The sequence below is a fragment of the Amphiprion ocellaris genome, chromosome 24 (genome assembly GCF_022539595.1).
Source record: "Amphiprion ocellaris isolate individual 3 ecotype Okinawa chromosome 24, ASM2253959v1, whole genome shotgun sequence".
NCBI lineage: Eukaryota > Metazoa > Chordata > Actinopteri > Pomacentridae > Amphiprion > Amphiprion ocellaris.
In genome coordinates this window covers 16,144,112-16,215,382 of record NC_072789.1, presented here as the reverse complement: position 1 = coordinate 16,215,382, position 71,271 = coordinate 16,144,112, and the positions used below count along the sequence as shown (strand labels likewise).

General features: G+C 40.2%; 4 protein-coding genes, 1 long non-coding RNA gene and 1 other non-coding gene across 6 annotated transcripts; 5 read left to right on the top strand and 1 right to left on the bottom strand.

Moving 5' to 3' along the window:
- Positions 1-7,643: 7,643 nt before the first annotated feature.
- On the top strand, positions 7,644-15,081 carry LOC129348298 (uncharacterized). The gene is made up of 3 exons (XR_008600812.1): positions 7,644-10,185; positions 10,592-10,726; positions 14,680-15,081. It is a non-coding gene; the product is annotated as an uncharacterized LOC129348298 (long non-coding RNA).
- Positions 15,082-17,255: 2,174 nt separating this feature from the next.
- Positions 17,256-22,348, top strand: LOC129348279 (NLR family CARD domain-containing protein 3-like). Its single transcript, XM_055008367.1, has 5 exons — positions 17,256-20,049; positions 20,127-20,300; positions 20,598-20,771; positions 21,480-21,526; positions 21,677-22,348. The coding sequence occupies exons 1-5, from the start codon at positions 18,191-18,193 to the stop codon at positions 22,207-22,209; spliced, it is 2,787 nt and encodes a 928-aa protein (XP_054864342.1). The 5' UTR covers positions 17,256-18,190; the 3' UTR covers positions 22,210-22,348.
- A 127-nt stretch (positions 22,349-22,475) lies between these two features.
- Positions 22,476-25,991, top strand: LOC129348259 (NLR family CARD domain-containing protein 3-like). The gene has a single exon (XM_055008305.1). The coding sequence runs from the start codon at positions 22,821-22,823 to the stop codon at positions 24,681-24,683; it is 1,863 nt and encodes a 620-aa protein (XP_054864280.1). The 5' UTR covers positions 22,476-22,820; the 3' UTR covers positions 24,684-25,991.
- Positions 25,129-27,078, top strand: LOC129348224 (neoverrucotoxin subunit alpha-like). The gene is made up of 4 exons (XM_055008085.1): positions 25,129-25,142; positions 25,228-25,401; positions 25,965-26,050; positions 26,201-27,078. Exons 1-4 carry the CDS (start codon positions 25,129-25,131, stop codon positions 26,731-26,733), a joined length of 807 nt encoding a protein of 268 aa, XP_054864060.1. The 3' UTR covers positions 26,734-27,078.
- An 11,964-nt stretch (positions 27,079-39,042) lies between these two features.
- Positions 39,043-51,228, top strand: LOC111569958 (NACHT, LRR and PYD domains-containing protein 12-like). Its single transcript, XM_035948856.2, has 7 exons — positions 39,043-40,910; positions 40,988-41,161; positions 43,824-43,997; positions 48,971-49,144; positions 49,444-49,617; positions 50,009-50,055; positions 50,206-51,228. Exons 1-7 carry the CDS (start codon positions 39,043-39,045, stop codon positions 50,733-50,735), a joined length of 3,141 nt encoding a protein of 1,046 aa, XP_035804749.2. The 3' UTR covers positions 50,736-51,228.
- Positions 51,229-70,963: 19,735 nt separating this feature from the next.
- Positions 70,964-71,148, bottom strand: LOC111570121 (U2 spliceosomal RNA). Its single transcript, XR_002746257.2, has one exon. It is a non-coding gene; the product is annotated as a U2 spliceosomal RNA (small nuclear RNA).
- Between the last annotated feature and the right edge of the window lie 123 nt (positions 71,149-71,271).

Here is a 71,271-nt window from a genome sequence, read left to right as displayed (position 1 = left end):
AGGTCATCATCAAAGGTTTAATACTGATCACATGATCCATCAATAACTGCAGCTGTGTTGTGTTTGTTCTCTCCATCAGATTCTTGTCAACTCACAGTCGACACAAACACAGTAAACAGAAAACTCAAACTGTCTGACAACAACAGGAAGGTGACACTTGTGGAGGAGGGTCAGTCGTATCCTGATCATCCAGACAGGTTTGACTGGTATCAGCTGCTGTGTGAAACTGGTCTGACTGGTCGCTGTTACTGGGAGGTCGAATGGAGAGGAGTGGTTCATATAACAGTGAGTTACAGAGGAATCAGAAGGAAAGGAGTCAGTGTTGAGTGTGTGTTTGGATGTAATGATCAGTCCTGGAGCCTGTGGTGCTCTGATGATGGTTACTCTGTCAGACACAATAAGAGTCAAACATCCATCTGGTCCTCCTCAGTCTCTCACAGAGTTTCAGTTTATGTGGACGTTCCTGCTGGAACTCTGTCCTTCTACAGAGTCTCCTCTGACTCTCTGATCCACCTCCACACCTTCAACACCACATTCACTCAACCTCTTTATCCTGGATTCGGGTTCTGGTATCCTGATTCCTCAGTGTTTCTGTGCTGAGTTGAGTCTCCAGAGTCTCCTCCTGGTAGAGAAACAGTGTTGAACAGATAGTTGAGTCTCTCCATGACTCTGTCCCTCAGAAACATGTTTTCACATTCATGGATTAAATGTGTTTCTTTGTGAAATCCTTCTAAATGGTTCCTTGTAAACTTGTTCCTCTTCAAAGATGGAAGTTGTGATTATTCCAGGAGCCAAATGTGGTGTTTGCGTCTTTTTCCAGTCAAATGTTGAGAGTGAAAATCAGGATGTGGTGTTTCCTCTGATGCTCACTTGAACTAAAAGCATTTGAGCTGCACAAAGTGTGAAATGAGAGAGGAAGCAGTGAATCTACAAACTGCTGACAGACTTTCACACATTATTGTCCAGTGAAAATCAGGTTTTTGTGCAGCCAGACTTGATCCTGATTTGAGTGTTTAAGTTCTTAATGTTAGTATTAATACTGTTTACACTGTTTATTCCACTATTTATCCCTTCCTGTAAATTTAGATGAAATATCTTATTAGTTTATCCACAGCTATGTTTTTATATGCTTATTGTGTTCGTTGCATTCTGTCCATGCTGTTTATTCTGTATATAATGCACTTTACTGCTGCTTTTGCTCTTCTGATTTCATGCTACACTACAATTCAGTGTTTCACCACTTGTACTCTGTGCAATGAGAACAAAGTTGAATCTGGTCCATTGTAGTTTGTTGTTTAGTTCAGGCTGAATCTGGTCTTTGTTTTCATGTTAGTTCAATAACAGACACTCAGCTGAATAATGTTTCAGGACCGTGTGGCTACAACAGCTCTCTTCTGATTGGACGATCACACTGAACGCTGACTCTGACCAATCAGGGAGCAGCCTTGTTGCTATATAAAGCTGCAGTTTGCTCAGCAGAAGCCACATCAGTAAGAAGCTTTCACACTCAAACATGTCTGGATGTGGAAAAGGTATCAGCAGTGGTAAAGTCAGAGCGAAGGCCAAGACTCGCTCCTGTTAGGATTTTTATCTCACAAAGGCTCTACTAACTGAACACTGAAATTGATATTACATATGCGTGTTATAATATTGATAATAAAACCATTTAATGTGCAATGAATCCATGAGTTGTGCTTGACCTTTAAAAGGGAAGAGATGGAGCTAAGCACCAACTCCAAGCTCTGATGGACACAGACAGGCCAGGCTGGAAAGTTACAGCCATTTACAAAAAAATGTCTCTTCTTCTGCACATGCATACACACTAACAAAGATAGAGTTTTGGCTTTGATACACAGCACATTTCTATTTCCTTATAATGTAACAAGTAATTGCTCTGAAACTGCTAACTCAAGGTTGTCTGAGGGAGAAAATCATAATAATCCTGCCTGAGGGACACCTGCATCCTCCCTATGAAATACCACTAATGACTGCATCACATCTCAGCTAACAAAGGAATAAATCTAGCTGGTCGAGAGCAGGAAGAAGTTTGCAGGAGGGTTCTTTTTACAGGGTGCAGCTCCTGGGGATTGGATGGATCGTGTGCCAAGAGATATGGACATATCTGTGCACCAACTAATGGGAGAGCTAAGTCTAAACCATGGTTTATCCTCACCATTGGCCAATCACATTTCAATATTTGAATTATATGTTTGTGTTCTACCACCAATCACATTTCACCATACTGTATAAAGTGTCCTGTTCATATCAAACTTTATCCCTTTCTGGGAGGCTGTTCCAAACAGAAAAGGTCCTTGTACAGTGAACCCTCGCTATAACGCGGTTCACCTTTCACGGCTTCACTGTTTCACGGATTTTTTTAATGCAGTTTTTTTTATGCTTTTTTTAAACAGTGTATCGTGTTCTGCATCCTGATTGGCTAAGGGACTGACCAACGTGAACAGTCTCCGCACCTCGTCTCTGTACAGCTTGCCAAATTTACGTTTGCAAATTTTCTCCATGACAAACCCCACAATATCAACAAAACGTTCTGCACCGGCAAAGGCACCTGAGGACGCGCCCAAAAGGAAGAGAAAGATGCTAAATATCGCAGAAAAAGTTAAACTTCTGGGCACCAAGCGAGGATGAGGGACAAGGGGAAGAAGAGGGGACACGTGTTGATAAAGATGAGGAGGATGGACTAACACTTGGTCGCTTGGCAACCATGGTAAAAATGGCCTCGGAACTTCAGCGTGCGGCGCAAGAATGGGACCCTTTGATGTGTCGTTCATTACAGTTCTCAAATATAATCGAAGGTGGCATGTCTGTTTATAAAAATCTTCTTGTCCAGAAGAAAAAAGAGTGCCAACAATTACCCATAACTATGTTCTTCTCTCGGAAAAAGACACCTGCACCACAGCCTTCAGCAGAAAAAGACGTTGCAGCGGAGCGGAGTGACGCAGCGGCAAAGTTAGAGGAACGGTGAAATACGCGAGTCACAATGTGTCCAACCTCGTACTGACTATTAAAAATATTATTTCACAGTATTTCCAAAAACTATCATAGTTATTTGTTGAAAACGTTTATGCTTTTATTTTTTTTAAATGCTTGGGCCTGAAAACAGGTTTTGGTCGTTGGTTTCATTGTATACGTGGTTCAGTATTGTATAATAACTGTAAAAAATAAAGCTGACTACTTCACGGATTTCGCCTATCACGGGTTCTTTTTGGAACGTAACCCCCGCGATAAATGAGGGTTCACTGTATAAGATTCCTTTGAGACACTGATATTAGAAAATAAACAGCTTAACTGGAGAGAAGTGGTTTGTCTTCTGTCTCAAAAAACGAACATGCTCAACATCTGCTGAACTGCATTTCCCACAATGGAAACACGGACAGAATTTAGCACTCACGTATCCATGGCAACGCTGAAGTTTCACAACAGCAGTAAAGATTTTGAATGTAAAACTTGAGTCATGACTCCTGACCAGAACCTCAGTGAATCCAGTGAGCTTCTCTAGTTAGGATCAATAGAAATTACTACTGTTCCATTAGACTGCAGTTCTTCACAGAGACATTCAAACATCACATTCCTCATCAAAACCACATGAAAACATGATTTTTATGGAGCTTTGCTCAGTAAACAGCCCCATTAAATGAGGGGAATGTGAGACTTCTACAGCATGGATCACCATGACCTGGATCTGCTGTGTTGATTCATAGCTGGATGTCAGAATGAACTGACATAAAAAAAAAGCTGCTTTGAGCTGCAACATTACGGTCTGACAATCCAACACCATCACTTTTTTCATCTGCTGGTTCTGCTCCAACATGCTGTGAAGTTCAGTTTGACCTCAATCAGTCCAGAGATTCTATTTCCAACCAACATCGTTAGTAAGCTAGCTAGCTAAGTTAGCTGCTGTACACCTGTGTTAATTAGCCCGCTAGTATGGAAGCAAATGAGATTCATCAGATTCTGAATTTTATAAGCTTCAAACTTTGAATTTTGTTGCATCAAAATTCTGTGTGAATTTTTTATGCCTGAATTTAGCTCATAAAAATTTGAAAAAACAGTTAAAAACTCAATGTCTTCAACATTCGGCATCAAAAAATTTGCAGTTCACATCCGGGGGACTTAGGCGTAAATAATCGATTCTTGCCAAAATGGAACCAACATCCAGCCAATGAACTGATGCTCCTCCGGTCATGTGATGCGGACAGTTGACCTCACAAGACCGGGGTAACCATGGCTACCAGCGGGATCAACGGCGCTTCGGTCAGTGTATTAATCCTTTATTTGTCCTCTATGTGGTTTGTTTTTGTGAGAGTCAGTAACCTGTAATGCATGACATGTTTCTAAAGAACAACATTTATGAAATCCACCAGGAGCTTTTAACCACATGCCGTCAGTTACAGCTTCGCTAGTGCGGCTAGCGCTAGCTGTGGACCGTTATATGTAGGAAAGTTGTTTATACTAATCGAGTATAGAGGCACTAAATACAAATTTATTTTAAGGTTTGACTGACCAAAAACAGTAATAAGGTCACGCTGACAACACGTTCAGCACCTGAGGAGATGAGTAACAAGTCGGTTTACTTTTGCCAAAACAACGTTTGTAGTCCAACTGTAACCAAACTTTTTACATTAGGCTCAATTAAGTTTAGTGCCCTTAAATCATTTAACAGTTTATTTTTGTGCCACTGTTTTTTTGTGCCACTGATACTTCAAGGTCAAGCCCCATGTTTACATATTGTTGGTATGCTGTCATTTTATAGGGGCTAAACGCCCCTGTTGCTTATAATAAGCCATGATAGACATCGTTTTTTGTTTTGTAAGGTCTACATATTGCCAGTATTATAGATATAAAAATCTGTGAATTGAAGAAAGTAAATCCTGAGATGAATCATTTGTTGATCGGTAACCACTCTGTAAAACCATTAAAAACCAATTTCACGTTACACTAATGTGGATTTTATTTAATAAAATGAAAACATTGTCAGTTGTGAATGCCAACTTTTTTGCCGATTGCATTTTATTGGAACCTGGTGAGAAAATGCAGGACAGGGCCAAGTTTTTCTGTGTTCATCTCTGTTAAGACAACTCTCAGATATACCGTCATACCATGTCATGTTTTAATACTGTTTTTTTTTTTTTTTGTTTCGGTCCTTTCCAGGTATTTTTACGAAGGACAGAGGAAAGAGGCACTTTCCTGCACCATTTCTAGTTGCAGCAAAAAGACCACAACTTGTTGAAGTCTCTTTCTATTTGATGCCAAAACATCCTGAAAAGTCTCCCAATGAGCAGGAAAAAATCGTCCACATGGAGGCTGGGTTGGTCTGTAGGACTGCTCACCTAGATGAGAGCACAACACATGAAGAGGAGATAGCATGCAGGACGCTAGCTGTTCAAAACAACAAGAAACCATAGATGATCAATTGCACTGTTATGAGATATTGTCAGATTCATGTGGGCCACACCACAAACAGCTTTGGTGTAGAACCAAAGATACAGTCGTGTTTTCTCAAGTAGACAGGATAAAACTGTGGATTATGGTTAATTAGGAATTAGATTTTATGCCATTTTGAGGACATCTCCATATCCAAAATAACTCACAGGAACATATATTCATCTCTATACCCTTAAATGCTGCTAACATTGTCTGCTAACACAGTACCACAATTTATGAACAGAATATTTTTAATTTGGTGTAGATTTTGATTCTGACATGTGGTTTAACCCAGCTGCCTTGTTTAAAAGTTGTAAGTTGAAATACATTAAAAAAAAACTAAATTCCAAGGATTTGCTGGTTTGTCATGCAATGATAAAAACTATTTCTGATCTGAATGATGTGTGTTCTCTTCGTGTTTACATTTGTATCCTTTGTGCTTCCAGTTATTTGATGCCCTCAAAGTTATGTTTCCTAAACTGGAACCAGTTACTGGTGGATGGCTGCTTTACCAGTCTTCAGGAAGGCCAACACCAGTTTGTGTGTTCGTGTCACTCATTCATTCAAAGTACATATGCAGCAGCAGTTTATTAGCTTTGACTTCACTTCTAGATACCATGAATAAAAGATAAAGTATGAAATATATGAAGTCTAAATGTTCTCTGCAGGTGGATGAGGCAGTGGAAAAGTCACTTGTTGCACCTGGTGGTTCTGGCTGCACAGGCAGGATTCTGAAGGCTGCAAGTCGTGGAGGTATAAATCTATTCATAGCCCCAATTCAAGAAGAACTCAGCACAGATCCACTACAACTAACAGATGAAGCATTCAGTAGCATTCAGTAGCATGCCAAAAGCCTCATGTCAGAATTGTGAAGTAGCAGTTCCTCTGCAGCTCAGGACAGAACACATCAAGTCTTGTTCTGTTGCTGATGGTGGCAGTGATGGGAACCTCGCTGCTGTGGCTAACAGTGAGCATGAAGAAAATAAATGTAAGTATTCTTCAAGTTTTTGTTGACATATCTCACAGTATTAAACAACAGAGCTCATTACAAAATATTTTGTTTGAAAATAACACTGCTTTTATCTTGTATCTTCAATTTCTCAACAGCAGCTATGCAGCAGTGTCCAGTCTGCACAGAATTGTTTCCTCCTGACTTTATTGAGGTTCATGCTTCATCATGTGGAGAAAGGCGTCTATTTAGTTTGAATTTTTGATGTTTTTTCTCTTGTCAACAATTGTCTTACACTTGTTAGCACAGAGCGTGGAAGTGTAACACACTAAAAACATTGTGTTGGTAGTGCAGGAAATGAGAGTCCTGTCAGTGAGGAAGACCAAGCAGCAACTCCTGGACCATCCAGACCTCATGCAGCACTGACTGATAGTAGCTACAGCTCAGGATTAGCAGTGCTGTGGGAAAGTTAAGGAAGGTAAACTGTTGAAACGTTCCAGTAAAAACTGGCATGTCACAAAGTCTGCTCTAGTCTTTTTGTAGTGGAACTCACTGAACGTACAATTAGAAGTATAAACCTGACATTTTTGCTGAACATTTCATGCATCTCTATCCTGTCCTTCTGCTGTCTTTGTGTTGTTGTTTTCAAAGTACCTTCACTACAGCAAACAAAAACAACTTCCAAGCAGCAACCTACACACTGAAAAATGCCATTTTTTTTCCTCATATTTGAAGCCCTTTCTTTCTGAGTGAATGACTAAACCCTGTTGGTGGTGCTGGTGTAGTATCTCATCTGATATGAGTTCTGATAGTTGTTGACCATAGAGTGAACTTTTAACTAACAGGTGGTAGTAAGTACTGAGGAATGTGTTTTCGGCTCCAGAAATCCTATGCTGTGTTGACCTTGGGGTCCACTGTTAACCTATAGCTGACCTTTGACCCTTAGGAATGTGCAGAGTAGGGGGTTTTTGTCTGAGGAGGTGTTGTTCTTGAGTAGGGGTTTGAACCAGATGTTGTAATTCTATCCTTTACCAGAGGGTATAAAATGACCACCAGCCCTTTGTTCAAGTGGGATTTTCATATTGGCTGGGAAACTCTCCACAGGCAGACCATGGTGCCTGTTCAGATGCTGTCCTTTTCAACTAATAAAATTATATTATAAAAGTAACAGTGTCAACGGACGTTTTCTTCAACATCTACACATCCTTGAGGTCTAAGAGAAACTACGACACTGGGAAACATCTTCCTTCCAGATGTTTCCTCCCAAACTTCCCCTGTCACTAATTTGCAGGCTGCAGTAAAATGGCATGCTAGGCTTAGATGATTATGCCAGTGTGTTTTCACCTATATCAGAAAGATAATGAGGTCCAGAGAGACTATTCTACCAGTAAAATGTTATTATTAATAATCACACATTTAGACTCAACACAGTCTTCATAGCTCATTGTTTAAAATCTTTTTTCTTGCTTGAAAGTGAAGCATATTAAACAACTTTGTTTTTATTTTGTGTAGCGGCCAGTAGGGGTCCCCACTCACTCAAGACGTAGGGTAGCATTACTTCCCCCTTGTTTCCGGAAGTGGCCTTTAAATAGCTCCCGCTGCCTTCAGTCAGTCTCCACTAGGGCTGGCGGGAGACAGGTAGGTGTTTTTAGCTCTCCCTCATTTTATGCTTTTTAAGTCTGGTTTTAAATGGCGTTTTAAGGGTTTCAGTGCAGAGATACTCCGGTGGCAGCTTTTATCCCCTGGATCTGTGGTTTTAATCTACACGGTGAGATGGAAGTTTTAATAGTTTTTTAGTACTATTTACAATCGGTTCTGTCTCTTTTAATCCACAGATTTTAGCCTGCTACTGTTTTAGAGTGCTTTAAAGTGTTTTAGGGTTTTAGAATTTCAGTTGGGTTTTGATTAATTCAACTCGATTACTTTAATTTGGTTTGTTCTAACCCTAATTTCTCTGCACCGTGTTTTATTTTATTGATGTCCCCGGGTGTTTAGTTTTTGGTTTAGTGAGTTTAGTTTCCCGCGGTGGCTTGGGAGGAAATTAGCCCGTATTTTTGTTTATTCACTTGGGGTCTTTGTTGTTTGGCGTGTGTGTGTTGATAGCACTTTCTGTTTTGTTTGCGGTGGGGCGATTCCTTCTCAACCATCCTTGTTGGTCTTTTGTTAATGTTAATATCCTTTTTTTTTAGGTTCTGTTTACGCCCAGGGTCTACAAGGTTTTAATTGTATTTTATTCTGTATTTGGCCATTTTGATAATTACCTGGAATAAATCGTATTTAGCTAATAAATTAATTTTAACATTACATTTTGTTTGCTGCTTCATTTTAATATTTTAAATAAATTTTATTACACATTTTAAGTCTGGTCTCTGCCTTGTTTTTACAATACTTACCTGTGTGTCTTATTTTAAGCTGGTGGTTCTTTTATGGGTTTTTAAAACACTTTTTACCAGTTTATTCTTAAGTACCTCGGGTCACATTTGCTTTTTACGGCTGGTTAATGATCAGTGACCCTACCAAGGCCATATCTCAGTGTGCTGATCACTTTCACCATATTCCTGAAATGGAGAGTCCCTTGCTTCTCAGCATGGACATCAGAAAAAGTCCTGCCCAGCAGGACATGGCACTGATGTCCTTTTACCAACGGCCTGATGTGGAATGGACACGACCCCTGAATTACAGACTTGAAGGTCGGTCCAGTTACAAGTTTTAATTGTCACAAAGGATTGAGAGCATTTTCTTCATGGTATAAACCTGACATTGTGTTGCAGGAGACGCTGCTATTGGAGAGGCTGTCATTGGCTTTTTTCTCTCTACATGCATGGAAAAGCTGCAGTCAGGGTTTGTGTCTTGTGTCTGTGGCATCCTCACAAATGTTGACTTTATTTTAGGTGACAGGAAAGATTTTTGAACACCATGTTTCTATGATGTGTTGATGCATCACTGTGCTAACAATGCAGTCTGACAACTATTCCCTCACATTCACACCTAGAGGCAGTGAAGACTCACTAATATTAACCTGCATGTTATTGTGTTGTGGGAGGAAGCCTGTTGTTTATTGTTTGTGTGTTTTTTATGTCTTCAGCAGCACACTCCAGCATTCCAAGGCTTTTTGAAGGAGATCCTGAGCATTTAGTGCCCTCAGCCTCTCACTTTGTTGTGGAAAGTGATGTGTTCCTCATGCAGGGAGAATGTTAGGCCACTCCTTTCTTCATGTGTCTTCAGGACTCAGCCCTGCTGTTGTTCATGTTCTGCTCACTGGAAGTCCTGAAACTGCAGCTGCTACACTGGAGGACTGTCCAGACCTGGACATCAGAGGAACAATCACACTCTATGATCATTTAAACAATAACCTGTTTCCTTCCATGTTCTATTTATTCCACAGTGGGGCACCTTTTTATCCTATATCCAGTGTCCTTGAGGGCTCATAGTGATGTTTATGACTAATCCAAGCCTGGGAGCTGATGAGAATTTTATGAATTACTTTTATGTTAAAAATGAAAATGTGGATTGTAGAGTGACTCAAATGCCAGTCATCTGTGAAGACAGTGGAGCTTATCTGGACCCACCATGTTCCAGCGTTTATTATTTAGTGTTCAGGTCTTTTACAGCTGCACATAGAATCTGGTATTTTCTTTCCTAATTTGCTCTCCTTTGTTTTGAAGCTTGAAGGGCATTCCAGACTCTCTGAAAAAGATAGAAAAAGTGCTGAGGACTTGGCCTCTGCCTGGAACCTCCCTCCTCTAACTGAGGACAACAGAAGACGGCTTTTTGAGAAGCTATTGATCCATGCTGTGAGTTAAAGTCTGGGAAATGTCGCTTTGCAAAAGTTAGAAGTGGTAAAACAGTATTGGTCCTAAAAGCACACTGCTAAGCATTTCAAATAGATGTATTTTGATATCATTTATTCCCAAGGGAAAGAAAACTTTCACTTCTAAAAATGTCATTTCTTCTCTGCCAAATTCTTTTGTGGAAAACATGAAAGATGGAGGGTTGGTTGCAGTACTACAGATGCAGGGAGTTTTTTCAGTGAGCAGATGTACAGAATCATTTTTACTTTAGTTACCAGTGGATAGAAACATTTTATCTGAAGAAAATACATTCCTCAAAATAGCACTTTTAAAAATATCTTCCTCTTTGAGTTTGCTTTAGGACAAAGAATGTGATGTTTTCCATTCTTTCTCTGATTACCATCACCAGTAATTGTCGTCACAAGACAAATGAAGCAGCTGCAGTGAGGCCTTAAAGAAACTCCAACATGGACAGAGCTGACTCAACCACCGACACAGTAGCCTTGATTTTTCCAAAAGAGGGAGCAGGAATATCAGCCCAGAGGTGAAAGTGAATTACTATGAGCTTGTATTTTTCTCAGTCTGCCTTTCTCCATCACTATTATATATTTGCTATATTCATTATGTGCCCTCACCTGCTTGGCATCTATTACTGAACATTTGCAATATTTTTCCTATGATTTCTGTCTTCTACAAAATATCACATAAACCAGAATCATCAGGTTTGAAATTCAATAAGACTGAAAAACTGATCGGCAATATAAGGATGCTATAAGTGGAAAAATGATTTGAGTTTTTTTTTTTTGTTTTTTTTTTTTAATCAAACCGGTACTTCTTCAGCACATTACATGATGATGATGATGACGTTCTATCTTGGGGAGTTGGTTGCTAACGGTAGCTTTACAGGGTGCACATCCTTATTTCATATTGTTTGGCTGTTAAACTGTGAAAGCGACTCAGCTGTTCTATAAATAACTTTTCTCCAGGGTTAAACTAGTCTTTATTTAGTGGACACTGGAAGTGCTGTAGGTGCTCATTTATTTGGGTGATTATTAAAGCTGGATTGTTTTGATCATTTCATTTGTTGTATCCATTTATTTGATCCATTTGAATCCACTCCATCTGAACTGACCAATGTGGTGAAACTCTGGACTGGATGGGAGATTGTACCAAGAACTCTCTGTAGAGGTAGTGAAGGGCAGATACCCCACAGCCTCCACCTGCTATGAGACCTTACACATCCCAGGACATTACAAGGACTAGCTGTCTTTTCACACTGACATCCTGGCCTCTATTTGCACTTCCCACACAGGATTTGTTAGATGTAGTTCTCTAGTTAGTTTTACTTGACTGACAAAACTAAGTGCACTGTTGGATTCCCTTCCCTTCCTGTTCTTCCAAGTCACCTGACAAGTTATCTGGCTCAAGTATGCGAGTTTCTGGCAGACATTTTATCTATCTATCTATCTATCTATCTATCTATCTATCTATCTATCTATCTATCTATCTATCTATCTATCTATCTATCTATCTATCTATCTATCTATCTATCTATCTATCTATCTATCTATCTATCTATCTATCTATCTATCTATCTATCTATCTATCTATCTATCTATCTATCTATCTATCTATCTATCTATCTATCTATCTATCTATCTAAGGACAATAATGAAGAATCTCTAATATTGAACAAGTAGATCAAATAATCTCAGATTATGGGTGAGTTGAAATATAAAAACATGAAGTGTTTGATGAAAAGTCCAACCTTTGAAAGCTGACATGTTGTTTAGTGTCATTTCTTTGTAAATTAGCTACATCCAGTCATTAGCATGACATTGCCATCATGGAACCATGACCACATATATGGGTCTGGAGATAGTGGCATTTTTCTAATGGCACATTTTCATGCTTTGACAGAAACAGTGGTGGAAAAAAGTTTTCAGACGCCCTGAAAATTTTACACTGTCTCAAATATTATCATTAAATATTTGTTGAAAAGTCTTTTTTATGTTTCTAAAGGTATGGCTGTATTAGACACAAATACAAATAATTTATTTTTTTTATTGTTTGCAAGAAAAACAAAGTTTTACCAAAATGATCCAATACTCAAAAGTTCTTATTTTTATGGAACCAATCAATTTGAAGTTTTTAATGTCTTTTTTTTTTTAAGGATGTGTTTAGTATTATAACTGTACTTAAATAAATTACACTTGAAGACCTCAGAGTGATTCTCAATGCAGTATTTCACTATGGGATGTCCAAAAACTTTTTTGCACCGCTGTATTTACCAGCAATCTGATCTGCTGATGTTAGCAAGACAAACAAGTGAAGATTTCAGGCTTTTATCTTGAATTGTTCTTGAGATATTGATATTCAAACAGCCTCAAATTTATACGTGAGAAAAAAAACTAGTGAAACTGAGTCTACAGTCCATTGAAAAAACTCTAAGAAAGTATCTGACATACTGAGCTAATATTTCACAGATACTATTATCTCTACATGGGGCAGACATATTAAGTTCCAGTAAGTTGTAAAGGTGTTCTGGGGATGTGAGCATTCTTTGTCTCCCAGCTGCTCCTGTCTCAAAGTGCACAGTTGCAATGTACTGATTCCTGTTTTCTTTTTCTGAGCTGATAAGATGGTGTAGCTGTGCATTTCAAATAGCTGGACAAACTTCTACTTGGTTGGATGAAGCCTTTAAAAACACAAGTTCTTGTGTGTGAGTGAACTCTAAGAAGTCCAGATCCAGAGGCAGGCGTCTGAATGAAGGAAGTGGTGTTGTCAGATCATGTAGAAATCTGTTTCCTGCTTCGTTGCCCTGACAACAGTGATGTCACGGCCCTACCTGTTCCTCAAATTAGTTCTGCTTTTACCGTCTTCATGTCGCAGCTTCTTTTCTCCGTCTGAATGTGAGTAAAACACTTTAAACTGTTTTTTATCTTTTATATATCTATAGAACATAAAACTGATTGAATCATTCATCGTATTTTAACTCAAAAACAATGTTGTTTTGGCACAATTAAAACATTAAATCGTTTTTTCCCCTAAAGCCAAATCTTCAGACATGTTGTTCCCAACCAGCAGCAGTTATCAAACTGATGCTGAAATCAATGTGTTTTATCAGTAAATATCATTTGTATTTGTCAGGCAGTTCTAAACATGAGTTGTTCTTATCAGCAGAACTTCAGTACAACAGTTGTAGGATGGAAATGCTTTGAACGTGATTTTTCAACAACACACGTAGAACTAGAACATTGTGTGGACCATATGTTTGTGGTAGAACAGAAGTGGAACAAGGATCTCCATTCACACTCATGACTTCCATCAGTGATCAAAGCCAGTGCAGCATAAAGACGACATGGATCTACAAGAGCTGAATACAGACACTAGCAGCTTTTAGGATTCATGCTCTTTATTTGGGACATTTCTGACATTTTTCACTCTAGAATTCCAATATCTGGATATTGTGAAGAATTAAGGGTCTACTTATGATCTTCAAATGAAAAGATGAACTCCATCAGATCATATTTAGTCCTAAAAGGTAATTATTCTTCCTCAGATATATAATAGTAAAGTAATATTCATCCCATGAGGAGCAGCTGGACCAGAGATAGTCCCTGATTTCCTTTCTCTGTCTGGGATCTGCATTTTGTGTCTTAATTTGTCTAAATTTTATAGTTTTTCTGTCTTGATTTCTCGCATTTTTGCCCCTTTGTGTCATAATTTATCTCATTTTTATCATTTTGTCTCTTAATTTGTCTAATTTTGTCATTTTGTGTCTTAATTTGTCTCATTGTTGTCATTTTGTGTCTTAATTTGTCTCATTTTAGTCATTTTGTGTCTTAATTTGTCTCATTGTCATTTTATGTTTTAATTTGTCTCATTTTTTTCATTTTGTGTCTTAATTTGTCTCATTTTTTTGTCTTTTTGTCACTCTATTTTTCTCATTTTTGTCATTTTGTCTCTTAATTTGTCTCATTGTTGTCATTTCATGTCTTAATTTATCATTTTTACCATTTTGTTTCTTAATTTGTCTCATTTTGTCATTTTGTGTCTTAATTTGTCTCATTTTTACCATTCTATCTCTCCTTTGTGTCATTTCATGTCCTAATTCTTTCAATTTCTGTAATTTTGAGTCCATTTTGTGTTGCCTTTGTCCCGTTCATGTTGTTTTGTGTCTGAATTTGTCTAAGTTTTGGAATTTTGTATCACAATTTGTCTCATTTTTCTTGTTTAGGGTCTGAGTTTGTGTCGTTTTTGAAATTTTTTTTTTTTTTACCATTTTTGTAGTTTTGAGTATCGTTTTTGTTATTTTGTGATGGATTTGGCCTTAATGATAAACCAAGAAGGCAGCCAAGTCAACTCCTTGTTTGTGAGGTCTTAACTTTTATTGTCTTGTTGGATTGACTGCAGTCCTGCTGCTACACAACAACCTCCACCACACCAACAACACAACTGTTCATTAACTGCTGATGTATTCTTTGACTTTATCAGGGAGCCACGATGACATCAGAGGACCTCAAAAACATCCTGGATGATCTGAGTGATGCTGAGCTGCGTACATTCCAGTGGCACCTGAAGCAGCCCAACAATGTTCAAGGCCTCCCAGCCATCACAAAGAGCCGACTACAGACACTAGACAGGTGTAAAACTGTGGATGTGATGGTGGAGACTTATGGACTTCAGAGAGCTGTGCAGGTGACCAGGGTGGTTTTAGAGAAGATCTCCAGGAATGATCTGCTGCAGAGGTTTCCTGCCAGCAGCTCAGGACCAGAAGGTCAGTCACAAGACAAGAACAACATGATATCATTACAGTCAGAAAGATGCATGATGGTGCTGCTACAGTTTGATAGAGTTCAGGTTCTGTCAGTTTTTCCTGAGTCCACATGTAAGGTCAGTTCCTCTGTAAAATCTACTGATCAACCTACTGACTGAATGCTTCCCCCTGCTGTTTAAACCTTGATAGAACACCAAAATTAGTTCTGTATGAGCTGACCTTCTGTGGAAGCAAAGCATGTCCCACCTGTCCTCACCAAATTATGAGCCGATCAGACAGTTTCTGAAGATTCTTCATTCATGCTGTTTAGCTGGGAGTGGTCCTGCAGTTTACAACCAGAGGGAAGCTGACCAATCAGCTCTCAGTAAGGGCAGAACAATGTTGTTGAAGCAGCTGCATTCCAAATCACAAACCTTTAAATCTGAATACATGCAACAGTTGACCTCACAAAGTATTCACTGTGTCCTGCAGTGTGCATCCAATTAGAACATAGTACTTCATAATATGGTGCCTTAAACTCTGACTATCCCAGTCTGTAGTAATGTGGTGTCATCTGACTGTGAGCTCTCAGCAGCTCAAACTTATTTCTATTTCCATGACACACTGTTAAGTGCTATGACTGTTCATAGAATGTGGGTCAGAACGGCCAGAAAAACATGTTAGTTTGCATTCTACAAAATCAGTTTGAATGTGGTCAGACATCTGGGTATTTCTGACATACTACATTTACATAATATGTACTGGGATGTACTACATCTTTTTCTGTGTGTACCATCTGGCATGTTAGTATGTAGTACTATGTAACATTACGTTCTACTTTTAAACCATCAACAACCTCCCAGTGACCTACCACACTGGAAATGTCAAGTCTTCAGAGGGTTTGGATGGAGCAATAAGGCAGCCATGTTGGCTGACTATTTTAAGGGGACACTGTTGCTGCATCCTGGGCTTAGCTCCACCCTGGATGACTGTGGCTGCTTTAAAAAGACAGCCCTTCTTCCCTCTATAGCAGAATAATAATGAGGTGAAGCCAGAACACTCTGTTCTTCAGAATGGTCTGGATATGCCAGACTAATGTCAGAGTAACATCAGGTTTTACTTTGAAGGAGCAGTTTGGTGTCAGAAAACCAGAGTTAATCAACACCATAAACTCATCAATAAATGTCAACATAAAGTCCCTTCTAAGTCTGTTGTAGCTGAAATAAATGAAAGCAGTGAGCAGTGGAGAATATAACATGTGATCTCTGTCTGTCTGTCAGTTCATGTCAGTGATGTTGGGGAGACTTCAGAGAAGAGAGAACCTTCCTCCTCTCAGACTCAGCCTCCTCTTCCTCAGACTGAAGGTAAAACTGATGGATTCTTTGGTCTGTAAAGAAAGATGGCAGCAGTTCCTCATGCCTGAAATGGAAGCTGAGTTTCAGCAGGTTGTTTTGTACAACACAGAACAGTGGTTGACTATGGAGTTGCATGAGGCAGCAGGTTGTAGTGTAGCTGTAGCATAATGGTCAGTTTTGTGTCTGGTGATCCTCAAATCTAATTTTCTAAACTGGTGTCTATTTTAAGCTGGTTTCTGAGAGCCTTTTGATGGTGAAGAAAACTGTACTCACTGACACCTTGAATGTCTTCAGTTTCTCTGGAGGTGTTACGGCTGTGGCCGTATTTTGTAATATTGTGTTGGTAGTTTGGATCTGTTTTGTTGTCTGGGAGTGGGTGTTCTGTCTCTGTGTGGATCTTTGTCTTGTCCTTGTTTTCTGTGAGTTGTCTGTTCGTCTTGTTAGGTTGTAGTGGGTGTTCTGTGTCTGTGTGTAGATCTTTGTGTGCAGGAGCTGTAATTGGTGGCCAGGCGGACCCAGTTGCTGATTGGCTGTTCCTCATTTTAAAATCTCAGTGGAGTGGAGCCTCTCTGACAGCAGCACCCTTATTTTTTCCCCAGACTCCAACCTATTGTGCTTGATACCTGTGTTTACTTGTCAGATTAAGATAGTGTGGTTTTTGTTTGTTAGACTTAGGTTTCATTTTGTAGTAGTTGTAGGTCTGTTGGATAGGTTTTTTTTGTTTGAGCGCTTGAATGTCTCTTTAGTTTGTATCCAGTTTTTGTTTATTGTTTGAATGACTAGCCCATATAGTGGCCTACTTTATTTGTAAATATTGTAAATAAACCTTTTGTATTTTTCTGAGAACCTGTTAATCATTGTTTTTGGGGACTAGGAAAATATTTAAAAAAAAAAAAAAAAATAAATAAATAAAAAAACATTATGCTACCCACCTTCCCCTTAGACGGGTGCGTAACAAGAGGAAAGACCTACATTTTAAGTGTAATGATGGTCTGTCTCTCTTCTATTGTTAATTACCTTTTCCTCTCCATTTTTATAGCAACACGCTATTTTCTGCAGTACAATACTGTTCATATAATGCTCTGGAGGGTTCCACAGTGTGTTCCAACACTACTTTATGCAGACAGAGGGGGTTGGAAGGAATCTAGAAAAGTTGGGACACCTGTAGGATTTGGTAACACCAACTTTCAAGGCTTGATCAACCTCCAATTGCTGCAGAACAGCTTTAAGTTGTTAAACCATTTCTGTTGCCTGAAAAAGGCCTTTTTGTATAATTCTGAAATGTACATTATTTTTCAGTTTTGGATAACCTTACCTTTTTTTTTTATCCTTTGGCAGTTCACCACTTGCCTTTGTACCATTTCAAGCTATTCATTGGACTTGAACTACTTGAATTTCAATGAAAAACTGGAAGAATTGGGACGTTCTAAAAGTTTTGACCAGTAGTGCATTTTGATAAGGGCCCTGGTGAGCCCAGAACAGAGCTGCTGGTCCAGCTCTCTGTTTTTAGGTTCTATTGACTAAAGGGTCTTCTCCAAATAGGAACTCTAAGAACACCTTAAATTTAACTTGAGGTAAACCACCTACCTTCTGACTGCCTCCATAGTTAACCATCTGGGTAGCCCTTTAGCTGAGTTGCCCTTTCAGTCAGTTTTTCAGTCACTTTCCTCCAAATGATCAGGGTAAGTTGCTGCATTATGTGAAGAGTTTAGAATGAAACCCCCAGAAATAAGTATAGGAAAATCTCACAAATGCAATAGCCCAACTTTATATTAGCATCAGATGTTATCGGTGGCTAACTAAAAGTCCAACCTCTTTGTAGTTGCTTAGTTGCTTGTGTTTTTCCAACAACAACAGAGGTTTCTGTAGACACACACCTCACACTGTTCCTTTCATGTTTGACACAGATGAGACTGTTCCGGTACCAGAACCACGTCCCATCAGATATTACCAACAGAAGCTTCAGTCAAACTTCCAGGACACATTTAAGGTTACAACAGAGGGGTGGGCAGCAGATGAGGAGCTTCTGGTTGATATCTACACAGAGGTGTACATCACAGCTGGCCGGGACGTGCACGTCAACACACAGCATGAGGTCCTACAGATTGACAAGGTGTGGAAGCCATCAGACACAGAGACACAGATCCAACCCAGAGACATTTTCAACCATCCTTCTGGAAAAGACATACCCATCAGAACAGTGCTGACCAATGGGATTGCAGGGATTGGAAAAACATTCCTTGTGCGTAAGTTTGTGTTGGACTGGGCCGAAGAAAGAACCAATCAAGACGTGCATCTTATTTTCCCGTTCACTTTCCGTGCCCTGAATTCACTGCAGGGACAAGAGTTTGGTTTGGCAGAGCTCATTCATGACTGTATCCCAGAAACTAAAGACGTCACAGTGGAGGCTCTGAATTACATCTTTACAGCTCTGCAGTCATCAGGAACCAGCAGCTACAAGAAGAGCAGATTCAAACTGCTGTTTGTGTTTGATGGACTGGACGAGAGTCGCCTTCATCTGGACTTTGATGTAAACAACATTCGCTCCGTGGACGTAACAAAGTCAACGAAAATAGAAGTCCTGCTGAGCGGACTTATCAGTGGAAGACTGTTGCGCTCAGCTCGCCTCTGGATAACCACACGACCTGCAGCAGCCAATCAGATCCCTCAGAACCTCGTCAACACTACAACAGAGGTCAGAGGGTTCACCGACCCACAGAAGGAGGAGTACTTCAGGAAGAGATTCAGAGACAAGAAGCAGGCCAGGAGCATCATCTCCCACATGAAGAAGTCACGAAGCCTCCACATCATGTGCCACATCCCAGTGTTCTGCTGGATCACTGCTACAGTTCTGGAGGAGCTGCTGGAAACCAGAGAGGGAGGAGATCTGCCCAGAACCCTGACTGAGATGTACGCAGAGTTTCTAAGATTTCAGATTGATCATACAAAAGAAAAGTACGGTCTAGAGAAGTGCATTCAGTACATTAAGTCATTAGCTAAACTGGCTTTTGAACAGCTGCAAAAGGGCAACCTGATCTTCTATGAGAAAGATCTGAGAGAAAGCAGCATCGATGTGAGTGAAGCCTCAGTGTACTCAGGAGTGTTCACAGAGATCTTCAAAGAAGAGCGAAGACGGAAACAGAAAGACAAGATGTTCAGCTTCGTCCATCTGAGTGTTCAGGAGTTTCTGGCTGCTCTTCATGTCCATCTGACCTTCATCAACTCTGGAATCAACCTGCTGGAAGAAGAACAACAAACAACATCCTGTTGGTCTGAAATGTTCCAAAGTTATTCAACAGGTTTCTACCAGACAGCTGTGGACGAGGCCCTACAGAGTCCAAACGGACACCTGGACTTGTTCCTGCGCTTCCTCCTGGGTCTGTCACTGCCGACCAATCAGAAAATCCTACGAGGCCTGCTGACACAGACAGGAAGTAGCTCACAGACCAATCAGAAAACAGTGGAGTACATCAAGGAGAAGATCAGTGAGAATGTGTCTGTAGAGAGAAGCATCAATCTGTTCCACTGTCTGAATGAACTGAACGATGTTTCTCTAGAGGATGAGATCCAACAGTCCCTGAGATCAGGACGTCTGTCCACAGATGAACTGTCTCCTGCTCAGTGGTCAGCTCTGGGTTTCATCTTAATGTCATCAGGAGAACATCTGGACGTGTTTGACCTGAAGAAATACTCTCCTTCAGAGGAGGTTCTTCTGAGGCTGCTGCCAGTGGTCAAAGTCTCCAAGAAAGTTGTGTAAGTAGTTGGAGACTGAAGATACTTTTTCATTTTGCTGCAGTTTCATCAGTATAATCTGCTTTTTGTCTCTTCAGACTTAATAACTGTAATCTGTCAGAGAGAAGCTGTGGAGCTCTGTCCTCAGTCCTCAGCTCCCAGTCCTCCAGTGTGACAGAGCTGGACCTGAGTAACAACAACCTGCAGGATTCAGGAGTGGAGAGTCTTTCTGCTGGACTGGAGAGTCCACACTGTAAAGTGGAAGCTCTCAGGTCAGGACTCACACTTTGAAACTGATGTGATTTCTATCAGTGGATAAACAGCTAACCTGAGTAGAATCATTTCTGCTGATGGGATTCATCAAATGAGCTTTTACTGAATTTATGCAGGACTTTGTCAGGGTTTATTTTTGACATGATTAAATCCCACTAATCATTGTTGAGATTGTTGATTTGCTTGAGACGCATGAAATGTGCAGCAAAATGTAGCTGAAAGACAAAGAAGAAAAGCGAGTGAGAAACATCCAGCCAAGTGTTGTCCGTCAGGTTTGTGTTGTTTTGTGTGTGCAGGCTGTCAGGCTGTCTGGTCACAGAGGAAGGCTGTGCTTCTCTGGCCTCAGCTCTGAGCTTCAAGACCTCAAATCTGAGAGAGCTGGACCTGAGCTACAACCATCCAGGAGACTCAGGAGAGAAGATGCTGAGAGCTAAAGTGGAGGATCCAGACTGTAGACTGGAAACTCTCAGGTACAGACAGACAGACACTCTCAGGTACAGACAGACAGACACTCTCAGGTACAGACAGACAGACACTCTCAGGTACAGACAGACAGACACTCTCAGGTACAGACAGACAGACACTCTCAGGTACAGACAGACAGACACTCTCAGGAAACAGCCTCGCTCACAACAAAGATTAAAAGCAGAAGAACACTGTTAGTTCAGCTATGCACCATGACTGAATGGAAGAGGAAGCTGTTAGCCTAGCTTAGCTGAAAGACAGGAAGCAGGGTAAATTGTTAGCCTAGCTTAGCTCAAAGACAGGAAGCAGGGTAAACTGTTAGCCTAGCTTAGCTCAAAGACAGGAAGCAGGGTAAACTGTTAGCCTAGCTTAGCTCAAAGACAGGAAGCAGGGTAAACTGTTAGCCTAGCTTAGCTCAAAGACAGGAAGCAGGGTAAACTGTTACCCTAGCTTAGCTCAAAGACAGGAAGCAGGGTAAACTGTTAGCCTAGCTCCATGAAAAGAGGAAGCATCAATGAGTAAAGCTGAATAATGAGTGTAAACTGAGCTGGAACGTGACGAGCACAGGACGGGACTTTAGAGATGCTGCATTCGGGTGTCTGTGTCTCCATGTTGGACTGGTCCTTTATCAGTGGAACAGTGTGAGAGCCATGTAACGTCCATGTGTGCTGCTGAAAGAGTCGCTGCTGCTCTGACCGTCCTCCTCCTTTCAGGGTGACGCCTGCTGGAGTCCGATGGTTGACACCAGGTCTGAGGAAGTGTAAGTGTGTTTTAATGGATTGATGGAAACAAAGCAGCACATTCAAGCATCTTCAAAGTGTCACATCTCTGAGGTCATCATCAAAGCTTTAATACTGATCACATGATCCATCAATAACTGCAGCTGTGTTGTGTTTGTTCTCTCCATCAGATTCCTGTCAACTCACAGTCGACACAAACACAGTAAACAGAAACCTCAAACTCTCTGACAACAACAGGAAGGTGACATATGTGGTGGAGGATCAGTCGTATCCTGATCATCCAGACAGGTTTGACCTCCCCTGGCATCAGCTGCTGTGTGGAACTGGTCTGACTGGTCGCTGTTACTGGGAGGTGGAGTGGAGAGGAGTGGTTCGTATATCAGTGAGTTCCAGAGGAATTGGAAGAAAAGGAGACAGAGATGACTGTGTGTTTGGATTTAATAATGTGTCCTGGAGTCTGTTCTGCTCTGATCATGGTGGTTACTATGTCTGGCACAACAACAGTCAAACATCCATCAGTTCCTCCTCAGTCTCTCACAGAGTTTCAGTTTATGTGGATGTTCCTGCTGGAACTCTGTCCTTCTACAGAGTCTCCTCTGACTCTCTGATCCACCTCCACACCTTCAACACCACATTCACTCAACCTCTCTATCCTGGATTTGGATTTGGTGTTAGGTTTCGTTCCTCAGTGTTTCTGTGCTGAGTTGAGTCTCCAGAGTCTCCTCCTGGTAGAGAAACAGTGTTGAACAGATTGTTGAGTCTCTCCATGACTCTGTCCCTCAGAAACATGTTTTCACATTCATGGATTAAATGTGTTTCTTTGTGAAATCCCTGTAAATGTTTCCTAGTGAAGTTTTGACCAGTAGTGCATATTGATAAGGGCCCTGGTGAGCCCAGAACAGGGCTGCTGGTCCAGCTCTCTGTTTTTAGGTTCTATTGACTAAAGGGTCTTCTCCAAATAGGAACTCAAAGAACACCTTAAATTGAACTTGAGGTAAACCACCTACCTTCTGACTGCCTCCACAGTTAACCATCTGGGTAGCCCTTTAGCTGAGTTGCCCTTTCAGTCAGGTTTTCAGTCACTTTCCTCCAAATGATCAGGGTAAGTTGCTGCATTATGTGAAGAGTTTAGAATAAAACCCCCAGAAATAAGTATAGGAAAATCTCACAAATGCTATAGCCCAACTTTATATTAGTGTCAGATGTTATCGGTGGCTAACTAAAAGTCCAACCTCTTTGTAGCTGCTCAGTTGCTTGTGTTTTTCCAACAACAACAGAGGTTTCTGTAGACACACACCTCACACTGTTCCCTTCATGTTTGACACAGATGAGACTGTTCCGGTACCAGAACCACGTCCCATCAGATATTACCAACAGAAGCTTCAGTCAAACTTCCAGGACACGTTTAAGGTTACAACAGAGGGGTGGGCAGTAGATGAGCAGCTTCTGGTTGATATCTACACAGAGCTGTACATCACAGCTGGCCGGGACGTGCACATCAACACACAGCATGAGGTCCTACAGATTGACAAGGTGTGGAAGCCATCAGACACAGAGACACAGATCCAACCCAGAGACATTTTCAACCATCCTTCTGGAAAAGACATACCCATCAGAACAGTGCTGACCAATGGGATTGCAGGGATTGGAAAAACATTCCTCGTGCGTAAGTTTGTGTTGGACTGGGCCGAAGAAAGAACCAATCAAGACGTGCATCTTATTTTCCCGTTCACTTTCCGTGCCCTGAATTCACTGCAGGGACAAGAGTTTGGTTTGGCAGAGCTCATTCATTTCTGTATCCCAGAAACTAAAGACGTCACAGTGGAGACTCTGAATTACATCTTTACAGCTCTGCAGTCATCAGGAACCAGCAGCTACAAGAAGAGCAGATTCAAACTGCTGTTTGTGTTTGATGGACTGGATGAGAGTCGCCTTCATCTGGACTTTGATGTCAACAACATTCGCTCCCTGGATGTAACAAAGTCAACGAAAATAGAAGTCCTGCTGAGCGGACTTATCAGTGGAAGACTGTTGCGCTCAGCTCGCCTCTGGATAACCACACGACCTGCAGCAGCCAATCAGATCCCTCAGAACCTCGTCAACACTACAACAGAGGTCAGAGGGTTCACCGACCCACAGAAGGAGCAGTACTTCAGGAAGAGATTCAGAGACAAGAAGGAGGCCAGGAGCATCATCTCCCACATGAAGACGTCACGAAGCCTCCACATCATGTGCCACATCCCAGTGTTCTGCTGGATCACTGCTACAGTTCTGGAGGAGCTGCTGGAAACCAGAGAGGGAGGAGATCTGCCCAGAACACTGACTGAGATGTACGCAGAGTTTCTAAGATTTCAGATTGATCATACAAAAGAAAAGTATGGTCTAGAGAAGTGCATTCAGTACATTAAGTCATTAGCTAAACTGGCTTTTGAACAGCTGCAAAAGGGCAACTTGATCTTCTATGAGAAAGATCTGAGAGAAAGCAGCATCGATGTGAGTGAAGCCTCAGTGTACTCAGGAGTGTTCACAGAGATCTTCAAAGAAGAGCGAAGACGGAAACAGAAAGACAAGATGTTCAGCTTCGTCCATCTGAGTGTTCAGGAGTTTCTGGCTGCTCTTCATGTCCATCTGACCTTCATCAACTCTGGAATCAACCTGCTGGAAGAAGAACAACAAACAACATCCTGTTGGTCTGAAATGTTCCAAAGTTATTCAACAGGTTTCTACCAGACAGCTGTGGACGAGGCCTTACAGAGTCCAAACGGACACCTGGACTTGTTCCTGCGCTTCCTCCTGGGTCTGTCACTGCCGACCAATCAGAATCTCCTACGAGGCCTGCTGACACAGACAGGAAGTAGCTCACAGACCAATCAGAAAACAGTGGAGTACATCAAGGAGAAGATCAATGAGAATGTGTCTGTAGAGAGAAGCATCAATCTGTTCCACTGTCTGAATGAACTGAACGATGTTTCTCTAGAGGAGGAGATCCAACAGTACCTGAGATCAGGACGTCTGTCCACAGATGAACTGTCTCCTGCTCAGTGGTCAGCTCTGGGCTTCATCTTACTGTCATCAGGAGAACATCTGGATGTGTTTGACCTGAAGAAATACTCTCCTTCAGAGGAGGTTCTTCTGAGGCTGCTGCCAGTGGTCAAAGCCTCCAAGAAAGTTGTGTAAGTAGTTGGAGACTGAAGATACTTTTTCATTTTGCTGCAGTTTCATCTGTATAATCTGCTTTTTGTCTCTTCAGACTTAATAACTGTAATCTGTCAGAGAGAAGCTGTGGAGCTCTGTCCTCAGTCCTCAGCTCCCAGTCCTCCAGTGTGACAGAGCTGGACCTGACTAACAACAACCTGCAGGATTCAGGAGTGGAGAGTCTTTCTGCTGGACTGGAGAGTCCACACTGTAAACTGGAAGCTCTCAGGTCAGGACTCACACTTTGAAACTGATGTGATTTCTATCACTGGATAAACATCTAACCTGAGTAGAATCATTTCTGCTGATGGGATTCATCAAATGAGCTTTTACTGAATTTGTGCAGGACTTTGTCAGGGTTTATTTTTGACATGATTAAATCCCACTAATCATTGTTGAGATTCTTGATTTGCTTGAGACGCATGAAATGTGCAGCAAAATGTAGTTGAAAGACAAAGAAGACAAGAAAGAGTGAGAAATATCCAGCCAAGTAGTGTCCGTCAGGTTTGTGTTGTTTTGTGTGCAGGCTGTCAGGCTGTCTGGTCACAGAAGAAGGCTGTGCTTCTCTGGCCTCAGCTCTGAGCTTCAAGCCCTCAAAATTGAGAGAGCTGGACCTGAGCTACAACCATCCAGGAGACTCAGGAGAGAAGATGCTGAGAGCTAAAGTGGAGGATCCAGACTGTAGACTGGAAACTCTCAGGTACAGACAGACAGACAGACACTCTCAGGTACAGACAGACAGACACTCTCAGGTACAGACAGACAGACACTCTCAGGAAACTATCAGCCTCGCTCACAACAAAGATTAAAAGCAGAAGAACACTGTTAGTTCAGCTATGCACCGTGACTGAATGGAAGAGGAAGCTGTTAGCTTAGCTTAGCTGAAAGACAGGAAGCAGGGTAAACTGTTAGCCTAGCTTAGCACAAGACAGGAAGCAGGGTAAACTGTTAGCCTAGCTTAGCTCAAAGACAGGAAGCAGGGTAAACTGTTAGCCTAGCTTAGCTCAAAGACAGGAAGCAGGGTAAACTGTTAGCCTAGCTTAGCTCAAAGACAGGAAGCAGGGTAAACTGTTAGCCTAGCTCCATGAAAAGAGGAAGCATAAATGAGTAAAGCTGAATAATGAGTGTAAACTGAGCTGGAACGTGACGAGCACAGGACAGGACTTTAGAGATGCTGCATTCAGGTGTCTGTGTCTCCATGTTGGACTGGTCCTTTATCAGTGGAACAGTGTGAGAGCCATGTAACGTCCATGTGTGCTGCTGAAAGAGTCGTTGCTGCTCTGACCGTCCTCCTCCTTTCAGGGTGACGCCTGCTGGAGTCCGATGGTTGACACCAGGTCTGAGGAAGTGTAAGTGTGTTTTAATGGATTGATGGAAACAAAGCAGCACATTCAAGCATCTTCAAAGTGTCACATCTCTGAGGTCATCATCAAAGGTTTAATACTGATCACATGATCCATCAATAACTGCAGCTGTGTTGTGTTTGTTCTCTCCATCAGATTCCTGTCAACTCACAGTCGACACAAACACAGTAAACACAAAACTCAAACTGTCTGACAACAACAGGAAGGTGACATATGTGGTGGAGGATCAGTCGTATCCTGATCATCCAGACAGGTTTGACCTCCCCTGGCATCAGCTGCTGTGTGGAACTGGTCTGACTGGTCGCTGTTACTGGGAGGTGGAGTGGAGAGGAGTGGTTCGTATATCAGTGAGTTCCAGAGGAATTGGAAGAAAAGGAGACAGAGATGACTGTGTGTTTGGATTTAATAATGTGTCCTGGAGTCTGTTCTGCTCTGATCATGGTGGTTACTATGTCTGGCACAACAACAGTCAAACATCCATCAGTTCCTCCTCAGTTTCTCACAGAGTTTCAGTTTATGTGGACGTTCCTGCTGGAACTCTGTCCTTCTACAGAGTCTCCTCTGACTCTCTGATCCACCTCCACACCTTCAACACCACATTCACTCAACCTCTCTATCCTGGATTTGGATTTGGTGTTAGGTTTCGTTCCTCAGTGTTTCTGTGCTGAGTTGAGTCTCCAGAGTCTCCTCCTGGTAGAGAAACAGTGTTGAACAGATAGTTGAGTCTCTCCATGACTCTGTCCCTCAGAAACATCTTTTCACATTCATGGATTAAATGTGTTTCTTTGTGAAATCCCTGTAAATGTTTCCTAGTGAAGCCCTGCGACAGACTGGCGACCTGTCTAGGGTGTCCCCTGCCTTCGCCCGAGTCAGCTGGGATAGGCTCCAGCACCCCCCGCGACCCTAGTGAGGAATAAGCGGTGTATAGATAATGGATGGATGGATGTTTCCTAGTGATGAAATGAGAACTTCCTTCATCTTGTGTGTGATGGAGAAGAATAAAGGACTGTGGCTAAAAATCCTGACTGAGTTCTTCATTACAAACATACATTATATCAGCTGTTTATTATTCATCTGCTTTATTCTACTCAACATGGAACAGGGTTCTTAAAAAGCATTATTATCTAATTATCTAAAATAAGGTAATTTAAAATAAATTAACTTCACAGGGGTTAATCAATATATAATATAGCATTGGATTTATGTCTGATTATGTTCATTTACATTTTCTTTATTTTGTTTATTATTTTGATGTTTATTTATTTGGTGTCTTGAATCTTCTTTCATAGATTATTTGAATTATTTGATTATTGGTTTGCGTTTCCTCTCTGCAATTCTCAGTGTCCCAGATATTAGTTCCGGTTTCATGTTGTTTCAGGTACAACCTTTTTAATCACGACACCGAGAGTGAGCGCGTGGGTTCAGGGTTGTTGTGCCAAGCTGAAATAAATGCCGACAGAAAAACTGTCCTGCCGTTGTGGTAATATACTAGCACAGAAGACAGCAAAATATAAGAACAGCCATCTATAAGAACATTACAAAACTGTAAGCCACCTGACCCACAGCCCTGAAGAGGTGAGCAACAACTTTTAAGGCTTACAATAACATGAGAATCTTAGACAGTCTTAAGGCACTTCTATTTTACAATTTTCTTAAGGAGTAAAAGAAAAGTTTCAAATCATTTCTTTAAGCAATAAAATTCAGAGAAACCTTTAAAAAATCTACATTTGTGTCTATAAAATTTACCAATTATCGATATATTCTTACACATAAATTCCAAATCTTAATAGAATTGTATTCAAAGACAGCTTTAACATTCTTTGTTAGCAACCATTCATGCATTCTGTCCCAAAACCTCCTCACAATAGTTCAGGTGGAGAAAAGATGTTCTGGAGTTTCAGTATCTTCTGGACTAAATGTGCATGTGTTATTATCCAGATTAAATCTCATTCTGAAACATTCTCTACATGAATAAACATCATAAATAGTTTAGAAATGAACTTCTTTCATTTTAGATAATAAAGGAAAAGACAAATATCTGGTTCTGACTTTGATAATGTCAGTCTTTGAAAATGTTGGAGATAAAACTTTTCTTTTAACGGGAAGAGGAAAACATTCTTCTGTTACTAATAATCTTAAAATGTTTTTCTTACATTTAATGTCTAAAGATGTCTGTCTGTCAATAAACAGTGCATTAGAATCAGGAGTTACAGATGAATACTGTAATATTCCTTTGATCAAATTTATCAAAGCCACTGGAACAGCTTTGATTACCAGAGAATGTTGTTTATACCAGCAATCTGAATTAAATTTAGTTTTAAAATCAATAGAACTTCAAATATTACCATCTTCATCCATTAAATGTGTTACAGCCCAAATTCCTTTCTCCATCCAATCCTTCAAAATAAAGATTTCCTCCTGTATAAAATACTCCTGTTATTCCATATTGTAGCTTTGTGTGGACTGAAGTTCTGCTTATAAAGCATTTTCCAATATAATAACAGCTGCATGTGGAAATCTGATCATTTAAAGGAGAATCTCAAGGGATCAAAATCACATCTTAACAGAAAATGAATTCCTCCAGCATTAGAAAAAGATGAGGCGGTAAAGTAAAGCACACATAATGTTCATGTTTTATAAAAGTCTGGAACCACCTTCATTTCATTGAACCATTCATTGTTTCTAAATCAATGACATTCAAACCTCCTCCTCTACTGATTTTACCACATCACCTTTTCTAATCAAGTGTTGCTGATTATTCCAAATAAAATCAGAGTGAATTTGGTTGATTTTCTTCATACATCTATCAGAAACAGCTAAAGAATCTGCTGGATAAATTCATCCTGTAATCCTTCCATTTTTGTTCACAATATTCTACCAAATATTCAAATATTCCTTTGTAACCAGCTATTCGGGGATTTTTGATTTTTTTCCAAACAATTTGAATGTTAGAAGTTTCTATGTTTATAATATTTTTAGTGATATTTACTTCCAAATATTTTAGCTCATTTTTGACTAGAATATTCTGAATTAAAGTTTGTGTTTTATCATGAATGGTCCAAGATCTCACATTTAGTTTAAATACAACCCTGAGGCTTCTGGAAAAATACACACAGCTTTTAAGGCATTGGATATTTGGTGAAAATTCTTTCAAAATAATGTTGTATCATCCGCTAATTGTGTAATTATTAAAGCATTGCCCATGACATTTAATGGTTTTATATTTTCATTAGTTTTAACCCTTGTGTCGTCCTGTGGGTCAAATTGACCCGTTTTAAAATTTGAAAATGTGGGGAAAAAAATATATTTTCATGGTGACATTTCTGATGGCCACATTTTCAACATTTTTGGGAAATTTTTGGTGGAAAAAAAGAAATGTTAAAAAAATGTTTCTTAAGAACATTCACAAAAAAATCAACCAAAATCCAGTGAAATTCGCTGGATTTTGGTTGATTTTTTTGTGAATGTTCTTAAAGAAAATATTAGAAGTTTTACTGATATATATGGAATCACGTTAGATATTTTTAGAAACGCTACTCTTACTCCGTTACACTGGGCTACACTTGACTCGTTCCTTTTTTATTTACCACATTTGATATGCTTTATTTTGCCAGAGAGACGCCCTCAGTGGATCTACCACATGACTGTGTTTCACCAATCAGACGAAACAACAATAATCATGTGACTCCATTTCACCAGACATGACCTCATCCGAACTGTGGAATAATAGCGGCACCAACTGTTCAGACAGAATGAAAAAAAACGGGGGCATTTTCGAGATGTTTGATCTTGCTTCAGTTGCCTTTAAACAAAGATTATAAAAATAAGAACCACATCCATCACCCTTCAGTGAGTTACTCTTTTGATTTAGTTACTTTTAAACAAAGATTATAAAAATAAGTATTGAAGTTAGTTTAATCACATTCATTGGGTTTTAGCATAACTTGGTTATAAATCTCAGGTTATCATATCACAGTGTGTTTCCTCATTTAGCTGTTATTCTGCCAGAGTCTCACCCTGATGGCTGATTCTGGGATCTCATATCTCCATGATGCTGAACACTGGAAACGTTGTTTATCCGTAATTCCACTAACTTGACTGAACGTTGGCTGCAGTTCCTGTTATTTAAACATCAATATGATGTATAAATGCAGATGGACTTCATATATTTCACTATGCAGACATTTTTATTCATGTCCAGTATATTTTATAGACACAAACATATTTGATAGAAATATTAGAAATGGATTTCTGTTTCCTCATAATAATTGAGTTGATGCCATTAAATGTTCATCAGTGATTCATCTTTAGTGTGAAACTTTTACTTTGCAGCTATATTTTAAAAAGCATTGCTCGTTTTAAGGGAAGACATTAAAGGATGGTTTTCTTAGTTCAATGAATTAAAGGTTTAATTGATTAAAAATGTGTTTATTTCCATTTTAAATGTCTGGATTTAATGAATACAGTTGTATTTTATATTATTGTGAATTCTTATTCAGATAAAACACCAGATGATGGATCAGTTCATTCAACATTACATGGTCAGTATTGATTTAATTTGTATATAATATTTTTTCTGCCATTTTTGCACCATTTCTGTTTTCTTATTTATTCTTGCACTGTCTTTATACTTTATACTTTTTCTTTGGAGCTGCTGTAACGGTGAACTTTCCCCACTATGGGATCAATAAAGTGTATCCTTATCTTTATTTAATGAGTATTTTCTTTCATTTCACGTGTCTGTATTTAGAATGACTCGTATTAAAACATGATTCCAGTGAAACAGATTTGAAAGAAGTGAAAAGTCTCACTGTTTTCCTGTTCAGTCCCTTCAAATTAAAGCTCCACAGTCTGACTGTTGACCTCATCAGACTGGAAATGAGCCTATTTGAGGATTCTTTAGGATACAAAGCTGCTTTTTACAGCCTTTTACACAAATCTCTCTCAGAGAATTCCTCTGTTGTTTCTATTTCTATCTTTTCTGCTTGTTTTCTTGTCAGATAAAGTTGAGTGCAGAAAGACTCACTGGGTTCTTTTCTCCCTCAAATGTTTGACAGTGTTAGTGTGCTTGTTGTAAATGTTCCACATGAATCCATGTTTCCTTCTTTAATGGTCCTCATGATGCTGGGACTAAAGATGTGCTCTACATGGATCATCTGCTTTTAAAATGATGCAGCAGCAGCAAACATCTCAACAACTAAAAGTCCCTCAGAGAGAATCTTCAACTAGTTCATGGAGCCAAGCTCACTTTAAAAGCAGCATCAGCAGCGTCTGTTTCAGCCTCACATGAAAACTTGCAGCTTTTTCATTCTCATTTGATCTCAACTCCAACATGAAGGAGTGCAGAGACGACACAGAACAAACCTGCATCACTTTGGATTTGGCTTCTAAAGCAGCAGAAATGACTCAGCTCTTCTGGGATTCTTGTCACATTTGATGCTTTCAAACTATCTGCCAGTTGCTTCATGGACTGATTGAGCTCAACTGATCCTGGATCTGAATCTAAAGCCAACAAAGCAGCATCAGCTGATCCACCTCCACTTCCTCACATCCAGCCTCCACTGCTGCTCAACATGGGACTCTCAGAAAACTGCTCACATCCCTTTTTGTTCCTGGAATGTTTGCTAGAAGTCAGCAGGGTGGGATCTGGCTAGTTCCTGGATGGGAGAACCTGGGAATAGCAGATAGATGCTGGAAGCTTTTATCTGTCCAACCTGCAGAGGACGCTGCTGCTGCTTGACTGGAAACAGCCTGAAGAATCAGAGGAGGAATTATTCTGAAGATATGGAGAGAAAACACACAAGTAAATAGTGAAGCAGCTACAATCAGTGATTTTAGACACTGTTGGCTGATTTCATCTTGAAGATATCAGATAAATGGAGGAAAACGTTCAATATTTCACAGTAAAATAGCATGAAAGTGAATTAGTGAGGCAGGTTCTCAGTTGTAAGGACATGAAATGATCCTTAAAAACAGAATTTACAAAGTGATGTTGTGGGTCTAGAGGCTCAAAGTGTGACATTTACCAAACTGTGTGTAATTATGAGAGTCAAATATATGAATGAAGCAATGAAATGGGAAAGAATGTGTGAAATTCTTCAGTTTCATTGGATTCATCTCATCTAAAGGACATTTTCATGAATGTGGAAAAACGACAGGAAGTGGTTTAAAGCAAAGACCCAGAAAAACTCAGAAAATGTGATAAAATCCAAGAAGAGACTAAAGGAGAGCAGAACACTAAACTATTGAGCTTCCACATTGAAATGAGGAGTGGATTAAAGTCCACAGCAGCAGACAAAGAAGAAGATGAAGCCAGAGAAGGTTTGGATTCCTCAGGTGACATGTAGAGTGTAGATTCCCTCTCTGACTGTAGTTCCTGGAAAACAGCTTCTCAGGACATTTAGCGTTGAAATGGACTCATCAGTTCTGGGATTGATTCTTCTTTATTCTTCCTTCTGAATTGTCCTAAAAGCTTCATATTTATAGAATTAGAAAGAAATGGAAAATGTTCGCAAACACACATTTTCACAAAGTCACGTTTTAACTCACCACAAACTGATGCATTGGTTTTCCTGCTTCGTTGCCCTGACAACAGTGACGTCACGCCGCTTCCTGTTCAAGTTAGTTCTGCTTTTACCGTCTTCGTGTCGCAGCTTTTTTTCTCCGTCTAAATGTGAGTAAAAGACATTTTAAATTGGTTTTTACCTTTTATCTATCTATAGAACATCAAACTGATTGAATCATTTATCGTATTTTAACTCAAAAACAACATTGTTGTGGTACAATTAAAACAATAAATAAATCAGGAAGTTCTAAACATGAGTTGTTCTTATTAGCAGAACTTCAGTGCAACAGTTATAGGATGGAAATGCTGTGAACGTTTGATTTTTCAACAACACGTAGAACAAGAACATTGTGTGGACCAGACAGTGGTGGAAAAAAGTTTTGGGACTCCCCATGCATTTGTGAAATACTGCATTAAGAATCCCTCTGAGGTCTTCAAGTGTAATTTGTTTTAGTTCAGTCACAGCCAGAATACGAAACGCATCCTAAAAATGACATTAAAACCTGAAAACTGATTGGTTCCATAAAAATACAGAAGAAATATTGAGTTTTGGGTCATTTTGGTTCCAGTGATCCACTAATGAAGGTCCTGCTTTTTATTAAAAGACGCAATTTTAGTTTCCATGCTTCGTGTCTTTATAAAGCAGCATTAGAAAGTTCTTCAGAGATAAAAACAACTAAAACAATGAACTTAACACAGGAAACATGATTGAAGACTCAGATTCTCAGACAGGAAGTGCAGCTGTAACCACATGAACAGGAAGTGCAGATTCAGTCCTTCAGCAGTTGGATTCACTCTGCAGAAATACAGACCAACAAACAGCTGGAAGACAAACCAACATCTGGACGTCCAAGAGTTTCTTCAGCAAGAAATGACCTCATCCTGATCCACATGGAAAACCAGCCAATGACATGACAGGAACTTCAGCTGCAGTGGTCAAACCAAACTGGTGTCCAGTGTTCCACCAGACTTTTAGATCATGGCTGAAGGTCCTACAAGGCTGTCAAGAAGCCCCTGACCAATGAGAGACAGAGGTTAGCCCGGCGTTGTTGGACCAAGAACACAAGAACTGGACAACCAGGAAGTGGAAGAAGATTCTATGGTCAGATGAGTCCAGAGTTGGTCCAAAATAACTCAAAACTACTCCAAAGTGAGTTAAAAAGTTCCAAAATAACTCAAAATTTGTCCAAAATGACTTTAAACTGTCTGAATGTGATCTGGAATGAATTTGAAATTCATCCAAAATTACTCAAAATTATTCAAGATTTGTTTGAAATAGCTCAAAATTAGTTAAAACTGGTTACAAACAATTCTTGAATTTTGTCCAAAATTACTTAAACTTTGTGACAAATCAGATGACAAATCTGAATAAAATGACTGGAAAAGTTAGTAGATCTGCCCCTGTTTCTAGCTGCTGTTAGTTTAGTTCCAGCAGCAGAAATGTGGCTCCACAGCTCCGTGTTCGTTCCTTCATGGGACTAAAAAGTTGTCCATTAGCGGCTAAAATCTGTGAATGTGTATGAAGTTTGAGGAGAAACGTCCCTAAACTGATGTAGTTAAGTTTAGGGACGAAGTTCAGAAGTGTATCAGTGATTCCATTCTAGGGAAAGTTAACTGTCAGGGATTTACAGCCTGATGGGAGTTTCTGCTTTCATGAACCACAGGGTTTGTAGAAGTTGTGTTGGATGTTGAGTGACATGAAAAAGGTTGAATGTTAAAATAATCCGTCACATGAACTGAGTAGGAATCAGCCTGTAAAATGTGCTCTTATTGTGAAACTCTGCCTGCTGCTTCCTCATAGGTGGAGTCCTGACTGGTTCCAGGAAACAGATCACCTGTCTGAGCGTCCATATCACAAGGATGGGTGTAAAGCTAACTGCTAGGCTAGCGCTCACAGTTAGCCTCCCTTATCAGTCTGAACGTGGCTGTCGAGCACACCAGCTCATGTGACTTTTTTATTATTTGAACAAGTACGAAAATAGCTGTTATTATGTTACTTGTTTTGTTCTGTAATGTGTTGGATAAAACAGATAAGTTTCTGGATGCTTTTTTTTATTTTGCTTTAAAAATATTTTATTTATTTGAGATTATTTTTCTAAGTATTATATTTGCATTAATATTTGTTTGTCTTAATTTACTTTGATCAATATGTTGGATAATTATTTCTTTTGTTAGACATTGGTTATTTTATATATTTTTGTACATGTATATTTTTATATGGCCAGAAAGAGGAGATTCACCGCTGAGAGCCACCAGCTCGTGTGTGATTATTTTATTCTAACAGAGTCGTAACCTGCATGGTCAGAAAATAAAAGTGATCCAGAGAACAGACCTGGTCCTGAGAATCACTTTATTTCACAAGACAAAGCAGTGAGTGAAAACCACACAGGTTACATGGTTACAAGACACACCATAAATTAATACCAAAATAATCAACTAAATTAAGCAAATGAATATAATTATACACAAATCTAATGTTACACAGTCATTGGAGCAAAGAGCCAATGAAAGCCATCATTGATCTGATCAGTAGACTGACTGTAAATCTGATCAATTAACAATCAGCTGAAAGGTTTTGGTGTTTCTTCACTTCCTGTTTTAGGATTTATGCCTCTACAAAGACATACAGAACTATGAAATGTCTCTGAAATCACTTGCAGCTGTAAAAACTCTGATCTTCCCGTCTCACTATCTGCACACTGAGCTCTGCAGCATCTTCAGGAAGGATGGAGATGTTTCCAGAGAGCTGATTGGTCAGTAGGAGGTGTTTTAGTTGATCTGTTATCTGGTTCAGCATCAGTTACCATGGTGATGGACCTGCTAAGAAGTGAACCAGCATCCTGAAAAGTCCTGAAAACCAGAGTTAAAGCTGAAGTTCCCTCCATGAGCTCAGATCCTGCTTGGTAGTCCAGACCTCAGAGCTGTTTTCATGCTTCAGCCTCCATTTGACATCAAGTCTCATGGAAATCAGCATCAGTTTGCTGCTGCGTAGAAATCAGCTGATCACAAGAGTCCGTCTGAAAGGACAGAAACAGACTGAAAACTCTGATAAATAGTAAAATAGAGCAGAAAGAAATCCAAGAGAACAGCTTTTATTACTGTCAGGAGAAATGTTGTGAGAAGAATCCTCACAGAAGTTTGTGTTTTGTTGAAAAGTTGAAGAATGAAATGTATGTGGATCCATGAGAGACATTTACTGCAGTAATGAGCTGTTTAGTAGCAGTCAGTGTTTGGTCTGGACTCTGAACAGACTCAGTATAAAAGTATAAAACCCTGATATGAGGCTCTGATCCTAGACTCCAGTCTGACTCTGATCCTGGACTTGTTCTGTGAAGGATCAGAGTTCATGTTTATTTGGAGCCTCTGTTGGTCAAAGTGTAATAATGTGGGATCATCTTTGTGTTGTGGCCCAGTAACTGCAGAGTGACTTCCATGAGTAATATTTAACAGACAGCAGTGAGCGCCCCCTGCTGGTTCCTCTCAGTGTTGCTGTCAGTGATCCTGTAGGATTAACTGCAGTCCTGCTGCTACACAACAACCTCCACCACACCAACAACACAACTGTTCATTAACTGCTGACATATTCTTGGACTTTATCAGGGAGACACGATGACGTCAGAGGTGCTCTTGAACATCCTGGAGGATCTGGATGATGATCAGTTGTCTAAATTCCAGTGGTTCCTGCAGAAACCCAACAATGTTCAAGGCCTCCCAGCCATCACAAAGAGCCGACTACAGACACTAGACAGGTGTAAAACTGTGGATGTGATGGTGGAGACTTATGGACTTCATAGAGCTGTGCAGGTGACCAGGGTGGTTTTAGAGAAGATCTCCAGGAATGATCTGCTGCAGAGGTTTCCTGCCAGCAGCTCAGGACCAGAAGGTCAGTCACAAGACAAGAACAACATGATATCATTACAGTCAGAAAGATGCATGATGGTGCTGCTACAGTTTGATAGAGTTCAGGTTCTGTCAGTTTTTCCTGAGTCCACATGTAAGGTCAGTTCCTCTGTAAAATCTACTGATCAACCTACTGACTGAATACTGCCCCCTGCTGTTTAAACCTTGATAGAACACCAAAATTAGTTCTGTATGAGCTGACCTTCTGTGGAAGCAAAGCATGTCCCACCTGTCCTCACCAAATTATGAGCCGATCAGACAGTTTCTGAAGATTCTTCATTCATACTGTTTAGCTGGGAGTGGTCCTGCAGTTTACAACCAGAGGGAAGCTGACCAATCAGCTCTCAGTAAGGGCAGAACAATGTTGTTGAAGCAGCTGCATTCCAAATCACAAACCTTTTAAATTTAAATACATGCTACAGTTGACCTCACAAAGTATTCACTGTGTCCTGCAGTGTGCATCCAATTAGAACATAGTACTTCATAATATGGTGCCTTAAACTCTGACTATCCCAGTCTGTAGTAATGTGGTGTCATCTGACTGTGAGCTCTCAGCAGCTCAAACTTATTTCTATTTCCACGACACACTGTTAAGTGCTATGACCTTTCATAGAATGTGGGTCAGAACGGCCAGAAAAACATGTTCGTTTGCATTCTACAAAATCAGTTTGAATGTGGTCGGACATCTGGGTATTTCTGACATACTACATTTAACATAATATGTACTGGGATGTGCTACATCTTTTTCTGTACGTACCATCTGGCATGTTAGTATGTAGTACTATGTAACATTACGTTCTACTTTTAAACCATCAACAACCTCCCAGTGACCTACCACACTGAAAATGTCAAGTCTTCAGAGGGTTTGGATGGAGCAATAAGGCAGCCATGTTGGCTGACTATTTTAAGGGGACACTGTTGCTGCATCCTGGGCTTAGCTCCACCCTGGATGACTGTGGCTGCTTTAAAAAGACAGCCCTTCTTCCCTCTATAGCAGAATGATGATGAGGTGAAGCCAGAACTCTCTGTTCTTCAGAATGGTCTGGATATGCCAGACTAATGTCAGAGGAACATCAGGTTTTACTTTGAAGGAGCAGTTTGGTGTCAGAAAACCAGAGTTAATCAACACCATAAACTCATCAATAAATGTCAACATAAAGTCCCTTCTAAATCTGTTGTAGCTGAAATAAATGAAAGCAGTAAGCAGTGGAGAATATAACATGTGATCTCTGTCTGTCTGTCAGTTCATGTCAGTGATGTTGGGGAGACTTCAGAGAACAGAGAACCTTCCTCCTCTCAGACTCAGCCTCCTCTTCCTCAGACTGAAGGTAAAACTGATGGATTCTTTGGTCTGTAAAGAAAGATGGCAGCAGTTCATCATGCCTGAAATGGAAGCTGAGTTTCAGCAGGTTGTTTTGTACAACACAGAACAGTGGTTACTATGGAGTTGCATGAGGCAGCAGGTTGTAGTGTAGCTGTAGCATAACAGTCAGTTTTGTGGCTAGTGATCCTCAAACCCAATTTTCTAAACTGGTTCCCATTTTAAGCTGGTTTCTGAGCCTTTTGATGGTGAAGAAAACTGTACTCACTGACACCTTGACTGTCTTCAGTTTCTCTGTAGAAAAGACCTACATTTTAAGTGTAATGATGGTCTGTCTCTCTTCTATTTTTAATTGCTTTTTCTTCTCCTGTTTTGCAGCAACACACTACTTTCTGCAGTACAATACTGTTCATATAATGCTCTGGAGGGTTCCATTGTGTGTTCCAGCACTACTTTATGCAGACAGAGGGGGTTGGAAGGAATCTAGAAAAGTTGGGACACCTGTAGGATTTGGTAGCACCAACTTTCAAGGCTTGATCAACCTCCATTGCTGCAGAACAGCTTTAAGTTGTTAAACTATTTCTGTTGCCTGAAAAAGGCCTTTTTGTGTAATACCGCAATGTACATTATTTTTCAGTTTTGGATAACCTTACCTCTTTTTTTATACTTTGGCAGTTCACCACTTACCTTTGTACCATTTCAAGCTATGACTGGACTTGAACTACTTGAATTTCAATGAAAAACTGGAAAAATTGTGGCGTTCTAAAAATGTTGACTGGTAGTGTACCGATAAGGACCACAGTGAGCCCAGAACAGGACTGCTGGTCCAGCTTTCTCTCAGAACTCTAAGAACACCTTAAATTGAACTTGAAGTAACCCATCTACTTTCTGACTGCCTCCATAGTTAACCATCTGGGTAGCCTTTAGCTGAGTTGCCCTTTCAGTCAGTTTTTTCAGTCACTTTCCTCCAAATGATCAGGGTAAGTTGCTGCATTATGTGTAGAGATTCGGATGAAACTCCCAGGAAAAAGTTTAGAAAAATCTCACACATACAATAACCCAACTTTTTGTTGCTATCAGATGTTATAGGTGGCTAATTGAAAGTCCTACCTCTTTTTAGTTAGTTGCTTGTGTTTTTCCAACAACAACAACAGAGGTTTCTGTAGACACACACCTCACACTGTTCCCTTCATGTTTGACACAGATGAGACTGTTCCGGTACCAGAACCACGTCCCATCAGATATTACCAACAGAAGCTTCAATCAAACTTCCAGGACACATTTAAGGTTACAACAGAAGGGTGGGCAGTAGATGAGCAGCGTCTGGTTGATATCTACACAGAGCTGTACATCACAGCTGGCCAGGACGTGCACATCAACACACAGCATGAGGTCCTACAGATTGACAAGGTATGGAAGCCATCAGACACAGAGACACAGATCCAACCCAGAGACATTTTCAACCATCCTTCTGGAAAAGACATACCCATCAGAACAGTGCTGACCAATGGGATTGCAGGGATTGGAAAAACATTCCTCGTGCACAAGTTTGTGTTGGACTGGGCCGAAGAAAGAACCAATCAAGATGTGCATCTTATTTTCCCGTTCACTTTCCGTGCCCTGAATTCACTGCAGGGAAAAGAGTTTGGTTTGGCAGAGCTCATTCATTTCTGTATCCCAGAAACTAAAGACGTCTCAGTGGAGGCTCTGAATTACATCTTTACAGCTCTGCAGTCATCAGGAAACAGGAGCTACAAGAAGAGTAGATTCAAACTGCTGTTTGTGTTTGATGGACTGGACGAGAATCGCCTTCATCTGGACTTTGATGTAAACAACATTCGCTCCGTGGACATAACAAAGTCAACTAAAATAGAAGTCCTGCTGACAGAACTTATCAGTGGAAAACTATTGCGTTCAGCTCGCCTCTGGATAACCACACGACCTGCAGCAGCCAGTCAGATCCCTCAAAACCTCATCAACACTACAACAGAGGTCAGAGGGTTCACCGACCCACAGAAGGAGGAGTACTTCAGGAAGAGATCCAGAGATGAGGAGCAGACCAGCAGCATCATCTCCCACATGAAGAAGTCACGAAGCCTCCACATCATGTGCTACATCCCAGTGTTCTGCTGGATCACTGCTACAGTTCTGGAGGAGCTGCTGGAAACCAGAGAGGAAGGAGATCTGCCCAGAACCCTGACTGAGATGTACGCAGAGTTTCTAAGATTTCAGATTGATCACACAAAAGAAAAGTATGGTCCAAAGAAGTGCAAACAGTACATTAAGTCATTAGCTAAACTGGCTTTTGAACAGCTGCAAAAGGGCAACTTGATCTTCCATGAGAAAGATCTGAGAGAGAGTGGCATCGATGTGAGTAAAGCCTCAGTGTACTCAGGAGTGTTCACAGAGATCTTCAAAGAAGAGCGAAGACGGAAACAGGAAGACAAGATGTTCAGCTTCGTCCATCTGAGTGTTCAGGAGTTTCTGGCTGCTCTTCACGTCCATCAGACCTTCATCAACTCTGGAATCAACCTACTGGAAGAACAACAACAACAAACTGTCTTCAAGAAGCTGAAAGTATTTCTAAAGAATCCTGAACTGAAACATCTCCACCAGAGAGCTGTGGATGAGGCCTTACAGAGTCCAAACGGACACCTGGACTTGTTCCTGCGCTTCCTCCTGGGTCTGTCACTGCCGACCAATCAGATTCTCCCACGAGGCCTGCTGACACAGACAGGAAGTCGCTTCCAGACCAATCAGGAAACAGTCAAGTACATCAAGAAGAAGATCAGTGAGGATGTGTCTGTAGAGAGAAGCATCAACCTGTTCCACTGTCTGAATGAACTGAAGGATGTTTCTCTAGTGGAGGAGATCCAACAGTCCCTGAGATCAGGACGTCTGTCCAGAGATAGACTGTCTCCTGCTCAGTGGTCAGCTCTGGTCTTCATCTTACTGTCATCAGAAGAACATCTGGACATGTTTGACCTGAAGAAATACTCTGCTTCAGAGGAGGCTCTTCTGAGGCTGCTGCCAGTGGTCAAAGTCTCCAAGAAAGTTGTGTAAGTAGTTGGAGACTGAAGATCCTTCTTCCTTGTGCTGCAGTTTCATCAGTTTAATCTGCTTTTTGTCTCTTCAGACTGAGTGACTGTAATCTGTCAGAGAGAAGCTGTGGAGCTCTGTCCTCAGTCCTCAGCTCCCAGTCCTCCAGTGTGACAGAGCTGGACCTGACTAACAACAACCTGCAGGATTCAGGAGTGGAGAGTCTTTCTGCTGGACTGGAGAGTCCACACTGTAAACTGGAAGCTCTCAGGTCAGGACTCATCAACCTGTTCAACTGATGACCATTTAAAATGTGTTTTTATTCATGATGAGCAGAACAGCTGAGGTGGGAGGTTTTCTGTATTTGTATGACTCAGATCAGTTGTGTTACTGATCTTTAGCACTAGTTTCTCTTAATAAGGCCTCTTCCACTACAGGAACTTAACAACCTGGAACCTGCATCACAGAACCAGAACCTGTAAGAACCTGTGAAGTCTTGGTTTCAGGTTCTGTTTCAGTTCAATAGAATGTTTCAGCTAGACATTGATAAAAAAAAAGAAACACCATAACAAACATCTCATGTTCACACTTAAACTTGTTTTATGGATCTTCTCCGGGTTGTTTTCTCCTGACTAGATCCTTGCTTGTGTTGTTTCTACTCTCAGATGTTCATTGCTTTGGATAAAAGCATCTGCTAAATGAAACTGTAGAATGTTCAGTTTGTTCAATGACTGAACCAAGTGCAGTTCATCTGGTGGACAGTTGGACTGTTGTTTACATTCTTATTTGAGGTTCAGGTCCAATTCCTTCTCACCACTGGAGCCCAAACAGCCACTGGAGCAGTGCTGCCTTCAGTCTTCATTGAGATCAAAGAGATCCTCAGTTCAAATCCCTTTTGATCTACTCTTATGGTCTAGAGAGATTTGGGGTGCTTGCTGAAAGCAGGTGAGAGGGTGCAGGGAGGCAGGTCTAGGTGCCACAGAGAAATAGACAGACTACTAAAGGAAAGGAGACAGTTAAGAAAGCAGTGGAGGAAGGCATCAGAAGAAGAAAGGAAGTGAGTTATTGCATTGCAGGAAGAACTGAGAAGCAGGTTCACAGTACTCAGAAGGGCAGAACACCTTCGGGAGAAGAGAAAGAAGAAAGAACGTGCAGGGTTAACATTTTGTAGGAAGCCTTTTAAGTTTTTGAAGGACATGTTTAATCAAGAAAAAGGAGGGCAACTTAAAGCAGCAAAGTCAGAGGTTGAAGAGTATTTGAGGTTGATGTATTCCAGTTCAGAGGACAATAGGAACATAGGTCTTCCACCTGACATGCCACCATTGGGAGAAATGGGTCAGGAGATGGATGTTAGCCTACTGAGATGGAGAGAAGTTGTGGAGGTGGTCAGGCATGCGAAGGCTTTGTCAGCCCCAGGGTCTAATGGAGTCCCCTACAGGGTCTACAAGAGTTCACCTGGAATCTAAAGGATACTGTGGAGACATCTGAGAATAGTCTGGGAGAAACAAAGTATTCCAAGAGCATGGCGTAGGACAGGAGGTGTTTTCATCCCTAAGGAGAAGGAGTCATCAGACCTCAGCCAGTTTTGGATGATTTCTCTCCTAAATGTTGAGGGAAAGATTTTCTTCAGTATTGTAGCGCAGAGGTTGGCTAGTTACTTAGTGAGGAATGGTCTGATAGATTGTACAGTGCAGAAGGCAGCGATACTGGAATTTTGTGGATGCTTGGAGTAGAATAGCATGATTTGGCATCAGATTCAGACAGCTAAGAGGGAGAGGAAAGATCTGAATGTTGTGTTTTTAGATCTGGCTAATGTGTTCGGTTAGGTGCTGCATAGCCTTATTTGGAGTTCCTTTCACTACTTTAAAGTGCCAGAGATGGTTGGTAACCTGGTGAAAGCAGTTTTCCAGGACATCAGATTATGTCCAAGTTCAGGAGATTTTCCAACACGCTGGCAAAGATTGGAGGTTGGTGTTACGGCAGGATGTAAAGTTTTGCCGTTAGCTTTCACAATGGCTATGGAGTTAATTATCAGGGCTTCCAAGTGGGTCGTAGGTGGAGAGAGACGGCAGAATGAAATGTGTCTTCCACCAGTTAGAGCTTATATGGATGATATGACACTGATAACTACAACAGTGCCATGTACAAAGAGGTTGTTAGAATAACTAGGAATCTGGAATGCGCTAGTATGAGGATCAAGTCCAGTAAATCGAGGAGTATTTTGATATATAGAGGGAAATTAAGTGATAAGAAGTTTTCCATAGATGGTGAGGAAATTCCTACCATTAGGGAGAAGTCAGTCAAGAGCTTAGGAAGGTGGTATAATGTGGACCTCAATGATAAGAAACAAGTTGTGCAATTTAAAAAGGATGTTTCAGAAGGGCTGGATAGAATAGATTAATCAGGGATCCCAGGAAAACTGAGGTTGTGGTGCTTGCAGTTTGGCTTATATCCGAGATTAATGTGGCCAATGTCCATTTATGAAGTTCCATTATCCATTGCAGAGACAATGGAACAGCTAGTTAGTTCTTCTATTAGGAAATGGTTGGGTGTTCCCAGGTGCTTAAGCAGTGTAGCTTTGTATGGGAAAGGGATACTTCAGCTGCCAGTATCCAGTCTAACAGAGGAGTTTAAATTCACCAAGGTTAGGACAGAGCTCTTATTGTCTGGGAGTGAGGACAGTTTAGTTAGGAATGTGGTTCTGAATCCTACCAGGAGGAGAAAATAGAACCCAAGAGCTAATCTGATTACTGTAATGTGCTACACTTGGATTATTTTCACATTTAAATAACATTGCAGAGGACTGTCCTCACTGCTGCTGTATTCTGGACATAGTGGGATGTATTTGTTGTTAAATTCACTGCTGTCTTTTCAACAGGACAGAAAATACTGGACTTAATGTATTACTTCTTTTCTTCTCTTTGTCTCTTCAGACTGAGTGGCTGTAATCTGTCAGAGAGAAGCTGTGGAGCTCTGTCCTCAGTCCTCAGCTCCCAGTCCTCCAGTGTGACAGAGCTGGACCTGACTAACAACAACCTGCAGGATTCAGGAGTGGAGAGTCTTTCTGCTGGACTGGAGAGTCCACACTGTAAACTGGAAGCTCTCAGGTCAGGACTCATCAACCTGTTCAACTGATGACCATTTAAAATGTGTTTTTATTCATGATGAGCAGAACAGCTGAGGTGGGAGGTTTTCTGTATGACTCAGATCAGTTGTGTTACTGACCTTTAGCTCTAGTTTCTCTTAATGAGGCCTCTTCCACTACAGGAACTGAACAACCTGGAACCTGCATCACAGAACCAGAACCTGTAAGAACCTGTGAAGTGTTGGTTTCAGGTTCTGTTTTAGTTTCCATTGTTTGACAGAGAGAATAGAATAGATCTTCTGCTGCACAGCTACTGAACCACACCATGCAGCAGGAGACCAGAAGGTTTTCTGTGGTCCACCTAAAGTAGTTGGTCTGCAGGTGTTGAGGGAGGTGAGTCTCTTTGTTGGGCCTCCAGCACCTGATTGTTACGGCGGGTGCAGAGGCCCAAGAGCAGGGAAATGAGACAGCAGACAAGTGACTTAAATGAAACAAGATTTATTTGCACAAAGGCAAAACCAAAAACTACAAATGGAACTCTAAACCAGAAGTCACTTACAATACGCAGTCAGCGTAACAAAACAACACTTCTTGGAGGAGGACGTAAACACTATACACAGAACAGTAACCCACATTTAATTCCTCCAAGCAGGTAAACTACAAAACAAAACTACTACTCTCCACACAAAATACCTAAACTCTATCCCAGAATCCCACTACACTAGCAGGAACACCAATTAAACAAAACAACAATGCTCTATTGTCTGATGCTGCTTGGAACGAGAACCTTACTGAACAGTCTCTCTCTCTCTGGTATGGGGTTAGAACCCAGGATTCCTGTCCAAGCTGTGGCAGCAGCCAGAGTCCTCCTTAGCTTAGCAAGACTTCTTGGAGAAAGCCCCGGTCCTTGTAGCATCTGGAAACCTCTGCCAAGTGGCTTTCCAACCAGAAGAGACGGTAACAGAAACAGGCAGGAGTCAATAGTGCACAGAGAAAACAGGGTTAGACACAGAGCTGGGGAATGCAGTGGCTCAGCCAGATCTGACAGCAACACTAACTGTGAGTTAGGGGACAGTCCAGCACCAACTGACGAGACGAGGCACTCTTTATAGTGAGCCCAGCCAGCCTGATGAGCAACTCCCACCTGCACCCGATCAGCTGATTGGAAATCAGCCACACCTGCTGCCCACCACTGCCACACACCTAGAGAGAGAGAAACAACAGGCCAGAGGAGGAGAGAGCACAGCCACTTAATCACAGCCTCTGGCTGTGACAGTGACACTGATGGGAGATCTTCATGTACCAGTTTGATCAGCAGATGTAACCAGTGGTTTCCATTCTCTGCATTGCTTAGTTAGAAAGATATAGACCTTTTTTGAAGGGAATCTCCATTTATTACAATCTTGACAGCCAATAAAGAAACAGACAAGATCTTCCATCAATTTACAAGTCTTGTTCTCCTACAGAAATTAAACAAGATAGAACCAAACTAGATTGGGAAAGTGAACTTATAAGTAGAATTATATGACATTAAAACACGAATTACAATATCATAATCTGGCTTACCTCTCTCTCTGAACACATAAACAACAGGGGAGAGTTAAGGAGGGAAAAACTCCTTTATAGGACGGGGTGGGGCGGATAAACGTGTACGTAGTGGTACAGGAACCCCCAGCAAAGGTTCCACACAACAACTGAGAGGCAGAACAAACTTTGTATAATTATAACAATACACAGAACAATAAAATAACATATATATGGCATATTATATTTATTATTGTATTATTGTATAGAATAGACCACTGCTGCACCACTGACCCTGTTACACAGAGATGTGGACTGAAGACATGAAAGATGAAAGAAAGCACCATATTATCTCTACCTCCTCCTGTGGATACAGAGAACAGAGGACTTGGTGTGCTTTAATCTGCTGAAATTCACTGTAACTCCTTGGTTGTTGTTGTGTTTCCATCCAGACTGTTATCAGATCACCATTCTGTCAGATGATCAACCTCCTCCCTGCAGTTTGTCTCATTCTTGTCCATTATCAGTCCTACTATGGAGGTATCATCAGACATTTAGAGGATGGTGTTGTTGGGGTGGATGGAGGAGCAGTAATGTGTGAAGAGGAAGTCTAGCATCAGTCTGAGGACACAAACCCCTGAGATGTTCCAGTGTTCAGGATGAGAGTAGATGAGATCTGGTGCTCCACCTGATGTTCTGAGGTCAGTTTCTCAGGAAGTCCAGCATCCATGTGCACATTGAACTCCTGAAGTCCAGACTGTTCAGTTTCTGGACCAGTTTGTGTGGAGTATTGTGGTAAATGCTGAGTTCAAATCCACAAGCAGCATCCTTCCATGTGTGTTCTTTTGGTCCAGATGTGTCAGGGCTGTGTGGAGATCTGATCTGATTGGATCCTCTGTTGTTCTGTTTACCTGAAATGCAAACTGATTGAGGTCAGCAGGGATGGCAGATTTAATATGAAGGAGGATCAGTCTCTGAAACATCTGGTGATGATGGGGGTTACAGCAACTGGGGATAGTTGTTCAGGCAGTTCTCTATGATTTTCTTGGGGACAGTTGTGGCCCATTTAAGGCAGGTGTGGACTACAGACTGTTGAGGTGAGAGGTTGAAGATGGTGGTAAATACTTCTACTCACTGTTCTGCATCGGCCTTAAGAATCCGTCCAGAGACTCCATCTGGACCAGACACTTTCTTCGTGTCGACTCTGTGCAGGATGGGTCTGTCCAGATGTTGTTGCAGTTTTATGGGGTGATTTTTTTCTGGTTGTGCAGGATAGATGCTGTTGTCTCCGTTAATTTAATCAAAGTGAACAAAGAAGAGGTTGAGAGAGTTCTGGAGAGTTCTATCTGCAGGTTTGCGGCTGTGTAGCTGTCCTTGTAAGCATTGAAAATCTTTATCTCCTGCCACATGCACATGAAGCTGCTGTTATGAAAAGGTTTCTCTATGTGCTGTTTGTATCTGTGTTCTGTCTCTGATGATCCTCTTCAGGCTCCACTGTGTCTCGTTGTTGGTTTGATGGTTCCTGGTTTGAAGGCAGAGCCTTGTTCTCTCAGCAGGGTTCACACTTCACTGTTGGGCCACAGTTTCTGGTTTGGAAAGACTTGAACAGATTTTGTTCCAGTCACATTCTCAGCACAACAGTTTATATCTGAGAGAGCAGCTGCTGTGTTTCCCTCCATGTTCCCTCCTCAAATACCTCCCAGTGGTTGACATTAAAGCAGCCCTGCAGGGCTGAGGAGGCTTCTTTAGTCACACTGAACTGTTTCTATGGATGGTCCCTGTCTTCAGATCACTGGTTTACATTCTGGGATCAGGGAAACACATAGATGGTCTGACAATCCCAGATGTAACAGAGGAGTGTATTTATAGGTATCTGTAATGTTAGTGATCTGATCTGGAGTGTTTTTCTGTCTTTTCGAGAAGTTTACATTCTTATTTGAGGTTCAGGTCCAATTCCTTCTCACCTTTGGAGCCCAAACAGCCACTGAAGCAGTGTTGCCTTCTGTCTTCACTGAGATCAAAGGGATCCTCAGTTCAGATCCTCTTGGGTTCACCTCCTCAGATGTTATGGATCCTGATCCCATCACTCCCAACTCTGTCTTCATTGGGCAGCAGGACACGTCCCTACCTCAGGTGGTTTATGAGGAACTGAGATTTTGGGTTGAAGAACATGACAACATACTCAGATACTGGCTGAAGATTTTTGGAAAGACTTCCTGGAACAGCAGCTTCCAGGACTCCAGGTCTGTCAGAAATGATGGAGTGAAGCAGCAGCAGCCCTGCAGGTGAGGACAGTCATCATGACTGTTGATAAGCAGTGTCCTCATGTCCTCTGGTCTGTGGGTAAGGTCAGTCCAGTCTTCCTGCTGCTGATGGCTGAGTCCCATCAACTGAAGTGTTGGTGAAGGATAGAACATCCATCCCACCTGTGGTGAGGTTCATGGTCTCTCTGCTCTCCCTGAAGAGGAGCAACACCCTCATAGGGACCCTATGACCCTTTTCAGATGTGAGGCTGTTAAAATGTTGTTGGTTCCTTTCAGACTGTAGGGACTGAGAGCCAATCACTGGGCAGCAGAGTGTCTCCTGAGACTGAGAGAGAATGAAGAGTCCAGCTCACTGATGCTATGAGGAGTCCAGACTTCATCAAGAGTGGAGATAAACAGTTGAAACACATGAGTTTGGAGATCCTTAGTTTGGTTCCAGTGGGATTCATGTGTCAGTGAAAACCAAAGCATGAGTCTCAACAGCAGAAGTAGAAGTGAAGAAACCTGAAGAACAAGGACGAGAGATCAGAAGATGTTTGTTCTGTAACAACATCAGAGATGTAACCGAGTCTGACAGTGATTTAATCGCTGCCATCAGCATCAAATTGACTATTTTTCAGATTGTAATGAAGGAAAAAGTCCAAACTGTGACTTGTCCAAGTGTGTGTCCTGATTTGAATCCAACAGACCAACTTTGGGGTATTTTAAAGACAAAGGTAGAGCAACACAAACCCTCCAACAAAGAGCAGATGAAGACATAGTCTCTGAAGATGGTGGAACATCTCTGCAGAAATGTGGTTTCTTCATGCTGAGGAGGATTAAATGTGTCTTCAAAAATAAAGGTGGACATAGAAAGTAGTGAAAAAATCCAACATTCTAATGACAGTAATGAAAGATGTACTGACCTTTATTGGATTCATTTCTTGCTGTTTGGCCTGTATTCTTCATTTAGTAAATCTGAACTGTCAGTTTCTTTTTTAATCAGATCAAATTCTTTACTGCTCAGCTTCAAAGTAATCTGATTACTGTAATGTGCTACACTGTATTATTTTCACATTTAAATAATATTGCAGAGGACTGTCCTCAGTGCTGCTGTATTCTGGACATAGTGGGATGTATTTGTTGTTAAATTCACTGCTGTCTTTTCAACAGGACAGAAAATACTGGACTTAATGTATTACTTCTTTTCTTGTCTTTGTCTCTTCAGACTTAATAACTGTAACCTGTCAGAGAGAAGCTGTGGAGCTCTGTCCTCAGTCCTCAGCTCCCAGTCCTCCAGTGTGACAGAGCTGGACCTGACTAACAACAACCTGCAGGATTCAGGAGTGGAGAGTCTTTCTGCTGGACTGGAGAGTCCACACTGTAAACTGGAAGCTCTCAGGTCAGGACTCACACTTTGAAACTGATGTGATTTCTATCAGTGGATAAACAGCTAACCTGAGTAGAATCATTTCTGCTGATGGGATTCATCAAATGAGCTTTTACTGAATTTGTGCAGGACTTTGTCTGGGTTTATTTTTTATATGATTAAATCCCACTAATCATTGTTGAGATTCTTGATTTGTTTGAGACGCATGAAATGTGCAGCAAAATGTAGCTGAAAGACAAAGAAGAAAAGAAAGAGTGAGAAACATCCAGCCAAGTGTTGTCCGTCAGGTTTGTGTTGTTTTGTGTGTGCAGGCTGTCAGGCTGTCTGGTCACAGAGGAAGGCTGTGCTTCTCTGGCCTCAGCTCTGAGCTTCAAGATCTCAAATCTGAGAGAGCTGGACCTGAGCTACAACCATCCAGGAGACTCAGGAGAGAAGATGCTGAGAGCTAAAGTGGAGGATCCACACTGTAGACTGGAAACTCTCAGGTACAGACAGACAGAAACTCTCAGGTACAGACAGACAGACACTCTCAGGTACAGACAGACAGACACTCTCAGGAAACTGTTAGCCTAGCTTAGCTCAAAGACTGTAAGCAGGTTAACTGTTAGCCTAGCTTAGCTCAATGACAGGAAGCAGGGAAAACTGTTAGCCTAGCTCCATGAACAGAGGAAGCATAAATGAGTAAAGCTGAATAATGAGTGTAAACTGAGCTGGAACGTGACGAGCACAGGACAGGACTTTAGAGATGCTGCATTCAGGTGTCTGTGTCTCCATGTTGGACTGGTCCTTTATCAGTGGAACAGTGTGAGAGCCATGTAACGTCCATGTGTGCTGCTGAAAGAGTCGCTGCTGCTCTGACCGTCCTCCTCCTTTCAGGGTGACGCCTGCTGGAGTCCGATGGTTGACACCAGGTCTGAGGAAGTGTAAGTGTGTTTTAATGGATTGATGGAAACAAAGCAGCACATTCAAGCATCTTCAAAGTGTCACATCTCTGAGGTCATCATCAAAGGTTTAATACTGATCACATGATCCATCAATAACTGCAGCTGTGTTGTGTTTGTTCTCTCCATCAGATTCCTGTCAACTCACAGTCGACACAAACACAGTAAGCAGAAATGTCAAACTGTCTGACAACAACAGGAAGGTGACATTTGTGGAGGAGGATCAGTCGTATCCTGATCATCCAGACAGGTTTGATTGGTGGGACCAGCTGCTGTGTAGAAGTGGTCTGACTGGTCGCTGTTACTGGGAGGTCGAGTGGAGAGGTGATGTTAATATATCAGTGAGTTACAGAGGAATCAGAAGGAAAGGACGCAGTTATGGCTGTTGGTTTGGACGTAATGATCAGTCCTGGAGTCTGAATTGTTCTGATGTTAATGGTTACTCTGTCTGGCAAAATAAGAGTCAAACATCCATCAAGTCCTCCTCAGTCTCTCACAGAGTTTCAGTTTATGTGGACGTTCCTGCTGGAACTCTGTCCTTCTACAGAGTCTCCTCTGACTCTCTGATCCACCTCCACACCTTCAACACCACATTCACTCAACCTCTCTATCCTGGATTTGGGGTCTACTGGTTTTCCGGTTCGTCAGTGTTTCTTTGCTGAGTTGAGTCTCCAGAGTCTCGTCCTGGTAGAGAAACAGTGTTGAACAGATAGTTGAGTCTCTCCATGACTCTGTCCCTCAGAAACATGTTTCCACATTCATGGATTAAATGTGTTTCTTTGTGAAATCCTTCTAAATGATTCCTTGTAAACTCGTTCCTCTTCAAAGATGGAAGTTGTGATTATTCCAGGAGCCAAATGTGGTGTTTGTGTCTTTTTCCAGTCAAATGTTGAGAGTGAAAATCAGGATGTGGTGTTCCTCTGATGCTCACTTGAACTAAAAGCATTTGAGCTGCACAAAGTGTGAAATGAGAGAGGAAGCAGTGAATCTACAAACTGCTGACAGACTTTCACACATTATTGTCCAGTGAAAATCAGGTTTTTGTGCAGCCAGACTTGATCCTGATTTGAGTGTTTCAGTCCTGTTCTAGTGATGAAATGAGAACTTCCTTCATCTTGTGTGTGATGGAGAAGAATAAAGGGCTGTGACTAAAAATCCTGACTCTGAGTTCTTCATTACAAACATACATTATATCAGCTGTTTATTTTTGTGGGATCCAGTGTTCATTATTTGAGACTACTTCTCTCCAGTCAAGCTGTTTTTTTTTCTCATATCAGTGTCTCAAAAAATCTTGTACAAGGACTTCTTCTGTTTGGAACAGCCTCCCAGAAAAGGATGATGTTAGAGAGTACTATAAACCACCTTTTGTCAAATTTTGACAGGTCCCAATCAGAACCTGCCACGTCACAAAGCCCCGCCCACCACGCCCCTAACGGCTGTTTTTAACCGGAAGTCCCGCCTTCCCTCGCTCACCATTGGCTGTTTTTAACCGGAAGTCCCGCCTTTCCACGCCCCCAACGGTTGTTTTTACCGGAAGTCCCTCCCTCTTTAACCGACAGAACCTTATCTCAACGGCGCAGACGTGCCCCTCCTACCCCAGCCCTTTCCTCCTATGACATAGCGTTGTAAACGGTCTTTGAGAGAAACCCACGTGTCCCCACCCCTCCCTTTCGTCCTATGACAGAGCATTTTAACGGTCTTTGAGACACGCGGGAAATTTGAAGTATAAAAGTAGTGTTTAGCATTACCTGCAGCTTTTTCTCTAGCTTTTTCTCCTTTCTCTCCCCATTTGCATCCTCTGAACCAAAATGCTACTGTCCAGTATTTCTCCCCACACCTCTCACCGGTACCAGAGGCGTCCGTTTGAACACAAGAACCCTCTCCTCCCACCGGAAGTCCCTCCCTCTTTAACTGACAGAGACTTTATCTAAGCAGAACCAGAGGTGTCCATGTGAACAAAATGATGCTGTCCAGCTTTCCTCCCCTCCCTGCATCCAAAGACAGAGGTTTATCAGTCTAGACGGGAGAGGTGTCTGTCTGAACAAAAATGCTACTGTCTAGAGTGTCTCTCCCTCCATCCCCACACCACTCATCAGTGCACCCGGGAAATTTGAACAAAGGGTACATTGGACAGCTTTTCTGTTGAGGGACGATATCTAACTGTGGCTGAAACTCTGAGGTGCTTTACAGGCCCTGAAGTAGGCCTCTTGTTTGTTTTTTTTATAGCAACTTTATAAAATTCCTTGGGTGAGGCCCAACTTCACGTACTCTGCTTCTCTTAAAACCAGTGTGACAGAACAGCTTCAATAAGGACATTTCACTGACTACAAACTCATGTTTTATTACCAGACGTATGTCTCAGTAACGGAAACAGACAATAATGTGATGTTTGGTCTCATCTGACAATTTTCATGAGGAAGATAAGAAGTATGCAAGAATCAGCGAAAATATCCAAGAATTAACTAATGACGAATCTGAGGACAGGACTCAAAATAAAACAAAGCAAAAAAAATTTAAAAAATAAAACAAACAGCACCGGTCTCTTGCTTTAGGATAAAAAACAGTGACTTGAATGCCTCTTGACTCATTATTCTCTAAAACTGGTCACAAATGATTCAATATGCAAGGCTTGAGCTAAACAACACGTTGGAGGAACGACAGAAAATATATGTAGCATCACATCATTGCTAGAAACTGCTGTGGTGGTTTTATATTAGTACATGGCACTTGGCACTGCCACATATAGAGGGAAACAATGAAACGGGGATACTGACAGCAAAGTAGTTTTTTTTTACTATACACAATAAATATTAAAATAAAGAATGCATACAAACTTTTTGAAAAAATCTGTAATAATTAAAGGAGGAAGGAAAAGAAGGTTGTTGGATGGTACTGAATGATAAGAGTCTCCTCTTTGATGGCATAGAATGACATGAGCTTCCTCTTATAGATAGCATGGAGTGATGTTCACACTCCTGCATGTAAGGACAGAAGAGAATATACGACTGATCAGTGATTCAACTAAAAGATGTTTCACCATCATATTCAATGGAATAAGCCGGGACATTTCGAGATCCTAAGAGCGTTCGTGTTTTTTAACCTTTCTTTTAGTTTGAACTTTTTAATGAACTTGTAAATGCAAGTTGGCTGATCGACTTAAGTCTCAGGTGTTTTTGAGGCAGATCAAAAATGTAAACTTCAACACACTTTTAGATGAGATGGTATATTTGCTTTAGAATCAGTATCTTCAAACATAACTGGATTTCATGTTTTTGTACTAATATACTAAGTTTCAACTTCAGTGCATATTCCAACCATTTTCAAACTTTTATATCTGATTAAACGCTATTTAGGAGCAAATGGAATAAATATTTTTTGAGGAAAAATGCAATAAAAAAAGCACAAAAAAGCATTACATTTTGCTAATGTTTTGTATTCTACCCAGCTCTGCTTATAATAGCAATAATTATCACATAACACCTGCCTAAAATCACAAATATAAAACTGTAAAAAACAAACACACTACAGGATATTCAGTGAACTCAAGTCAATGCTTATTTAAAGTGAAGCTGAGTCCACATACACTCCTAAACTGAAGGTTTGTCACTGCTTTTGCTGCACTCCTGACAACAGTAATGTTGTTTTTTTCTACATAATAAACCATCAAGACAGTTCATCACATAAAAACACTCGTAAGGTCGCTAAAAGAGTTGAGAGATGTAAGTATTTTTCACAATCTGGTTTGCCAGGGATCTTCATTTCCTTGAGGTATCTCTTAAAATGACAATCAGTGATGACCCTTTCTTTCTTGGGGCAGAACCTTTTGGGTTTCCCTACAAAAAATGAATTAAGATTTTACTCAACTGAAAACACATTTTGTTAAGAGACCACAATCGTTTCTTAAAAATAAATGTCGCAATGTTCCATGTCGTTAATATTTTTGTACTGTAAATATACGTTTTGGATTGAATGGCAATTTCTTGGTGTCTTCAATTCATACTACTTGACAATAAACTTGAAAACTTACAATACTTCAAAAATAAAAAATGTTTTATTTTAAAACAAATAAATAAAATGTTTTTAGTACTTTTTCCAAAAAAATTTAAAAATGTTTTGCACTGAATAGTTTTTAGTACGTTTTCTTAAAAAATAAATAAAAAATGTTTTTAGTACTTGTTTTATTTTTAAAAAGTAAATAAATAAAACGTATGGTGCAGAATAGTTTTTAGTACTTGTTTATAAAATATTTTACTACGTGTTTTCAAAAAATTATTAAACATTTTGTTTGAATCACAGTTTAAGGTATCGTGTTTCATGAATGGTAACTCTATGAATGTGTTGTTGCCCAATTGCAGGCTGGACTCTCAAGGCAAACTCGACATTTTCCTCCTCTGTTGTTTCAGCTTAATTTATTTGATGGTGAGACACAGCAGGCAAAAGTGTAGATGTTGTGTTGGCAAATTTACAGGCCTAATCACCGGAGGTAAAGCGAAAAACACTCTATTGCCTGTTTTTGGTCAGCACCCAAACCCTCGAGAGTTCATTTGAATCTCTGTGACAATGTGGCATACATTGTTGAACTTTTCTTTTCAGTTCTTGTTTGAAAGTGCATTTTATGTCATGGTTGATTATCTTATGATTCCTCTCCTCACTAGTTCCTCCCTACAGCATCTCCTATGCTGTTACCCTTAAAATGCTTAGATGGAAAGAGACAGTCAGACCTCAAAGCTCTGCAGATACAAAAACATGACGACACCCAACCTTCCCCTATTTTTTCTTTCTTTTCTTCTTTTTTTCTGTCAGTGTTCGGCGTGTGTTGTGTAGTGTGACTCCAAAGAGTTGTCCTCCCTCCCCATGTGTAAACTGGCCTGTTGAATCCTGCTCTGCCCAAACAGGTTGAGAAACAAACAAAATCCTATATCTATCATGTTAAGCTAAATGGCTGCTGATTTAATATTTAATGTCTAAATGTGTGGTTAGTATTGATGTTCTGATAGAACTCACGGCAAGAAGAAACTGATAAGTTTTGCTGCACTATTATAAAAATGCAGAGACTGTAATTCTTCTGCCTCACAATTAGTGTTACACCTTTTATCTAAATATTTAGAATGACAAGGTTTCAAAGTATTGTTGACAGTGTAACTGCTGAGCTATTTTCTGTTGGGTGTGCCTGGTATGCAGCAACACATGAGCATTTACTAAACTTATAACATAATATTAATTTATTCTTATTTATTATCTGTTAATCAGGTTATGGAGTGAATTTTGCTTGAAGGAAAAAATAAACTTGAAGGATGGTAGGGTAAATGTTCTTCTTGCACAGTATCTCTTCAATATACTTACAACTATTATGTCTTTATATATTGATAGGAAGATTCATAAATAAAATAAATATTCAGGTAGATAAATCTCCAATGAAGGAAAAAATCGTGGAAATGCTAATCGGTGCAGCCAGACCAGACGTAGACACACGAAGAGTTACACTTCAGTGGATGTGACTTGGACTAGCAATACAAGGACTTGGCTGAAGATGAATCTACATACACACACACACACACACACACACACACACACACACACACACACGCTCAATTCATCTAGCAAATTTACAAAGACTGAAGAACATACAAACAGAGCTGTGATAGAAAGGAATCTGTTTAAAGAAGTTCTTGTCCAACAAGTATTGATCCGTTTTGTTTTTTGTAAAGAAATGTCCTGCTCTGCAGTTCTGCAGCAAGTAGGAATAAAACTTAAAACAAACAAACAAAAAAACCCACCCACACTTAATTTGTGAAGTAAAGAAAGATGGGACCGTCTGAAGAGAATTTTTGTCATTGCTGTATCTTGTAAAGGGATTTACCTAAAATAGGTGAAAAGTTTAACCTGAGGCTTACAGTAAGTTATCACTCAGCAATTGACTCTAAAGTAAGGGCCAACACAACTCTATCATCAATAGAGGTTAATATATTATGGCACATCATGTTTAATGGTTTTCTACATATTCATACATTTGCTGCTTCTTCATTTTTATAAGGGTAAATGGAGAAAATACTTGAAGTTATAAATTCAGGGGTGATTTAAATATAAAGTTTCTAAAGCTTATGTTTTCTTCCTTTAAAAGCCTACAGAGAGCCGTCAAATGCAATCGATCCAACGTAAAATCTCATTTTAGAAAACGTAACCGTTATCAGTTGTGGGCTGTAGGACAAAAAGAAACAACAAGCTACTCTTTCACAAATTACAAAATACAATGAATTAACATTACACGGCTCCAACTCTAACAGAGAGAATAAGTACTGCGCTTGTACGTCTGCTTTAAATACTACTACAATCACTAAGGTGAATCTATTCCTAGTACACTCCTAACATTTCAGTGTAATTTTACTGTCGTTCCTCTGTTCTCTGATTCGTCCCACATCTTCAGCGTCATGTCAGACAGAAAAGAAGAATAAAAAACAAACGAGCATGCAAGACGTTTTTAACTTTGTTTCCAAAATTCAATGTAACTGTCTGTACACTTTACAGTAGCATACAGCCTGACACAACAAAAGATGTCTTAAACATTTTAAATATATCTTGGGCACAAATAGCAAGTAAAATGGCTTAACACTGGTTCTACCACGACTGTTGTTTTTCAGCAGAAAAAATGTCATGATTCAAATTAAATGCAGGACTTTTCCCCCAAAGCAAGCTGTATTGTCTACATGCTAAGTGTAACGGTTCAGTGACGAGGCGGTAAACCAAACGTACAGATATTTGTAATACATTTAAAAAGTAGATATGACATGCCTTTTGAATCAAAAATGCAAAAGATTTTCCTTTAAGGATTTTCTTTAAACATGCAGCTGCATGTATTGTACAACATTCAGCGTACAACAAAACAGGTCATGCACATAAAGATGAGCAGGATGAAAAGTATTAAATGTCTCCCCCTGATCTTTCAGAAAAAGCCACGACTGGTCATTTTTACACAATCACACAGCCCATGGAGGAGACGAACGCACCCGGTGCTACATTACACACTCGGTGTACAATTTATGTACAATTTACATTCACACTCTGGACATGTGCACTCGTGACATCATGTCCGAGTAAACACCACTGTGCCCTTTAACAATTTCACTTGAATAAAAACAAATTCTACTTTGTAAAGAGCTACTAACTTGTGGTGAGAAAAGGCAGAAAGAAGGGCTACTGAACAGAACCTGTGCTGAGTTCACAGCAGGGATTGTTTGGGCAGAGCAGGATTCAACAGGCCAGTTTACACATGGGGAGGGAGGACAACTCATTGTAGTCACACTACACACTGAACACTGAAGGTGACAGCATAGGAGATGCTGTAGGGAGGAACTAGTGCGGAGAGGAATCATAAGATGATCAACCATAACACAAAATGCACTTTCAAACAAGAACTGAAAAGAAAAGTTCAACAATGTATGCCACATTGTCACAGAGATTCAAATGAACTCTCGAGGGTTTGGGTGCTGACCAAAAACAGGCTATAGAGTTTTTTCGCTTTACCTCCGGTGATTAGGCCTGTAAATTTGCCAACACAACATCTACACTTTTGCCTGCTGTGTCTCACCATCAAATAAATTAAGCTGAAACAACAGAGGAGGAAAATGTCGAGTTTGCCTTGAGAGTCCAGCCTGCAATTGGGCAACAACACATTCATAGAGTTACCATTCATGAAACACGATACCTTAAACTGTGATTCAAACAAAACATTTGATAATTTTTTGAAAACAATCAATAAAACATTTTATAAAACAAGTACTAAAAACTATTCTGCACCATACGTTTTATTTATTTACTTTTTAAAAATAAAACAAGTACTAAAAACATTTTTGATTTATTTTTTTTAAGAAAATGTACTAAAAACTATTCAGTGCAAAGCATTTTTAAATTTTTTTGGAAAAAGTACTAAAAACATTTTATTTATTTGTTTCAAAATAAAACATTTTTTATTTTTAATTTCTTTTTGGAAAACAAGTACTAACAACATTTTATAAAAACTTTTCTACACAGAAACAATTTTTTTGAAAACAACATTTTATAAAAACTATTCTACACAAAAATATTTTAGAATTTTTGAAAATAACAAGCGGTAAAACCTAATCAAACAAATTTTTAAAAAACCTATTCTACACAAAAACATTTTTTTAGAAAACAATATTTTGTAAAAAAAAAACAAAACATTTTTATAGAAAACATTTTATACAAACTATTCTACACAAAAACTATTTTTAAAAAGATCAACACAGTGCTGACAGTGATCAGCCAGGAGTCTGGGAAAAATCACCTTCTCACACTGAAGATGATATATCTGTCATTGAAATGGTAATTATGGATTCTTTTTTTGTTTTTTGTTTTTTTTGGCCAGGGCTAGTAAATAATAATTATAACTATGTGCAGAAACTACAATAAAAATGTTGCAAGATATTTTTAGCACTCATTGTCTTGCTCTTTTTTCTGTATTTCATTAAATAGAACCACAGGTTTCCCTTATTCAGAAACAGAAGATATTCAGTCTAAAGACCAGGCTGCCTCCATAGACGAGGATGGTAAGTTTTCCATGCAGTATTTTAATAGAAAAAAATATCTGTGGCTTTCATTCATTCAGTTACTTTGAATAAGTGATTTTTTTTTTGTTTGTTTCTACACAAGCGGTTTCAAGAAACTTGGACACAGAGGATTCTGAAGAAAGGGCTACTCTTTCAAGAGTTGAAGTTGAAATTGAAGACACCAAGAAATTGCCATTCAATCCAAAACGTATATTTACAGTACAAAAATATTAACGACATGGAACATTGCGACATTTATTTTTAAGAAATGATTGTGGTCTCATAACAAAATGTGTTTTCAGTTGAGTAAAATCTTAATTCATTTTTTGTAGGGAAACCCAAAAGGTTCTGCCCCCAGAAAGAAAGGGTCATCACTGATTGTCATTTTAAGAGATACCTCAAGGAAATGATCCCTGGCAAACCAGATTGTTAAAAAATACTTACATCTCTCAACTCTTTTAGCGACCTTACGAGTTTTTTTATGTGATGAACTGTCTTGATGGTTTATTATGTAGAAAAAAACAACATTACTGTTGTCAGGAGTGCAGCAAAAGCAGTGACAAACCTTCCGTTTAGGAGTGTATGTGGACTAAGCTTCACTTTAAATAAGCATTGACTTGAGTTCACTGAACATCCTGTAGTTGTGCGTTTGTTTGTTTTTTTTACTGTTTTATTGCATTTTTCCTTAAAAAATATTTATTCCATTTGCTCCTAAATAGCGTTTAATCAGATATAAAAGTTTGAAAATGGTTGGAATATGCACTGAAGTTGAACCTTAGTATATTAGTACAAAAACATTAAATCCAGTTATGTTTGAAGATACTGATTCTAAAGCAAATACACCATCTCATCTCAAAGTGTGTTGAAGTTTACATTTTTGATCTGCCTCAAAAAACACCTGAGACTTAAGTCGATCAGCCAACTTGCATTTACAAGTTCATTAAAAAGTTCCAACTAAAAGAAAGGTTAAAAAACACGAACGCTCTTAGGATCTCGAAATGTCCCGGCTTATTCCGTTGAATATGATGGTGAAACATCTTTTAGTTGAATCACTGATCAGTCGTATATTCTCTTCTGTCCTTACATGCAGGAGTGTGAACATCACTCCATGCTATCTAAGAGGAAGCTCATGTCATTCTATGCCATCAAAGAGGAGACTCTTATCATTCAGTACCATCCAACAACCTTCTTTTCCTTCCTCATTTCATTATTACAGAATTTTTCAAAAAGTTTGTATGCATTCTTTATTTTAATATTTATTGTGTATAGTAAAAAAAAAACTACTTTGCTGTCAGTATCCCCATTTCATTGTTTCCCTCTATATGTGGCAGTGCCAAGTGCCATGTACTAATATAAAACCACCACAGCAGTTTCTAGCAATGATGTGATGCTACATGTATTTTCTGTCGTTCCTCCAATGTGTTGTTTAGCTCAAGCCTTGCATATTGAATCATTTGTGACCAGTTTTAGAGAATAATGAGTCAAGAGGTATTCAAGTCACTGTTGCTAACCTAAAGCAAGAGACCGGTGCTGTTTGTTTTATTTTTTAAATTTTTTGCTTTGTTTTATTTTGAGTCCTGTCCTCAGATTCTTCTTCTTCTTCTTCTTCTCTCAGCCTGTCCCGCCACTGCTGTCGGATAGCCTCCACATACGCTTCCACTCTTGACGATTTTGTGCCACTTGCATCCATTTACTTCCCGCCTTTTGCTCGATATCATCTCTCCATCTACGCTTTGGTCTTCCTCTCGTTCTTCTTCTGTCCCTTGGCGTCCATTCTGTTGTTTTCCTAGCCCAGTTGTTGATGTCCATTCGGGCGACATGTCCTGCCCACTGGCCTTTTGCCTTTTCCACTTTCCAGACTACATCTTCCACCTTTGTCCGAGCTCTTATATTTTCATTTCTGAACTTATCTTTTATTGTGATTCCAAGCATTGCTCTTTCCATGCTGCGTTGGGCTACAGCCAATTTATTCTTTAGATGTTTCGTTAGTGACCATGTCTCTGCTGCATACGTCATCGATGGTAATATAACTGTATCCATGATCTTCTTCTTCATACACATAGGTATCTTCTGATCTTTTAAGAAGGAGCTGTACTGACCAAATTGTTTCCAGCCTGCTGTTATTCTTTCGTCGATTTCTCTAGCCATCTCATTTCCTGGTGTTAGCATCCTTCCCAAGTATTTGTATTCCTCAACTTCTTCGAGCTGTTCGCCATCTATAGATATTCCATTCCTTCTCGTTCTTCTCGCGACTTCATTGCACATAATCTTTGTCTTCCTTTTATTCATCTTCATACCATCTTTCTTTCCTTCTTTATTCAAGTCGTTTAGCAGTCTTCCTAGTTGTTCTTCAGATTCCGTAAACAAGATGATGTCATCTGCAAATCTCAAATTGTTAAGACGGTCCCCATTGATGTTGATTCCAGTCTCATATTCTATTCTCCTGAATATTTCTTCTAATGCCGCTGTGAACATCACTGGCGATAGTGTGTCACCTTGTCTCACTCCCTTCATGACGCAGATCTTCCTGCTCACTGTATCAGTTCTTACTTGTGCCGTACCACCATCATATGTTTCTTTCAGGATGTTGATGTAGTTATCCTCGACCCCGTGCTGTTTTAGCGCCTTGAAGACCGCCTTGTGCTGAATGGAGTCGAAGGCCTTCTCATAGTCTACAAATGCCATATAGGTGGGTATGTTGTATTCGTTGGTTTTCTCTAGTATTTGTACCACTGAATGCAGATGGTCTATGGTGGACTGACCTTTACGGTATGCGGCTTGTTCTGGCGGTTGCTGCTCATTCAGGGTTCTGTTTAGTCGGTTTTTCAGGATCTTCATGAAAAGTTTGTACACTTGGGACAGCAAACTGATGGGTCTATAGTTTGCTAGGTCTTTCTTATCTCCCTTCTTGAAAATTAGTGTAATAATGGCGTTCTTCCACTCCGTTGGTATCTGCTCTGCTGTCAACACTTTGTTAAATAACTCTTTCAGTTTGTCCCGAACGATTTCCCCTCCAGCTATCAGCATTTCTATTACAATTTGATCTTCTCCTGGCGCCTTGTTTTTCTTCATACTCTTCATTGCTTTCTCAATTTCACAATCTATGATTGTTGGTGCTTTCTCTGATGTTGTTCTTATGAAGTTTTGGGCCGCATCTTTGTACAGGTTCTCGTAGAACTCTGCACACCTCTCGATAATCCTCTCTCTGTTAGTGGTAATAGTCCCGTCTTCTTCTTTCAGTGCTGGTATCAAAACTTTGCGGCCTTGATTGTTATTTGCTTTTTTGAGTCCTTTTCTACTTTCGATCGCTATCTTCACTTTCATGGTATTGTGTTCCCTGAGGTCTGCTCTCATTTTCTTTCTGATGGTCTTACACAATTCAGTGTACTCTACTTTTTCACGGGTGTTTAAATCTCTGCTCGCCATCTTTCTTCTTTCTTTCAGTAGCTCTTTGGTTTCTGGTTTCAGTTTCTCATCGTGATTTCTTCCTTGTTTCCCTGCTACTTCCAGCGCACACTTTTTGATGGTTTCTTTGAAGCTTTGTACCATCTCATCTATCTCTTCTTCATTCGATAGCATCTCGAAGTGATTTTGTAACTTCAGCTGGAATTCATTTTCTTTCTGCATTAGTGCCTCAATGTTAACTTTGATTGTTCTACTGTCCTCAGATTCATCATTAGTTAATTCTTGGATATTTTCGCTGATTCTTGCATACTTCTTATCTTCCTCATGAAAATTGTCAAATGAGACCAAACATCACATTATTGTCTGTTTCCGTTACTGAGACATACGTCAGGGAATAAAACATGAGTTTGTAGTCAGTGAAATGTCTTTCTTGAAGCTGCTCTGTCACATTGGTTTTAAGAGAAGCAGAGTACTTGAAGTTGGGCCTCACCCAAGGAATTTTATAAAGTTGCTATAAAAAAAACAAACAAGAGGCCTACTTCAGGGCCTGTAAAGCACCTCAGAGTTTCAGCCACAGTTAGATATCGTCCCTCAACAGAAAAGCTGTCCAGTGTACCTTTTGTTCAAATTTCCCGGGTGCACTGGTGAGAGGTGTGGGGATGGAGGGAGAGACACCCTAGACAGTAGCATTGTTGTTCAGACAGACACCTCTCCCATCTAGACTGATAAACCTCTGTCTTTGGATGCAGAGAGGGGAGAGTGAGGAGGGACGACATGTCTGGTTCTGCTTAGATAAGCCTCTGTCAGTTAAGGAGGGACTTCTGGTGGGAGGAAGAGGTAGAGAGGAAGAGGGTTCTTGTGTTTACATGGACGCCTCTGGTCCTGGTGAGAGGTGTGGGGAGAAATACTGGACAGTAGCATTTTGGTTCAGAGGATGCAAAATGGGGAGAGAGGTGAAAAGTTAGAGAAAAAGCTGGAGATAATGCTAGACAACTTTTATACTTCAAATTTCCCAGGTTTCTCTCAAAGACCATTTAAAAAGCTCTGTCAGGACGAAAGGGAGGGGTAGGGGGGCACGTCTGGTCTGTTGAGATAAGCTTCTGTCAGTTAAAGAGGGAGTTGGTTAGGGTTAGGGTTGCTATGCAGATTAGGGTTGCTACGCAGGTTAGGGTACTGGAAGGCGGGACTTCCGGTTAAAAACAGACGTTGGGGGCGTGGTGGGCGGGACTTCCGGTTGTGACGTGGCAGCTTCCGATTGGGACCTGTCAAAATTTGACGAAAGGTGGTTTATATTACTTTCTCACAACTCATGCATTAATTAAACAATAAATGGTTATTAATATCAATATTGTAATACCTATATGTGACATCAATTTCAGTGTTAGGCTAGCAGTGCCTTTAAAAAATAATAAAACCTAACATTGTTCATCTGCTGTATTCTACTCAACATGGAACAGGGTTCTAAAAAATACATTTGAAGTCCAAAAAAAAAAATTATTATTGGTCACAAATACATCTGACAGAATAGTGAGAAAAAGATGTTTCTACAAATGGATTTACTATTTTGGTGATCATCACTCATTTGACGTAAAAATCTAAAATATTTCACCACTTTTTCTTTCTTTTTAATCATGCTTATTTGCTTATTTCCTCATAATGTGTGATTATTTACATGTTGTTTGGACACATCATGAAGAGTAACTGACATTTTTTAACAAATACATCTAATTTTAACTGATGGACCTGAAATAATCATTAAATATTTTTGTCATTTTATTCATATTTTTGGTAACTTTTTCTCATATTTCGATCATTTTATAAATATTTGTGATAGTTTTAGCTCATGTTTTTGTCATTTTATACATATTTGTGGAAATTTTATCTCATATTTTGGCCTTTTTTTGGGGGTAGTTTTATGTCATATTTTGTTAGTTCTCCAGGACAACCTGCTGCTCTGTGGGGAGAGTTCTTCAACTGTGTGGCTCAATTCAATTCAGTTCAATTCAGTTCAATTCAATTCAATTCAGTTCAGTTCAGTTCAGTTCAGTTCAGTTCAGTTCAGTTCATTTCAGTTCAGTTCAGTTCAGTTCAGTTCAGTTCAGTTCAATTCAATTCAATTCAATTCAATTCAATTCAATTCAGTTCAATTCAATTCAGTTCAATTCAGTTCAATTCAATTTTATTTATATAGCACCAATTACAGTCAAATTGTCTCGAGACGCTTTACAGAACCCATATGCCTGAACCCCAGAGCAAGCCAAAAGGCGACAGTGGCAAGGAAAACACCCTTTTAACAGGGAAAAAACCTCGAGCAGAACCCGGCTCTAATGTGGGGGACCCATCTGCCTGCTGGCCAGGCGGGTTGAGAGGGACAGAAGAGGTAGAGAGGTAGAGATAGAGGGGTCGAGGTAGAGATAGAGGAATGGAGGTAGAGGGGTAGAGATAGAGGGGTAGAGGGTTACAGTTGGTGGGAGAACAACCAAACCTCTGAAGCATCCAGCTCTGGGACCAGGAACACTCGGAGAAAGGACACAGAAAGAAACAGAGTGAATGTAATGCAATAATGGTATATATAGTAAATACATAGGTAGTTAGAGAAGGGCTCAGTGCATCAAGAGAGGTTCCCCAGCAGTCTAGGCCTATAGCAGCAGAACTATGGGCAGACTAAAGGGACGTCAAGAGGGGAAGTCAGTTGTGCAAATGAAAACACCAGCTCACCCCGTCACGGTCCCCCAGTCAGCCCTAACTATAAGCTTTGTCAGAAAGGAAGGTTTTAAGCCTGGTCTTAAAAATAAAGAGGGTGTTCGCCTCCCGAACCCAAACTGGGAGATGGTTCCACAGGAGAGGAGCTGATAACTGAAGGCTCTGCCTCCCATTCTACTTTTAGAGATTCTAGGAACAACAAGTAAGCCTGCAGTCTGAGAACGAAGAGTTCTGCTAGTATAATATGGTACTATCAGGTCTTTAAGATATGATGGAGATTGGTTGTTAAGAGCTTTATATGTCAGAAGAAGGATTTTGAATTCTATTCTACATTTAACAGGAAGCCAATGAAGAGAAACCAGTATAGGAGAAATATGATCGCTCTTGCAAACTCCCGTCAGTACTCTGGCTGCAGCATTTTGGATCAGCTGTAGATGTTTCAGAGAGCTTTTGGGACAACCTGATAATAAGGAATTACAGTAGTCAAGCCTAGAAGTAACAAATGCATGGACTAGTTTTTCTGCATCACTCTGAGACAGGATGTTCCTGATTTTCACAATATTTCTCAGGTGGAAAAAGGAAGTCCTACAGATTTGTTTTATGTGTGAGTTAAAGGACAGAACCCTGAGGAACTCCATGATTAACCCTAGTATGCTCAGAAGAGTCATTGTTGACATGCACAAACTGGAACCTGTCTGATAAGTAGGATTTAAACCAGTCCAGTGCTGTCCCTTTAATGCCAATAGAATGTTCTAGTCGCTGTAATAAAAGTTTGTGGTCGATTGTATCGAATGCTGCACTAAGGTCCAATAAAATAAGTATAGAGACCAGTCCATTATCTGATGCTATGAGAACGTCATTAGTAACTTTCACCAGAGCTGTTTCTGTGCTATGATGCACTCTGAAGCCTGACTGAAACTCTTCAAACAAGCTATTCCTTTGTAAATGTTCACATAATTGATTTGCAACTGTTCTTTCCAGAATTTTTGAGAGAAATGGGAGGTTAGAAATTGGTCTATAGTTGGCTAAAACATCTGGATCTAGAGTGGGCTTTTAAAGTAAAGGTTTGATTACAGCAACCATAAAAGCCTGTGGTACATAGCCTGTTACTAGAGAGAGATTAATCAGATCTAACATTGAGGAATTAATTAAAGGTAAAGCCTCCTTGAACAGTCTAGTTGGGATAGGATCTAAAAGACATGTTGATGGTTTGGATGTAGAAACTATTGAAATTAGTTCAGACAGATGTATGAGAGTGAAAAATTCTAAAAATCCATCTGGTCTTTCAGCCAATTCTAAAGCAACTGTACTCGATGATACATCTGTGACATTTGTAGGAAGGGCCAGATTAATTTTTTCTCTAATCGTAATAATTTTATTTGTAAAGAAGCTCATGAAGTCATTACTGCTCAAGGAATACAAGGTTGAACAGAGCTCTGACTCTTTGTCAGCCTGGCTACAGTGCTGAAGAGAAACCTGGGGTTGTTCTTGTTTTCCTCTATTAAAGATGAATAGTATGTTGTCCTGGCACGATGAAGAGCTTTTTTATAAATTACTAGACTATTTTTCCAAGCTACATAAACTTCCTCTAAATTAGTGGAGTACCACTTCCTTTCCAGCTTTCAGGACGCCTGCTTTAAAGTCCGCAGCTGGGAATTATACCAAGGAGCAGGTCCTCTCTGAGATAGAACTTTCTTTTTTACAGGTGCAACACTATCAAGAGTTGTAACCAGTGAGGCTGCTGCATTATTAACAATATAATCCACTTCTGTGGGGGTAAAATCATAATATTTCCCTTCCATTATATCAGTAAGTGGTGCTGAACTAAATAGAGAGGGTATTATTTCCTTAAATTTAGTCACCGAATTGTGAGACAGACATCTACTGTAATGATATTTATTCTTAACTCCTATACAATCTATTGTTGTAAATTGAAATGTTATCATAAAATGGTCAGAAAGAAGAGGGTTCTGGGGAAATACTTTTAACTGTTCGATTTCTATGCCATAAGTCAGAACGAGGTCAAGGGTGTTATTAAAACTATGAGTTGGTTTATTTACATGTTGACAAAACCCGATTGAGTCTAATATTGAATTAAAAGCAGTCGTAAGGCTGTCACTGTCCACGTCAACATGAATGTTGAAGTCACCCACAATAATGACTTTATCTGAGCTGATGTTACACGGCTGAGAAAGATGGGCCAACTCTTCCTTGGTGCAACACATTTATTTTGCAGGAACTGCAAAAAGATGCAAAATTAACATGACTACAGGAGCTTGGTGCAGTTACGTTACTCAGATCACCGTATTGACTAGACTTTTTCTACATTACATTTACAAGTACTACCGAACAAATACTAGTACTGTAAACACAATATTTCAGAATCACATATGACTGGCACAAGTTGTACAATTTTACATTTTACAAAGATATCTTTATGAACTCAGAAAACCTTTTATTGTCTTTTAACCACTGCCTTTACCATGTTTTAACTGCAGCTTAATCACCTATGAATTACTTTTATGAACTGTATGGATCTTGTTTTTACCATTACTGTAACTTATTAATAACCATTGTACCTGTAACTCATTTCCACATTTAAATCACTTACAGCTTTAGCTAATGTACCACGTGTGACGATACATACTCCTCTGTCTTAGCTCAACTACATCATTTGCACTGGAATAGGTCCACACGAGAACACTCTTACTTAGCTTGACACACAGTTCATGCGCTTAAGACCAAAAACCTTCAAAAGTTCGTTTTACATGTCTTTTTACATAAACTCATGCTTGTACATTACTTTTGTGCATTTCTGGACACTTAGGTTGTGACCTTTTCCTTGTACAAATCTCCACTGTCTTTTGGTTTATTACTACAATCATCCATGACCCACGTCCGCCATTTCAGAAACACAACGTGTTGGCTGACTCGTTTTTAACTCATAAACCTTTTAAAACACGCATTAGCTTATCACACGTTACTCGCTAAGGTACTTAAGGAACACTACCACTGTTTGATATAACTTGTGTTTTGCTACAAACCAGCTTACCTGCAAAAAGATGCAAAATTAACATGACTACAGGAGCTTGGTGCAGTTACGTTACTCAGATCACCGTATTGACTAGACTTCTTCTACGGCGTCAGCTACTGATCCCCAAAACACCAAGCGCCCTCTGCTGGCGTAAAAGAGTATTGCATCTTACCACAAAACACACTGTAACCCTTATAATAGTGGACAATATACAGCAAAACAGTAGTTAATCTTGTAGTTCTCCACCTTAGATAAAAGTAAATGGGGGGGCAACTATTTTAACGCATAACTTAAACACATAGTGCCACACTGAGCACTAAATCAGATAAAAAGTCTGAGAATTGAGATAAAAACTCAGAGTAAGGAGCAGGAGGACGATATACAACAGGAAATAAAACTGGTTTCTGAGCTTCTAAATCTGGATGAAAGAGACTGAGAGTAAGATTTTCAAATAAACTGTAACTAGGTTTAGGTCTCTGGGTCATTTTTAAGCTAGAGAGGTAAATTGCTGCCACTCCTCCTCCTCGGCCTGTGATTCATTCATCATGTACTCTGAAAAGATTTCAACAGAGGATATACAGACATGGCTAACCTGTCAATGTACTGTTCTGAGACGAATGGAACTGAGAGATCAAGATGGCATCCGGTGAAATGATGTTGATCTGAAGGTGGATGTTCATCAATGAAGAGATGACACAGGTAGATCAAATTAAAAGTACATTTAATACGGACGAGCTCGTGATTCAAGCATCATGCGGTGAATGAATGAAGAGAGTTACAATGACTAGATCTTTATAGGTTTCAACATCTGGCATACATTAAGATACATCGCGTGCGAAGAACAAAGACAGAAAGAGGGAGCCAGGAGGTCCCTAGTCCCTTTAGGTTAACTCACAGGTCAACCTGTGATAGGTGATAGCTAAAGTAAACGTTTCAACATATGGTTTCATTTTGTTTAACATTCTTGAGCTAAAGAAAATATATGGAAAGCCCGTATCCCAGAAAAACACATACTATCATCCGGACGGGGGCTCGTCGCTATTATGTGCGGCTTAGACGTGACGGGGAAACAGCGAGACTCCATCACCTCCCCTCCACTATACAGCTGGGATCAATTAGAGGTCATGTTTTCTACCAAGGTCAGCCCAAGGACTGTAGAAAGTGTGGCTCCCTTGACCACTTAAGCAGCAGATTGCAATATCATTTTTGCAAGAATTTCAACAACAATAGCCATTCCACCAGAAACTGTGACCAGCACATGAGGTGCAATCTCTGTGGAGACAGCACTCACTCTTTCAGAGGCTGCCCTCAATCCTATGCTAGTAGAAGTGAAGGAACATGAAGAACAAGGACTGGAGATCAGAAGATGTTTGTTCTGTAACAATATCATTTGAGTGTTTAAGTCCTGTTCTAGTGATGAAATGAGAACTTCCTTCATCTTGTGTGTGATGGAGAAGAATAAAGGGCTGTGGCTAAAAATCCTGACTCTGAGTTCTTCATTACAAACATACATTATATCAGCTGTTTATTATTGTGGGATCCAGTGTTCGTTATTTGAGACAGAAGACAAACTACTTCTTTCCAATCAAGTTGCTTTTTTCTAATATCAGTGTCTCAAAAAATCTTGTACAAGGACTTATTCTGTTTGGAACAGCCTCCCAGAAAAGGATGATGTTTGAATGTGAACACAACATTTTCTTCTACATAGTACAATGTGATTGGCTATGGAACATACACATACAATTCAAATAATGAAATGTGAATGGCTAGGAGGTGGAGATAAATGATGATTTACACTCAGTTCTCCCTCTGATAGGTGCACAGATATGTCCATGTCTCTTGGCATACGATCCATCCATTCTCCAAGAGGCGCACCCTGTGAAAAGAACCCTCCTTTCTAAGACTTCCCGCACTCTCCTTTGTTAGCAGTGATGTGATGCAGCTACTGGTGGTATCCCATACGAAGGATTGTTATGGTTTCCTAACCTAAATAAACAGTTTCAGTGCAGCATTGCTATTACCTTATTTAGGTATGAGGATATACTGTGACTCTCTATGTCTTCAGAATGTGTACATATAAGGAACTGTAGTTTTGCAGCTTGTCCTGTCTGTGACCAACATATATTCAAACCTGAGGCTAGTTTCTCCCTTTAAAAGCCAATCACAACTCATGCATTAATTAAACAATAAATGGTTATTAATATCAATATTGTAATACCTATATGTGACATCAATTTCAGTGTTAGGCTAGCAGTGCCTTTAAAAAATAATAAAACCTAACATTATTCATCTGCTGTATTCTACTCAACATGGAACAGGGTTCTAAAAAATACATTTGAAGTCCAAAAAAAATTATTATTGGTCACAAATACATCTGACAGAATAGTGAGAGAAGGATGTTTCTACAAATGGATTTACTATTTTGGTGATCATCACTCATTTGACGTAAAAATCTAAAACATTTCACCATTTTTTCTTTCTTTTTAATCATGTTAATTTGTTTATTTCCTCATAATGTGTGATTATTTGCATGTTGTTTGGACACATCATGAAGAATAACTGACATTTTCCGGGCACTTCACTCAATTCAACTGAGTCAAGAAAGAACGTTTCAAATGTAGCTTTCACACAGGATAGCTGTCGTGAGCAACGTTGTCCTCAAGGAACAACCGCTGCTATTGTACGGAAAAGGAATTTGCAAGAATGATGCTTGCTTTGCTGTGTGCAACGTGACACGAGGCTGCCTTGTCCTGTACTGTGCTGTATTTGAGGAGCCATTTTCCGCTTTGACCGGTCTCGCCATTGTGTTTCCAGAATTGTGTGGCTGTGTGTGTTCTCAGTGCTGATGGTGGAACGGCCACGAGCCACCAACCAGCTACTTTTGAACTTCCACCCATTGTGAGACCATAGTGTGACCGAAAGCTCACCGTGCGACCCTTCTGTTCTTTCTCCAACTCGCTGAAACCCGTGCGGAAAAATCTGACTTGGATAATGTGACTGAAGACCTTTGCCATCCGCAGCCAAGAGGAAAACCACTCTCTCTTCAAACTGAGTTGCATAAGCATGACGATGCCACAGAAGCAGCTCGTGCACTGCTGGCTTCGTTTGACAGCTTTGGGGGTCACTGCCCAATCTGCCAGAGCGTTGTTGTTTGCTTGTTTTATTTCCATTCTACAAAGCCAGAGAAGGGTGCACCGTTCCTGGCGGCACTGCAGTGCCAGGTCGATGCGTGGAGTGAAAGGAGCAAGCCCCTCTTTCAGCTCCCAGTGCTAAAAGTCCGTTTAATATGTAGTCCTCACATTGGAGGACATATCAGATATTAAACTGACAAGAGCAGATTTTTTTTTATTAAATAATACATACAACAGAACTTGCACAAGCAATACAAGACATCAATCATAACACAACTTGTCATTCAGTGCACACATCAAGCACAGGAAACCAAAAATCACAGCTGCAGATTCAAAGAAAAATTCATACCCACCCAAAACA

Coding starts and splice junctions, on each gene's coding strand:
- LOC129348279 (XM_055008367.1), top strand. CDS start 18,191: ATGTTTGACACAGATGAGACTGTTCCGGTACCAGAACCACGTCCCATC. Junction 20,050..20,126: donor AAAGTCTCCAAGAAAGTTGT/GTAAGTAGTTGG, acceptor TTGTCTCTTCAG/ACTTAATAACTGTAATCTGT. Junction 20,301..20,597: donor TGTAAAGTGGAAGCTCTCAG/GTCAGGACTCAC, acceptor TTGTGTGTGCAG/GCTGTCAGGCTGTCTGGTCA.
- LOC129348259 (XM_055008305.1), top strand. CDS start 22,821: ATGTTTGACACAGATGAGACTGTTCCGGTACCAGAACCACGTCCCATC.
- LOC129348224 (XM_055008085.1), top strand. Junction 25,402..25,964: donor TGTAGACTGGAAACTCTCAG/GTACAGACAGAC, acceptor TGTGTGCTGCTG/AAAGAGTCGTTGCTGCTCTG. Junction 26,051..26,200: donor GACACCAGGTCTGAGGAAGT/GTAAGTGTGTTT, acceptor TCTCTCCATCAG/ATTCCTGTCAACTCACAGTC.
- LOC111569958 (XM_035948856.2), top strand. CDS start 39,043: ATGTTTGACACAGATGAGACTGTTCCGGTACCAGAACCACGTCCCATC. Junction 40,911..40,987: donor AAAGTCTCCAAGAAAGTTGT/GTAAGTAGTTGG, acceptor TTGTCTCTTCAG/ACTGAGTGACTGTAATCTGT. Junction 43,998..48,970: donor TGTAAACTGGAAGCTCTCAG/GTCAGGACTCAT, acceptor TTGTCTCTTCAG/ACTTAATAACTGTAACCTGT.